The 72,089-nt window shown below is 37.4% G+C and overlaps 1 non-coding gene and 2 pseudogenes across 1 annotated transcript; 1 reads left to right on the top strand and 2 right to left on the bottom strand.

Moving 5' to 3' along the window:
- Positions 1-47,992: 47,992 nt before the first annotated feature.
- Positions 47,993-48,439, bottom strand: LOC102279533 (large ribosomal subunit protein eL32 pseudogene; annotated as a pseudogene).
- Positions 48,440-50,497: 2,058 nt separating this feature from the next.
- On the bottom strand, positions 50,498-51,341 carry LOC102278685 (lys-63-specific deubiquitinase BRCC36 pseudogene; annotated as a pseudogene).
- Positions 51,342-65,679: 14,338 nt separating this feature from the next.
- LOC138989065 (U6 spliceosomal RNA) lies at positions 65,680-65,786 on the top strand. The gene has a single exon (XR_011465298.1). It is a non-coding gene; the product is annotated as a U6 spliceosomal RNA (small nuclear RNA).
- The last annotated feature ends 6,303 nt before the right edge of the window (positions 65,787-72,089 follow it).

Raw genomic sequence — 72,089 nt, 5'->3', positions numbered from 1 at the left:
GCAGACATTCTTATCTTGTTCCTAATCTCAGAGGAAAGCATCCAGTTTCTCACCACTGAGTATGATGTTAGCTATAGGGTTTTCTGGTACATGTTCACTATCAAGTTGAGGAAGTTCTTTTACATCCAAGTTGGCTGAAGGTTTTTATCATGAAAGCTGTTGGGTTTTGTCAGGTGGTTACTGTCTCAAGTAATATAGTTAAAGAGTTCTTTTTAGCCTGTTGATGTGCTGGAAAACACTGGGTGATTCTCATGTGAAACCAGCATTGCATGCATATGATAAACATGCTTGTGATGTGGAATTCTTCTTATATATTGTTGGTTTGAATTTTATAATATTCTGCTGATATTTGCATATGTTATTCCCAAGAGATACCGGTCTGTAGTTTCTTTTCTTGTAATTTCTTTATTGGCTTTAATATTAGGGTAATGCTGCCCTAGAATCTCCTTGGAGAATTGATATATTTATCACTATGTAATGTCCTTCTCTGACTGATAATCTTCTTATTCTGGTCTGCTTTGTGTGAACTTAAAGCCATACCAGCTTTCTTTTGAAGAGTTAGGATGTATTCCTTCTGTTTCTAATTTCTGAAAGAAATCGCAGAAAATTGCTATTATTTCTGCCTATAATATTTGGTAGAATTCATCAAGGAAACCATCTGTACTTGCTGCCTTTTATTAGGAAGGTTATTCATTGTTAGTATCATTTATTTATTAAATTATGCGTATGGTTATCTATTTTTTTGGTGTGACTTTTTGGTAGTTTCTGGCTTCCTAGTAATTGGTCCACTTCATATAAATTATCAAATTGGTGCGCATTTAGTTAATAATTTTCCAAAGTTCTGTTAAAGATATATAGCTTTTATTCCATTGTGGGCAAAAACTGATTTCCCTGAATATTCCATGGAAGCTTGGGAAGGATGGATACTTCGATGTTGGATGAATATATAAATATCAGTTCACTCATTTTTTATAAACCTGTTCAGGCCATCTATATCTTTGATTTCTTTCTGCTTGATTCATCAGTTACTCACAAAGGGATGCAATTAAGTATAATAGGGTGTTTGTTTTATTTTTTCCCTGCTTTCTTTCGGTTTTTGGGTCACATGTTTAGATGCTCTGTTGTTAGATGCATACACATTTAAGATTGCTATGTTTTCTTGGGGAACTGACACTTTTATCATTAACTATGCTCCTTTTATCTCTGTCAGGCTTCCTGTTTCTGAAGTCACCTTTATGCAAACTTAATATAGCCACTCCAGCTTTCTTTTGGTTAGTATTGGCCTGGTATAACTTTCTCTATCTCTTCTCTGTAACTTACTTGGCCATTTATATTTAAAACTGATTATTTTAATTAATATAGAGTTGATAACTTAAAAATATTTTTTAGAATATCAGGCTTTAGTAGCTGTATTTATGTTATTCACATTTAAATTGATTATTGGTATAGTTAATGCCTACCATGTCTTTCTGTTGTCTACTTATTACATTTGTTTTCTTGGTATCTTTTTTCACACTCTTTTTCTGCCAAACTGGTTTTAATTGAAACTTTGATATGATTCAATTCTATCTCACTCTTAATATATAAATTTTTACTTATTTTTAATTTGTTCAGAAGTTAACTTAGAGTTATCAATACATATTTTAAACTACTGAAATCTGTCTTCAAATATAATAATATTATATGTGTAATGCTGATGACTTATAACACTATTTCAATTTTCTACCTCATACCATTTGTGACATTACTTCACTATTTTCACTTATAAATATATATATATATATTATTCAACTATTATTATTTTTTCCAATTAATTGTTATTTTAATTCTGTAAGAATGATAAATATATTTTCCTTGTTTATTTTTTTTTCTGGTGCTCTCTCATTCTCTGATTTCCAGGTAGTTGTATGTTTCTGACCTGTATCATTTTCTCCTGCCTGAAGAACTTTGTTTAACATAGCTCACATCAGCTGACAATGAATTCCCTCAGTATTTTTTGGGGGCAGAGGGGGTCTGAGAATATCTTTAATTCTCTTTTACTTTTGAAGGATAATTTTCCTGGAAATAGAATTCAAATTTTGTAGTTTTTCTTTCAGTAATTTAAATGTTTTGCTTTATTTTCTTTGTCCTTGAATGATTTTTGAGTAGAAGTCTACTGAACTTATAATATTTGCTCCTCCATAGATATGGTGTTTTTCTCGCTCTCTTCTTTCAATAATTTTTGCTTTGTCTTTGATATCTTGTAGTTTGACTATCGGAGAAGGCAATGGCACCCCACTCCAGTACTCTTGCCTGGAAAATCCCATGGACTGAGGAGCCTGGTAGGCTGCCGTCCATGGGATCACTGGAGTCGGACACGACTGAGAGACTTCACTTTCACTTTTCACTTTCATGCACTGGAAGGAAATGGCAACCCACTCCAGTGTTCTTGCCTGGAGAATTCCAGGGACGGGGGAGTCTGGTGGGCTGCCATCTATGGGGTCGCACAGAGTCAGACACGACTAAAGTGACTTAGCAGCAGCAGCAGCAGTTTGACTATATTATACATATGTGTAAGATTAGAAAAAAATTAGTATTCATCCTGAGGGGTGTTCTCTGAGCTCCTAAATCTGTGGTTTGAGGCCCTTAATTTTAGGCTCTTGGATATTTCATGATGATTCTTCTTCCTCTTCCCCTGCCAGAGATATGAGGGAATTTTAAAAAATTTGTTATAATCTTCAGTGAAGATTATATTCAGGAAACTGGTAGGTTTCCTAAGGTGAATCCCATCAGAGTGTAGTGGCCTTTCTGATATTTTGATCCACGGGCATTTCTCACTTTCATTCTAATTTGTATTCAACTTCAATAATTCATTGAACATAATGTATAAATGTTCCTTCCTCTTTTGGTGTATTGGTTTCTTCTCCAGGCTTACATATTTTGGCTGTGATTCTCTGAATACACTCATGTCACTAGATTTTAGTTGGCAGTTTGGCCTGAAACCTTAGTACCTCAATGGATCTCAAAACATCATTGTATTACAGTTTGTCCACTTGAATGGCTGTAGGTGATAACTTCCAAGGTCTGAACTGAACCGGAAGTCCTCTGCTCATAATTGTCCATATTTAGTTTGCAAAAAGATATTGGTAGACCACTTTGCAATTGTAGCTATCAGGCTTAATGACCCAAAAGACTTAAAAAAAAATAAATAATAATACATTAAAAAATTTGAAGTTGCACAAGTATGTATTTAGTATCTATCAATTCAAAAAGTCCACTTTAAGGTAGAATGTTCTATGTATCTTTCATTTTGTCTATAACAGTTCTTATATAAAAACAATAATTTGCAATCATTATTTATTGTGATGAGCAGATTGATAGAAGATGTTGAAGCTATAGAGGGAAACATTCATGGATTGAGGGAAACATACATGGATTGGGGCCATATTAAGAAAATTTAACATTTAAGATATCTTAATTGTCAATTAATATCTAAATTTCAAATATTTTCATATAAAACTTATTTCTTATCAAATTAATTTCCATTGTTTATAGTAACTTTGAAATCAATGGAATTTCTACTAAAGAAATTTGAAACAGCAGCCAAACATTCTGTAATTTAGCTATTCATTTAAAGAGGATTATCTTGAACTGATAGAATCTTCAAGTTTTAATGTTTATTTAAAAAGTGTTAGAGGAGAAGATAGGAAAGAACTGTTTGGGTTACCTTCCTCTGTTCTTTTCAAGCAGTTTCTTAATTAAAGATCTCCATTTTTACTTAGATTTGAAAGAAAAAGTAGAGCTGTGGAAGTTTAAGTTTATTACATCCCAAGGGAATTTGGAATAACTTAAATAATAAGTTCATCTCTTTCCCAATTCCTAAGGACATGTATAATGGACTTTCAGTAGAAGATTCGTAACACTTCACAGTGGGGTATCAGTTTTCATCTGAATTCAAAGAAGAAAATGACGCTTTGATCCCAAAGAGGTTAAAGTGCCCTTCGCTTTACCATTACAGAGAGAAAAGAAATCTATAAATGAGTGAAAAGTGATTGTGGAAGAGAAAATAAATTTGTAAAACCACATAGAACTACATAGAAGTAAACTGCATGAAAGCCTGAAGTTGAGAGACCATATGATTAATTTCTAACATATAAGAATTTACTGTTTGTATAATTGTATCACTATCAAAGTGGCTCTACTTCAGTTAATTTTATTATGGCTCCTATATTAAACACACAAACTGAGCAAAGATATGAACTTGTTAGTAAGTAGTCCTGTAATCTATTATTAGCTTATGAGGAAAAGGTGCCCATTTGAGAGACACATTTTTAAAAACCTTACCTTGTTAAATAATGAAAAAGTCCATTTTCTATGAATATGACTATAATCAACAAAGATAAAATTACTTTGCGTGTATGCTAGATCTCTTCAGTCATGTCCAACTCTTTGCGACCATATGGACTGTAGCCTGCCAGGCTCCTTTGTCTATGGAATTCTCCAGGCAAGAATATTGGAGTGGGTTGCCATGCCCTCCTTCAAGGGATCTTCCCAATCCATGAATCGAACCCATGTCTCCTGTGGCTCCTGCATTGCAGGGAGATTCTTTACCACTGAGCCACCAGGGAAGCCCCAAATTAACTAAGCACAGCAAGCAGATGAATTATCAAACAGACCAAAATTTAGAAACATCAGAAATGGGTCAATCAAAGTAGAAAAAGTGTTCTCTAAAACAAATGCAAACATTAAAACTGCTGAGATTTGGAGGGAAAACAATGAGTCGTCTCCTGAGTTATCAAGTCCCTATTTCCTCTGAAGTACAGAATTTGAGACAAACTTCGAGAAAATGGCACAATCCAGTTAGCCATATTAAGTTTAAAATCACTTTACAAAAAAATTCTTAAATATTTCAATGATAACTGAGATGTATCTGTGATGTTCCATAGAATAAATTGATACTCTTAAGTAAATTGTGTTCAGAAGTCTTACTTTGGTGTGTGCTATATATGATCATTATAAAACTCTGGCACTTTAAATTACTGTTTCAGAATAATAAGCATTGTATACCCAAAAGGCAACAGTTAAATAGTGGGTGTTTGAAAACAATTATTTGCTGTACATGCTCAACTACCCAATTTAAAGTGACATTTTTGAGAAGCTGAGTAACGTTTCAATGTTATTGAGTTAGCTGTAGTATCATTCAGTCAGTTCAGTCGCTCAGTCGTGTCCGACTCTTTGGGACCCCATGAATTGCAGCATGCCAGGCTATCCAGTCATAAATATAGTATTAGTAGTTTATGTGATACTGATATTAGACACTATACAAACTCAGACTATACTAGCAGCTAAAAAGATTATGGCCCTTATGCCATTTAGATTGATATTTAGTTTATATATAGGTTTTCAATTAAATCAAAACAGATGATAAGCAGTTTACATTAAGTAAATTTTTATTTATTTATGAATACCTAATTAGGCAATAACTAACTGACATTAAGAGAAGACCAATAATTTGCATTTTGAATCTTTACAAATATTAATAAACATTTGACTGCATTCATTGGGGTTAAACTTTTCTAGGCTAACTTAGCATATACTTTCCCTGGTGGCTCAAATAGTAAAGAATCCGCCTGCAATGCCCGAGACCTGAATTTGATCCCTGGGTTGGGAAGATCCCTGGAAGAAGTCATGGCAACCCACTCTAGTATTCTTGCCTGGAGAATCCCCTTGGACAGAGGAGCCTGTTGAGTACTGTCCATGGGGTTGCAAAGAGTCAGAAATGCCTGAGTGATCAACACTTCCGCTTTCACTTCTTTCATTTTATAAGACTAGATGACTGAATAAGGATTAAGGTAGAGGAAATTCTAGAATGTGATCAGTGCTGTGACAGAGGCACAAGACTGTTAGCTGTTTTCATATAAACTAAAATGCAGAGCACACGCTTCATAATAACATTTTTAGTTTAGGCCCCACCTACACCAAAATTTTGTTTCCAAAGTGTCTGCTCGTCCGTGTCCAGAGAGGAATACTCAGGAGAGAAATACTTGATTTATGTTTCCATCTGCCAATCACTACCCAGGTGTCTTTTTTAATAAATAAAAATTATATGTGTTTCAGGTGATCAATATGATGTTTTGACAAATATGCAGAGTGATATGATTACTGTTGTTCAGTCACCCAGTTGTGTCTGACTAGGCAACCCTGTGGACTGCAGCACACCAGGCCTCCCTGTCCCTCACCATATCCCAAACTTTGCCCAAGTTCATGTCCTTGCATTGGTAATGCCATCCAGCCATCTCATCCTCTGAACCCCGCTTCTCCCCTTCTGTCCTCAGTCTTTCCCAGCATAAGGGACTTTTCCAATGAGCTGGCAATTTCCATCAGATGACCAAAATACTGGAGCTTCAGCTTCAGCATCAGTCCTTCCACTGAATATTCAGGGTTGATTTCCCTTTAGATTGACTGGTTTGATCTCCTTGCTGTCCAAGGGACTCTCAGGAGTCTTCTCCAGCACCACAGTTTGAAAGCATCAGTTCTTTGGTGTTCTGCCTTCTTTGTGATCCAGCTCTCACAACCGTATGTGACCACTGGGAAGACCACAGACTTTACTATATGGACCTTTGCCAGCAGAGTAATGCCTCTGCTTTTCAACACACTGTCTAGGTTTGTTATAGCTTTCTTGCCAAGAAGCAATTGTTTTCTGATTTGATGGCTGCAGTCACTGTCTGCAGTGATTTTAGAGCCCAAGAAGAGGAAATCTGCCACTACTTCTACCTTTTCCCCTTCTATTTGCCGTGAAGTAATGGGGCCGGAATCCATGATCTTAGTTTTTGTTAATATTTAGTATTAAGCCATCTCTTTCACTCAACTGCTTCACCCTCATCAAGAGGCTCTTTAGTTCCTCTTCACTTGCTGCCATTAGGGTGGTATAATCTGCATATCTACAGAGAAGGCAATGGCACCCCACTCCAGTACTCTTGCCTGGAAAATCCCATGGACAGAGGAGCCTGGTGGGCTGTGGTCCATGGGGTTGCTAGGAGTGGGACACAACTGAGCGACTTCACTTTCACTTTTTGCTTTCATGCATTGGAGAAGGAAATGGCAACCCACTCCAGTGTTCTTGCCTGGAGAGTCCCGGGGATGGCTGAGCCAGGTGAGCTGCTGTCTCTGGGGTCGCACAGAATCGGACACGACTGAAGTGACTTAGCAATCTCCATATCTAAGATTTTTGATGTTTCTCCTGCCTATCTTGATTCCAGCTTGTAACTCATCCAGCCTGGCATTTCTCATGATGTGCTCAGTGTATAGATTAGCAAACAAGGTAACAGCAGACAGCCCTGTCATACTCCTTTCTCAATCTTGAACCAATCAGTTGTTCCATACAGGGTTCTGTTGTTTCTTGACCCACATACAGGTTTCTCAGGAGACAGATAAGATGGTCTGATATTCCCATATCTTTAAGAACTTTCCACAGTTTGTTATGATCCACAGAGGCTTTGGCATAGTCAATGAAACAGAAGTAGATGTTTTTCTAGAATTCCTTAGCTTTCTCTATGATCCAGAGAATGTTGACAATTTGATCTCTGGTTCCTCTTCCTTTTCTAAACCCAACTTGGACATCTGGAAACTCTTGGTTCACATAATGCTGAAGCCTAGCATGAAGATTTTAAGCATGTCCTTAGTAGCATGGGAAATGGTTACTGTTGCTGCTGCTGCTGCTGCTGCTAAGTCACTTCAGTCGTGTCTGACTCTGTGTGACCCCATAGACGGCAGCCCACCAGGCTCCCCCATCCCTGGGATTCTCCAGGCAAGAACACTGGAGTGGGTTACCATTGCCTTCTCCAGTGCATGAAAGTGAAAAGTGAAAATGAAGTTGCTCAGTCATTCCAACTCGGGACCCCATGGACTGCAGCCCGCCAGGCTCCTCTGTCCATGGGGTTTTCCCAGGCAAGAGTACTGGAGTGGGGTGCCATTGCACTTACCTTTTTTGTGTGTACATGGCAAGAACACCTGAAATCCACTCTCTCAGCCAGTTTCCAGGATATAATACACTAGTACTAACTGAAGTCACCATCCTGCACATTAGATCTCTAGAATTAATTCATCCTTTATAGCTACAGCTTGAAGCTGCCTTGCCTAACATCTTTCTACTTCCTCCTTGGTACTTCCTTCCTCTGGTACAGGACTCGTAAACTAACAAATACTGTCTTCAAAGTGTACTATACTGCATTTCGTTGAGCTAAAGATGCCACTGATTATAAAGGTACTACTTAATATGGAAAAAAAGCACTGGCCATGAAACTATGATGCAATATTTTCATCTCATTCTTTTGGTCAGAGCCCAAGACATACATTTATATTATTTATCATTTTTGTATACAGATAAAACAGAATGTGTAAATTAAGGAATTAGTTAAGGTCTTTATAAAGCTTCCTAGCAATCATATCAAGCATTTGTTTTCTGCTCAGGGTTGTTCATATTCATGTTTTTCCACATAGTATTATCTTCTCAAAAATGAAAGTTTTTGAAGCAACAATTTTAAGGTAGTTCTCTCTCTTGTCTCCAGGGTTTTATTCTAAGCCATCAATATTTTAATACTGGCACTTTTCTTTTTAATTGTGCATCACATAAATTAGCTATTTAAAGTGAGCAATTCCATGTTTGACATCTTGGCAATGTTGCATAACCACTACCCCTATCTAATTCCAAAATATTTTAATCACGCCCAAACAAAACTTGAACCCACTAAGCAGTTGCTCCCCATTTTTCCTCTGGCTTCTCTAGTCCCTGGTACTGCAACCTGCTTTCTGTTTCCATCGATTTAGCTAGTTTGGATATATGATATAAATTGAGTCAGTGGAATAATATAATATGTGACCTTTTGTGTCTGTTGTCTTTAATTTCACATAGTGTTTTTTGAGTTTTATCAAGATTGTAATATGTATCCAGACTTCATTCTTTTTCATGGCTGATATTATATTGTATGCATATCCCCTAGTTTGCTTATCTATTTATCAGTTAGATACTTAGGTTGTTTCTACCTTTGACTTTTTAGAGTGATCCTGCTATTATCATGCATTGTCAAGCTTTTTTAAAATCTCTTTTTATGTCCTGTGGATATATGTCTAGAATTCAGATAACTGGGTCATTTGATAATTCTTTGAGTAACTTTGTAAAGGAACCACTTAACTATTTTCCACATATATAAACACAACATTTAAAAATTATGCCAGAATATATTATGGAAGATTTTAAAAGAATACCTTGGAATTATAATCCTTCCTCAAATGATTCTTAAAACATCCATATACTGAAAACTCAAAGAGTTATTAGAGACGGCAATGGCAATCTACTCCAGTACTCTTGCCTGGGAAATCCCATGGACAGAGGAGCCTGGTAGGCTACAGTCCATGGGGTCGCGAAGAGCTGGACACGTCTGAGTGACTTCACTTTCAACCTCATGCACTGGAGAAGAAAATGGCAACCCACTCAGTATTCTTGCCTGGAGAATCCCAGGAGTGGGAGCCTGGTGGGCTGCCGTCTATGGGGTCACACAGAGTCGGACACGACTGAAGTGACTCAGCCGCAGCAGCAAAGAGTTATACTTGTCTGTTCTGACATCTGATGTACTTGTCAAGTATTCACATGTATAAGTAAAGACAACTACATCATTACTGCCAACTCACCATCAATTAGGAAATGTTAAATTGAGTGTAAAAACATGTCTCTTAGAATTAGTAAAATTAGAACTAAGCATCATCCTACTTTCAAATAGATTTAAGAGATGCTTTTGTTTACTTAGCAATTGAAAATAAACAATGTTTAATGATTACTATGGTAAAAAAGTTTTTAAATGATAAAATATATTCTCAAACAAGACAAATCTCACCCTATCCTTTACAACTTAATGCAAAAATAGTTTAGTTTGTGTATACAATATGTTTATTTCATTTTCTCTTAAATTTTAGTGTGTATTTTAAGATAACTTATACATATATGTATGGGATTTTATCTTCTCTACTTATTTATTTTTCTAATGGGACATTTCAAGAAGGAATGTCAAGTTGCTAGGCAATAACAAGACAGGGCAAATCCAAATTCTGATGGTTCTCAATCTTTTAAAATCTGGATGGTTCTTTTAAAGAATAGTAAGAAATTATAATTAAAATTAGGTACATATGTTAATGTTTATCTAGAATTAAGAAGAAAACACACAATGAATTCCAAATTTTAATCTGTTGATTTCCACAAGCATTAAAATCTCCTAGGAACTTGGGAGCTATCTACATAAGTGAGAGATCTTGAAGTTTGAGCTTCTTTCACTTCTCAGAAAATCCACCTGTATATTATGCACCGTGTGTAAACCCATAATTTTTGTCTGTATATTTGCATGCAAGAAAAAAATGGACTGAATCTCAGAAACATGATAAATGATTTGATAAGGGCTTTGGACTGAAAGAGGCTCCATGTGTTTCATAATGAAATCATTTTGCTTGTGAGAAATACCTGTGAGGATGACATAGCATGCTGCCGCTTGAAGATGTAAAGGTATCTAATCTAATATTCTTTATTTATAGATGAAGATGAGTCATAGAGATAAGAACTGACTCAAATAATGTCATAATTCTAGCTAAAAGAAGACCAGATTGCAGCTTTTATCCAATTTCAGTATACTTATTTTTCTAATGTTGAAAAAATTACTCTAGAGTTATCCAAACTTTAGTAATACTAAATTCTGTAAATTGATGCAGGTACAGAGACATAGTTAGGGAGGAAGGTAATGGGGAAAACAAAGGAAACTAGGAGCCCATGGGAGTTACTATGCATTAGTATTAATAACTGTGCTGTTTTCTTTATAATATTGCCTCCTACTTAGTAATCACAAAATTGCTGTCTTCATTTTATACATGAGGACACTGAAACTCAAAGATGATATCTGACTTCATTCGGTTTTTCTTTCTACTGCAAGTTGCCTTGTAAAAACAAGGGGGTCCCACGTATTGCTGCATGTATGTGCCTTGTCATTTCTACCTCTACATCTTTCCTTGATCTTTTTCACCTGTCAAATGATTGACTGTCCTTTGAACACAAGATTAACTGTCATAGATTCTTCCCAAATAATCCACGGGAATGTATCACTGTATTCACACGCAGAGCTCCCAGAGAGCAAGCCCCCCAGAATCAGCGGAAGGCTGACTCACCTCTGAAAGAATGCCCACCTTTGGGTTCAAAAGAGCATAGACTATCTAGGCTGAACCTGGATCAAATTTCTTTTCCTTCCCTTTCCGGCAGTGTGTCCTTGGCTTGTACCCCTCATCTGTGGATTGTGGATGACAGCATTTACTGTGAAATGTTGCTGGGACGATTGTCCATCACCTTGGTTTTTCCTTGGACTGTTGGGCAACGTCTGGAGCTTCTTTTTTTTCTTTTTTTCAATTTATTTTATGGAAGGATAGTTGATTTACAGTGTTGTGTTAATTTCTGCTATACAGCAAATTGTTTAAGTTGTATGATATGTATATCAGTATATACAATACACTTTTTCATATGATTTTCCATTATGGTTTGTCACAGGAAATTGCTATAGAGTAGGACCTTGTTATTTATCCATTTTATAATATATATAACAGTTTCCATCTGATAATCAACTCCTAATCCTTGGGACTTCTTGATTGGTCCTGGTGCTCAAAGTTATGGGCTTACTGGAATTCTACAGATTATGGCTTAAAGCAGACCTATATCATTTGGCTACAGTTTTCTTAAAGATTCATCACTGCTTGTCTATTCCAACTACTGTGAAAGTCTATTTGCTTTTGCAGAAATGATTTTACTTTGTGTTTGCCTTTTATAATCCCCATTTTCATTTAAAGTATTATTAGACCAGGGGAGGGAGAGGGTTGATTATATATCTTAGATCAATTAAACTCAGGTTTTGTTTACAAAATTTCTGCTTATAAATATTTCCCTGAGAACATCAGTGTTGAGAAAACTAAACTGCCTTGTAGATTTTAAAATACTTTAAGACTGCATAGTATTTTAACTCTACTTTTTGATCTCCAACTTATAGTTCATGCTTTTCAAACGCAGTGTAGTCATTATATCATTGGGTCCTCAGGACAATGGGATATTATTTTATTTTCTCCCAGATTAGGGATATTTAGTTCAGGATTATGTGATTCAGCAGCCACAGAATGACATTAGAATTCGGACTGCTCATTCCAAATGCTGTGTTCCCAGTACTTCAACTTTACCATATTCAGTTCAGTTCAGTTCAGTTGCTCAGTAGTGTCTGACTCTGCGACCCCATGAATGGCAGCACGCCAGGCTTCCCTGTCCATCACCAACATCTGAAGCTTACCCCAACTCATGTCCATCGAGTCAGTGATGCTATCCAGCCATCTCATCCTCTGTCATCCTTTTCTCCTCCTGCCCCCAATCCCTCCCAGCATCAGGGTATTTTCCAATGAGTCAACTCTTTGCATGAGGTGGCCAAAGTACTGGAGTTTCAGCCTCAGCATCAGTCCTTCCAATGAACACCCAGGACTGATCTCCTTCAGAATGGACTGGTTGGATCTCCTTGCAGTCCAAGGGACTCTCAAGAGTCTTCTCCAACACCACAGTTCAAAAGCATCAATTCTTCAGCACTCAGCATTCTTCACAGTCCAACTCTCACATCCATACATGACCACAGGAAAAACCATAGCCTTGACTAGACAAACCTTTGTTGGCAAAGTAATGTCTCTGCTTTTGAATATGCTATCTAGGTTGGTCATAACTTTTCTTCCAAGGAGTAAGCATCTTTTAATTTCATGGCAGCAATCACCATTTGCAGTGATTTTGGAGCCCCCAAAAGTAAAATCTGACACTGTATCCACTGTTTCCCCATCCATTTCCCATGAAGTGATGGGACCAGATGCCATGATCTTCGTTTTCTTAATGTTGAGCTTTAAGCCAACTTTTTCACTTTCCTCTCTCACTTTCATCAAGAGGCTTTTTAGTTCCTCTTCACTTTCTGCCATAAGGGTGGTGTCATCTGCATATCTGAGGTTATTGATATTTCTCCTGACAATCTTGATTCCAACTTGTGCTTCTTCCAGCCCAGGGTTTCTCATGATGTACTCTGCATTAAAGTTAAATAAGCAGGGTGACAATATATAGCCTTGACGTACTGCTTTTCCTGTTTGGAATCATATTATGTTCTATTAAAGATTATTCATGTGTGTATTAATAATAATATTGACAAACATTATAATAAAATACTTTCCAAATACTTTGTATACTCCTCAAAAAAAGAGCTCCCATAAAGATGCCATGTGCCAAGTTATCAGTGTTAGAAAAAGTTTGCTTAAGATATTATCAAAGGGGTAAGTCTTTTCAGGATGGTCTGACCTAGAAAGCATCAGAAAAGCCATTGTGCTGAACTACATTTTGAGGAATTGGTGATAAAAAGACACAGTACTCCAAGTAAACCATGTGAAGTTTGACAGGTATATCCCAACTTGGCTAAAGCAGAAGGCTTTCCTTGAAAAGTGGTGCAAAGAAATACTGATTAACTGGTTAGAACCTATATAAGGAGAGGTCTCTTTTGTTGACTATGAGGGCTATTCCATTTCTTCTAAGGGATTCTTCCCCACATTAGTAGATATAATGGTCATCTGAAATATGAGGGATATTCCATTTCTTCTAAGGGATTCTTCCCCACATTAGTAGATATAATGGTCATCTGAATTAAATTCACCCATTACAGTCTTAGTTCACTGAATCCTAAAATGTTGATGTTGAATCTTGCCATCTTGTTTGATCACTTCCAGTTTACCTTGATTCGTGGACCTAACATTCCAGGTTCCTATGCAGTATTGTTCTTTACAGCATCGGACTTCACTTCCATCACCAGTCACATCCACGACTGGGTGTTGTTTACACTTTGGCTCAGTCTCTTCATTCTTTCTGGAGCTGTTTCTCCAATGATGTCCAGTAGCATATTGGGTACCTACTGACCTGGGGAGATTCATCTTTCAGTGTCACATCTTTTTACCTTTTCACACTGTTTATGGGGTTCTCAAGGAAAGAATACTGAAGTGGTTTGCCATTCCCTTTTCCAGGGGGCCACATTGTGTCAGAACTCTCCACCATGACCCATCCACTTTGGGAGGCCCTGCATGGCATGGCTCATAGTTTCATTGAGTTACACAAGGCTGTAATCCATGTGATCAGTTTGCTTAGTTTTCTGTGACTGTGATTTTCATTCTGTCTGCCCTCTGATGAATAAGGATAAGAGGCTTGTGGAAGCTTCCTGATGTGATTAAGTATTACTATTAAACACATTTTTTAAAAAACTGGTTAAAAAAGAGCAACACTCAGGAAAACTAAGCAACCTTCCTAAGTGACAGATCAGGAGTAGGATTTGAACTCTGCAGTCAGAATCTCAGTGATTAGAATCTTGAACTCACACTACGACACAGAGTCACCTTGACACTGAACCTACTGCCTTCTTTTTTTTTTTTTTAATTATCTCACTTCTTACAATAATGTAGCCTTTTTAATAGACTAACTCCTGAAGGGGTCAGACTCTGAGTTACCCACAAGTTTCAGGCCTGGTTCTGAAGATAAAGGGTCCCAGAGGGCTATCAGTATCAGAGTAATAAGTGTATGCCCCAACCACTAATGCCAGAGAAGCTGAAGTTGAATGGTTCTATGAAGACCTAAAAGATCTTCTAGAACTAACACGAAAAAAAGATGTCCTTTGCATCATAGGGCACTGGAATGCAAAAGTAGAAAGTCAAGACATGCCTGAAGTAACAGGCAAATTTGGCCTTGGAGTACAGAATAAAGCAGGGCAAAGGCTAACAGAGTTTTGGCAAAAGAATGCACTGGTCATAGCAAACACCCTCTTCCAACAAAAAAAGAGAAGACTCTACACATGGACATCACCAGATGGTCAATAGCAAAATCAGATTGATTATATTCTTTGCAGCCAAAGATGGAGAAGTTCGATACAGTCAGTAAAAACAAGACTGGAAGCTGACAGTGGCTCAGATCACAAACTCCTTATTGCAAAATTAAGATTTAAATTGAAGAAAATAGGGAAAATCATGAGAGCACTCAGGTGTGACCAAAATCAAATCCCTTATGATTATACAGTGGGAGTGACAAATAGTTCAAAGGATTAGATGTTATAGACAGAGTGCTGAAGAACTATGATCAGAGGTTCATGACTGACATTGTACAGGAGAAAAAGCATCACTATGAACAAAGCTAGTGGAGGTGATGACTTTCTAGCTGAGCTATTTCAAATCCTAAAAGATGATGCTGTAAAAGTGCTGCATTCAATATGCCAGCAAATTTGGAAAACTCACCAGTGACCACAGGACTGGAAAAGGTCAGTTTTCATTCCAATCCCAAAGCAGGGCAATGCCAAAGAATGTTCAAACTAATGCACAATTTCACTCATCTCACAGGCGCACACAGTAATGCACAAAATTCTCCAAGTGAGGCTTCAAAGTACCTGAACCATGAACTTCCAGATGTTCAAGCTAGTTTTAGAAAAGGCAGAGGAATCTGAGATGAAATTGCCACCATCCACTGGATCATTGAAAAAGCAACAGAGTTCCAGAAGATCACCAACTTCTGATTTATTGATTATGCCAAAGCCTTTGATTGTGTGGATCACTACACACTGTGGAAAATTCTAAAAGTAATGGGAATACCAGACCACCTAACCTGCCTCTTGAGAAATTTGTATACAGGTTAAAAAGCAAGTTAGAACCAGACATGGAACAATGGACCAGTTCCCATTAGAGGAAGGAGTACATCAGGGCTGTATATTGTCACCCTGCTTATTTAATTTATGTGCAGAATACATCATGTGAAATGCTGGACTGGATGAAGCACAGGCTGGAATCAAGATTGCTGGGAGAAATATCAGTAACCTCAGATATGCAGATGACACCACCCTTATAGCAGAAAGTGAAGAGCCTCTTGACGAAAGTGAAAGAGGAGAGTGAAAAAGCTGGCTTGAAACTCAACATTCAAAAAAACAAAGATCATGACATCTGGTCCCATCACTACATGGCAAATAGATGGGGAAACAATGGAAACAGTGGCAGACTTTATTCTCTTGGGCTCCAAAATCACTGCAGACAGTGACTGCAGCCATGAAATTAAAAGATGCTTTCTCCTTGGAAGAAAAGCTATGACCAACCTAGACAACAACTAAAAAGAAGAGACATTACTTTGCCAGCAAAGGTCCATCTAGTCAAAGCTATGGTTTTTCCTGGTAGTCATGTATGGATGTGAGATTTGGACTATAAAGAAAGTTGAGCACTGAAGAACTGATGCTGTTGAACTGTGGTGTTGGAGAAGACACTTGACAGTCCCTTAGACTGCAAGAAGATCCAACTGATTTCCTAAAGGAAATCAGTCCTGAATATTGGAAGAACTGTTGCTGAAGCTAAAACTTCACTGTTTGATGAAGATCTGACTCACTGGAAAAGACCCTGAAACTGGGAAAGACTGAAGGCAGGAGGAGAAGGGGACAACAGAGGATGAAATGGTTGAATAGCATCACTGACTCAATGGTCATGAGTTTGGGCATGCTCTGAGAATTGGTGATGAACAGGGAATCCTTGCATGCTGCATTCCATGGGGTTGCAAACAGTTGGACACAGCTGAGTGACTGAACTGAACTGAACTGAAGGAGAGCTCTTACTTATTAGCGCAAGCAATTTAGTTTCAATTAATAGCTAGATGGAAACATGTTAGACATTTTTACTGTGTTGACACTAACAAAGAAATAGCTTTAAGAAGGTTGTCCTCAACAAGAAGGTTGTCTCTTCTCAGTGAATATGAGGAGAGAATAATAAGATGGCAGAAGGCAAATGAGAAAGTAATTAAAAGCAAGATAGCAATTAGAAATGGTATTGACGTATATTGACATTTATAATGTTAACCCTACCATTAGCTTTTTTGAGCATGGAGTCATGCTTCTTTCTTCATGTTATGTACTCTATTTTTTGTGGCATTTCTACAAATACAGAAACTGCTCCATTAGAATTCATGAGTGACAGTTTATTTTCTAAATCTCTTGCTTCTCACCAGTACATCACTCTTCCCTTCTGATCTGACCTCTAATCCTGAGTCAATAGACCATGAGACAGTGACATGTTCCTTTGACTCTTCAATCAATATGTAGGTGGCTTAGCAAAGATTAATAATGATCATCATCATTCTCAGTAACTCTGACATTGTCATTCAGACATCCAAGAAGATGGATAATTAGACCACACTCTTATTTGAAATAGTGAAACCTGAGGAGTTTCATAAAAATAAGAACTTTTTTATTATGCTCCAATAGTTGTATTTTATGGTCTATAACATACAGCTTGGAAACTATGAATTCAGTTGTACATTTATTTATCTGCTTATAAGCAAAACCCAAAAAAGACAAATGTAATTATTTTCTAGATATGATAATGTTAAATAATGTGAAAATAAGTGATTCATGTTTTGGTACATTATGAAGATTTATAGGAATTTCAGCTTGTTTTACAATGTTTAATAAAAGTAATTCTATATTTTTAATAGTTGGATTAATACATGTTTAGGTTCTCTAAGTATCCATCATTAAGAAGAATTCTATTGTAGAAATTATGAAGGAAGCAATTATTCAACCACATCCTGAAATTTTAGGAACAGATTAGATAAACCGAGTATATTAAAGCCAGCAGAAAGTTATATATTTGGCATCCTAACCTAGACTCCTAGGTCTCTGGGAATGGTTCTCAGGGTTTTGAAGATTTGAGCTGGGACACCTGTTGTATGGTTTCCTGGGCTTGTGTTCTATATGTTGCAAGAAGTAGTTTGAGAGGGCAATACTGATACTTAGAAAAGAATTTCTTTCTCAAAATTTGGTTAAAAGATCATGAACTTTACAATCTATTCAGGAGACTCCTAAAGGGATAGCATCAGAGAAGACATCTTGTTGATTGCATTTTGAGAACTGATGATATAAAGACATACCATTCCAAGTAAACTCTGAGCAGAGGCCCATTGAATTAGAATTGGTGGTAGGAGAATGTCAAATCTATGTGATTAACAATAGTATTCATGCACTTGGGTACTTGAACTGCTGTCTCCAAAGTTTTGCTCACGTTACTCCTAAAAGAAATTTGAAGAGACTGCATTCCTGCACATTTAATGTTTTTCTTCAAACCATTTAACTATTTTTTTTTGTTGTTGTTGTTATGTGACTAAGATCTACTCAGAAAATTTCAAGTCATGATGCAATAACTAACTATAGTGAGTCAGTGGAAGTCAGCGGATGTGCAAATTAATTTGATTGTGTTTATCATTTCATAATATATGCATCTATCAAATCATCACATCATACACTTCACATCATATTGTACACGTCCAGTAATTACCAGTAATTATTTTTAAAAGTGCCTCAAAACACTCCCAATTAGTTTTCCCAATTGTATTAATTTTAAAGCAGACCCAAAATATCAAACAATTTCATATATACACGAGTGTATTCATCTCTAAAAAGAAAATACTTTTTAAAAACATACCACAATTCATTTCAAAACATTGAAAATAACAGTAATTCCTTAATATAATTAAATATCAGGTTGTGGTAAAAAATTTCCTGCTTGTCACATAAATGTTATGTGGGTTTTAAGTTTATAGAAATAGGATCCTAATGACATCTATGCATTATATTTAGTTGATAAAGCTCTGAATTTCTTTCAGTTGGTAGCATTGATGAATAGAACTTTTTATTATGATGGAAAAGTTCTGTATTGATGATCTCCTTTTGTGGCTACTTGTGCCCTTAAAATGTGCTAGTGTGAATGAGGAAGGGAATTATTTATTTATTTATTTTTAAATGAATTTAAACTTAAATAGCCACATATAGCAAGTGGCTATAGTATTACATAGTGAAAATCAAATAAATTATCCTCCATCCCTCTTTTTTCTTTTACTTACAATGTATCTGTTAAAAACAATCAGATTTTTTTTGTCTAATCAGTATCCCAAATCTGGATTCTATTGACTCTAGCCTTGAGATTGTATTGAACATCTTCCTCTACTCAGATATTTTCTGTACATTAGTACTCAGACCTTGAAGTTTGATCAATTTAAGATTGAATTTTGGCAAGAATATGCTGTAGTTACTTGCTGTTGTATTTCTCCATCAGGAGGTCTCTACGTCTAATTGCTTCCTTTTAGTGATCTTTGCCTAAATCCATGATTTCACTAGCAGTTGCAAATGTGACTTTCTAATTCTGTTCTTTCTTTTCTTTAAGACCAGGATGCTCTTCTAAAAAGAAATTCTTTCTTTTTAGTTATCCAGAAATACAATTTGCACAGTAGGACAAAATAAACTTGTGTTTCATACCATTTCTTTCCAGTTTTCAAAATAATGACTAGTTTCTCTAGAATCGTATGTTAGCCAATTATTATTATTCTCTTTAACAACCTTTTGAACTCATGAATTTACATAAATGTGATTTATCTCAATCCATTGAGATATTCTTCTTCTTGATAACCAAGATTTTCTATCTTTGAATTGGTAAGATCCTCTTCAAGTTGGCTCCTGATATTTTATATGATGCTAGGAGTCTGTGAAAACTTAGTATCTCTTCATGGTAAGATACTACAGGCTTATCTAGTGTATTTCCTGTCTTAGATCCAGAATCAGCCATATCTGAGAAACAAGGAATTATTTTAGTTGAAAACAATTTTAGAGACTACAACATGGTCACTAGGCTGGCTACTTTCTTTCCTCTTAAAAGCTAACAAAAAAGATTTTTAAAATGCCATTATGAGTTCACAACAATACTTCCCCCCAAATTCAATATTCTAAGATTGTTCCTTAACATCTTTGAATTTATGTCTCTCTACCCCTTGTCCAACATAGAAAATCCTAATTTTTAAAGTATATCAACATAAACTAGTCCAATTCTTTATCTCATGATACATTCATAATCTTTTCTGGATGAAAAATGAAATAGTCTGTAAAGTACTAGATTTTCAATAAAATAAAGGAAATCTTTACAGTAATATTGACAATGTTAAGCAAAATTCAACTGAGTAAATTAAATGAAAAACTTTTGTAGGCAGAAGGGAGTGGGAGCAAGGAAGGAATACGAGGCAAAAATGTGAATTGGTTATGGCAAGGTCACTTTCCTTTAGGGAATGGGAAGGGTTTATCTGGTGGCTTACCTACCTGTTTCTAATCAGGTGATTCCTTATTGACTGTTTTAATATTACTTTTATGGATGGGCCAAAATTGTAATTAAGTCTTGATTTGGTTATGTGGAGCTTAGCATAAGTGACTCCATTTTGAGACTGTTGTCTTGTTTATAACAACTGTAAAAAGCATTATCTTTTGATACCACTTCTTACAATGAAATGCATATTTCTTTTTTTAGTTGAGATATGTATCTGCAGTTAACCCGGAGAAGGCAATAGCACCCCACTCCTGTACTCTTGCCTGGAAAATCCCATGGATGGAGGAGCCTGGTGGGCTGCCATCTATGGGGTCGCACAGAGTCGGACACGACTGACGTGACTTAGCAGCTGCAGTAAACCCATTAGAATAATCTAGACCCTTCAACCAAGTGTAGGAAAGAACATAGTTTTCTTTCTTCCCTTCTATATTCGTTGGTTGGCCTAGTAATAACACTGACATAAGACAGATCAATGGGATAAAAAACATTAAATTGCATTTTTACAGAAGCCCCACAAAAACATGAGACTCTAAATTAGTCATGCAGTTGAGGCTTAAATACTTGAGTGAAACAGAAGGTGGTGGGGATCTGGTTTATCAAAGGAGAGAGAAACCACAAGCCTCTTATCCTCATCCATCAGAAAGTAGACAGAAGGAAAACCACAATATAACAAAAATAAAATAAGAGTAAATATTTGGTAAACAAACGTTCGATAGGTTGATCTCAGGTGACCTCCACCTGCAGTGGCTTGATGCAGGAATTTGGTTCCTGGCCAGAGACTGGAGTCAGGCTGCTGCATTGAGAGTGATGAATCCTATCCACTAGACCACCAGGGACCAGTGGCAAGGCCCTGGCCCATCAGCTGTGTAGAAAGGAATTTCCACATAGAGATGGAAAATAGTGAAGCTAACTGCTTATTAGGGAAAAGTACATGTGCACATAGACACATGAGCATGCACAGAGAGAGAGTTGTGGCCTCCTAGTTTGAATCATTTTTATGGGGTGTGTTTTCCAGGTTTCCTTTGGCCAGTCATCTTGCTTTGCCTGGCTCTAAGTCTGTATTTGTTTTATCTTAGAGTCTTCCTTTGTGTGGGCAGTCATTTCTTAGCAAAGATGGATTCTAGCTAAGAGGCCTATGGGCAGGTTGGCATCACTTCCCATGGAGTGGAGTGCTCTCCCTTTGACCTTCAAGGAGCCTTTCTGTGCATATATAGGTGGGAAGGTCTCCTTCACTTTGAGAATGAGGAATATGTGGTCTTTTATCTGGGCAGAATTCCGTTCCTCTCTCACTCCTGCTGCTTTGGGGTATCTATCCACAGGGGACTAGCTCTGGCTGTTCAGCCTGGGGACCATCTATCTCCTGTTTCAAGGTCATACAGATAAATCTTTCCAGTATAAAAAAGGTATCTCTGGAATAGCTCTCTTCCTTGTACAGATCTTCCTGGTACAGGTTTCCCTCTATCTAAATTCTTTGAGGCTGTTAAGGGAGAGGTTCAAAGATTTTCCGGAGTCTTATGGTTCTTAATTGTGTCACTTCATTATAATCTACATGCCAAAAAGGTACATATAAGCACGGTGTATTCTGCTTATCCCTCAATAGGATGGAAACCTTTTGTGATAAAGCATGAATCTTTGAAGTTGGATTTTATATTCGTGAAAATAAAGACTATAAAGCATAATTTATCCAAAAAAAAAGGCCTGTGGTTTTAATTTAGGAAATTTAGAAAGAAAGTTCATATCTTTGCTCAGATCATGGATGTTTTTTGAGCTGAGATATTTAAAATATATTTTTAAGGTAAATAGTATAAATATCTACAAAATAGAATGTGAGATTTAAGTTTGCTTGTTTACAAATATTTATACACAATAAATCAGAATTCAGGTCTTTGTATATATTTGTTCATTGACTCAGAATCAGAGGAGTATTGCTATAAATACATTGAAAAGCAATTTTCAATCTCCCTTATAATAGAGATAGAATTAATAAGAGCAGAACTGGGGTGGCTCTGTTCTATTATACCTTTATTTTTGTCCATAGCACAACATGCTATTTCTGAATTAGATTTTAAAGAATAATATTAGATTTAAAAATTGTGTTTTTAGTTATCAGTGATTCCCAAGCCTCAAAAAGGTATGTTAGTACCACTGATAGAGGTGTAGGGGAGGAAAAATACTTTTCTTTCTACCCTTCTAAATTTTGGCTTAGAAACCCTGTAATAAGGGACAGATTAACAGGAGAAAAACAGAAATTTAATAACATGTATATATTGCCTATCTGTATGAAAGGTACTAAGGAAAACTAATTCCCCTTAATGGCTCAAGCCATTACTGTAAGTGCCTTCTTAAACTAAAGACAAAGAAAACTGTTGGAGTGTTTGCAACCAGTTGTGGAAAATTATCAGGCAAAACACAGTAAATAAGGGAATGGTTGTTATGTAGATTCAAGTCTTGCCTACTCCACTGGTAAGAGTTTCTAGTGATTTAGAAGTTCTCCTCAGGGTACAGAAAGAAATTTGTTGTTCAGTCACTAAGTCATGTCTAGTTCTTTACGACCCCATGAGCTGCAAACCTGGCTTCCCTGTCCTTCACTATCTCCCGGAGGTTGCTCAAACTCATGTTCATTGAATTGGTGATGCCATCCAACCATCTCATCCTCTGTCACCTGTTTCTCCTCCTGGCCTCAAACTTTCCCAGCAGGGTCTTTTCCAGTGAGTTGGCTCTTCACATTAGGTGGCCAAAGTATTGGAGATTCGGCTTCAGCATCAGTCCTTCCAATGAAAATTCAGAATTGATTCCCTTGAGGATTGACTGGTTTGATCTCCTCACTGACCAAGGGACTCTCAAGAGTCTTCTCCAACACAATTCAAAAGCATCAATTCTTCAGCGCTCAGCCTCCTCGATGGTACAACTCTCACATCTGTACATGACTACTGGAAAAACCGTAGGTTTGAGTAGATGGACTTTTGTAAGCAAAGTGATATCTCTGATTTTTAATATTCAGCCTAAGTTTATCATAGCTTTATTCCAAGGAGCAAGCATAGGTTAATTTCATTGCTGCAGTCACTGTTTGATTTAGGAGCTCAAGAAAATAAAGTCTCACTGTTTCCGCGTTTCCCCCATCTATTTGCATGAGGTAATAGGACCAGATGCCATGAATTTATTTTTTTGAGTGTTGAGTTTTAAGCCAGCTTTTTCACTCTCCTCTTTCACCCTCTTGAAGAGACTGTTTAGTTCCTCTTCACTTTCTGCCATAAGAGTGGTATCATCTGCATATCTGAGGTTGTTGATAATTCTCCCAGCAATCTTGATTCCAGGTTGTGAGTCATCCAGCCCATCATTCCACATGTGTACACTGCATGTAAGTTAAATAAACAGGGTGACAATAAACAGCCTTCATGTACTCTTTTCCCATTTTGCACCAGTCCATTGTTCCACATACAGTTCTAACTGTTGTTTCTTGTCCTGCATACAGATTTCTCAAAAGACAGGTAAAATGGTCTGGTATTGCCATATCTTTAAAAATTTATCAAAATTTGTCGTGGTCTACGAAGATGGAGAAGCTCTATACAGTCAAAAAAAAAAAAACAAGACCAGGAACTGATTGTGGCTCAGATCATGAATACCTTATTGCCAAGTTCAGACTTAAACTGGGGAAAATGACTAGACCTTTCAGGTATGACCTAAATCAAATTCCTTATGATTATACAGTGGAAGTGAGAAATAGATTTAAGGGACTAGATCTGATAGACAGAGTGCCTGATGATCTATGGACAGAGGTTTGTGATATTGTACAGGAGACAGGGATCAAGACCATCCCCAAGAAAAATAAATGCAAAAAGGCAAAATGACATTGAGGAGGCCTTACAAATAGCTGTGAAAATAAGAGAAGCGAAAAGCAAAGGAGAAAAGGAAACATATAGCCATTTGAATGCAGAGTTCCAAAGAATAGCAAGGAGAGAAAAGAAAGCTTTCCTCAGTGATCAATGCAAAGAAACAGAGGAACACAACAGAATGGGAAAGACTACAGATCTCTTCAATAAAATTAGAGATACCAAGGGAACATTTCATGCAAAGATGGGCTTGATAAAGGACAGAAATGGGATGGACCTAACAGAAGCAGAAGATATTAAGAGGTGGCAAGAATGCACAGAAGAACGGTACAAAAAAGATCTTTACAACCCAGATAATCACGATGGTATGATCACTCACCTAGAGCCAGACATCCTGGAATGCAAAATCAAGTGGGCCTTAGGAAGCATCACTACGAACAAAGCTAGTGAAGGTTATGGAATTCCAGTTGAGCTATTTCAAATCCTGAAACATGATGCTGTGAAAGTGCTGCACTCAATATGCCAGCAAATTTGGAGAACTCAGCAGTGGCCACAAGACTGAAAAGGTCAGTTTCATTCCAATGCCAAAGAACACTCAAACTACCACACAAGTGCACTCATCTCACACAGTGGTAAGGTAATACTCACAATTCTCCAAACCAGTCTTCAACAATACGTGAACCATGAACTTCCAGATGTTTAAGCTGGTTTTAGAAAAAGTAGAGGAACCAGAGATCAAATTGCAAACATCCGCTGGATCATGGAAAAAGCAAGAGAGTTCCAGAAAAACATCTATTTCTGCTTTATTGACTATGCCAAAGCCTTTGACTGTGAGGATCACAATAAACTATGGAAAATTCTGACAGAGTGGGACCTGCCTCTTGAGAAACCTGTATGCAGGTCAGGAAGCAACAGTTAGAACTGGATATGGAACAACAAACTGGTTCCAAATAGGAAAAGGAGTACGTCAAGGCTGTATATTGTCACCCTGCTTATTGAACTTATATGCAGAGTACATTATAAGAAACGCTGGGCTGGAGGAAGCACAAGCTGGAATCAAGATTGCTGTGAGAAATATCAATAACCTCGGATATGCAGATGACACCACCCTTATAGCAGAAACTGAAGAAGGACTAAAGAGCCTCTTGATGAAAGTGAAAGTGGAGAGTGAAAAAGTTCACTTAAAGCTCAACATTCGGAAAACAAAGATCATGGCATCCGGTCCCATCATTTCATGGGAAATAGATGGGGAAACAGTGGCTGACTTTATTTTTTTAGGCTCCAAAATCACTGCAGGTGGTCATTGCAGCCATGAAATTAAAAGACGCTTACTCCTTGGAAGGAAAGTTATGACCAACCTAGACAGCATATTACAAAGCAGAGGCATTACTTTGTCAACAAAGTCCACCTAGTAAAGGCTATGGTTTTTCCAGTAGTCATGTATGGATGTGAGAGCTGGACTATAAAGAAAGCTGAGCACGGAAGAATTGATGTTTTTGAACTGTGGTGTTGGAGAAGCCTCTTGAGAGTCTTTCGGACTGCAAGGAGATCCAATCACTCCCTTCCAAAGGAAATCAGTCCTGGGTGTTCATTGGAAGGACTGATGTTGAAGCTGAAACTCCAGTACTTTGGCCACCTGATGCAAAGAGCTGACTCATTTGAAAAGACCCTGATGCTGGGAAAGATTGAGGGCGGGAGGAGAAGGGGAAGACACAATATGAGATGGTTGGATGGCATCACAGACTAAATGGACGTTAGTTTGGGTAAACTCCAGGAGTTGGTGATGAACAGGGAGGCCTGGTGTGCTGCGGTTCATGGAGTAACAAAGAGTCAGACACACAGTCAAAGGCTTTACATACTGAATGAAGCATTTAAAATTTTTAATTCCCTTGCTTTTCCTATGATTCAACAGAACTTGGCGATTTGATCTCTGGCTCCTCTGCCTTTTCTGAATTGAGCTTGTACATCTGGACGTTCTTGGTTCACATACTGTTGTAGCCTAGCTTGAAGAAAGGAAGACACAAATGGAGATACACCTTACAAATGTATATGTATCTTGCAAAAGAATACTGCCTACTAGGTTTTCAGAGCATGTCCTGTGTATGCTGTTTCTTAAAAAAAAATTTTTTTTAATGATATGACCTGCCTTGAAGAGGCTTTTTTGGGGGTAGTAGATTCTGCTTGCCATCAAAGGTCCCATGTGTGATAATTCATATTACTCTGATTAAAAATATATGGAGTCCCACTTAGCCTTTTAAACTACAGGCAATCTGATGTCTACCCTAAATTTAGAATTCCAAAAGTAATTTTACACTGTTTTGGAATGTGAGGTTTTCTTGTTACTATACTTTTAAAAGAAAAATATATATTTAGATTATATAATGGCATAGATGGGAGGAGTGTGGAGGAAACTTGCCCTAATGAGCTAGTTCAAATCTGTCTGCTGAAAAACATTAATTCATGGCGATTCCAAATACTCTAAAATGAAAATAATGAATATAAATTGCATTTGAGGTAAGAGATAAGCTCTTTTTAGGAAATTTGATTTCCTTTTGATGCTGAAAACTCCATTTCTCTGCACTGGTGCCAGATTGAATCTTTGAGACAGTTTTGGATGAAGTAGAAAAGGATAGCTTTATTTGCCAGACAAAAGGGTGTACAACAGAAAAATAATTCTGTCCATATCCCAGAGGATTTGATGAGAGATTTTTATTAATAGTGGTTCTGAGAAATGGAGTATTTCCTGTCATGTCAGTAAATAAGGATGTCACAGTCATCAGAGATTGCATTCCTCCAATGTGAACTCCCGAGCCCTTAAGGGCACTCAGGAAGGAGATCTGGCAGCCATCAGACTCAGCCACCCCCTATGATGAACCTCAAAGAAACTTAAGGTGTGAAAAACACAAGACACTTTAAGAGGACTGCTGATATACACATGAAAGGAATGATTTCAGTGAGCCCAGACTCTTGTATCTTCCCATAAATAGAAACGTCCTAAATCGTTTTACTTGGGATATATGGTTTTCTTCAATTAGCAGTAATCTTTTGATGTTCAGACTATGTGTCCTTTGTTACAAAGCTTCTATATAACTCATCTCCTCCCTTTGCTTCCTCTCTTCGGTTACTTGAGATGCTGTCTCCCGTTCTTAACGTTCTAAAAATTCCCACCAAATAAAACATCAGTCAGTTCAGTTCAGTCACTCAGTCATGTCCGACTCTTTGCAACCCCATGAATCGCAGCATGCCAGGCCTCCCTGTCCTTCACCAACTCCCGGAGTTCACTCAGACTCACGTCCATCAAGTCAGTGATGCCATCCAGCCATCTCATCCTCTGTCATCCCCTTCTCCTCCTGCCCCCAATCCCTCCCAATATCAGAGTCTTTTCGAATGAGTCAACTCTACTCATGAGGTGGCCAAAGTACTGGAGTTTCAGCTTTAGCATCAGTCCTTCCAAAGAAATCCCAGGGCTGATCTCCTTCAGAATGGACTGGTTGGATCTCCTTGCAGTCCAAGGGACTCTCAAGAGTCTTCTCCAACACCACAGTTCAAAACTATCAATTCTTCGGCGCTCAGCTTTCTTCACAGTCCAACTCTCACATCCATACATGACCAAAGGAAAAACCATAGCCTTGACTAGATGGACCTTTGTTGGCAAAGTAATGTCTCTGCTTTTGAATATGCTATCTAGGTTGGTCATAACTTTCCTTCCAAGGAGTAAGCGTCTTTTAATTTCATGGCTATAGTCACCATCTGTGGTGATTTTGGAGCCCCCCCAAAATAATGTCTGCCACTGTTTCCACTGTTTCCCCATCTATTTCCCATGAAGTGATGGGACCAGATGCCATGATCTTCATTTTCTGAAGGTTGAGCTTTAAGCCAACTTTTTCACTCTCCTCTTTCACTTTCATCAAGAGGCTTTTCAGTTCCTCTTCATTTTCTGCCATAAGGGTGTCATCTGCATATCTGAGGTTATTGATATTTCTCCTGACAATCTTGATTCCAGCTTGTGCTTCTTCCAGCCCAGCGTTTCTCATGATGTACTCTGCATATAAGTTAAATAAGCAGGATGACAATATACAGCCTTGACGTACTCCTTTTCCTATTTGGAACCAGTTTGTTGTTACATGTCCAGTTCTAACTGTTGCTTCCTGACCTGCATTTAGGTTTCTCAAGAGGCAGGTCAGGTGGTCCGGTATTCCCATCTGTGGAATTTTCCACAGTTTATTATGATCCACACAGTCAAAGGCTTTGGCATAGTCAATAAAGCAGAAATAGATGTTTTTCTGGAACTCTCTTGCTTTTTCCATGATCCAGCGGATGTTGGCAATTTGATCTCTGGTTCCTCTGCCTTTTCTAAAACCAGCTTGAACATCCGGAAGTTCATGGTTCACATATTGCTGAGGCCGGGTTTGGAGAATTTTGAGCATTACTTTACTAGCATGTGAGATGAGTGCAATTGTGTGGTTTTGAGCATTCTTTGGCATTACCTTTCTTTGGGATTATAATGAAAACGGACCTTTTGCAGTCCTGTGGCCACTGCTGAGTTTTCCAAATTTGCTGGCATATTGAGTGCAGCACTTTCACAGCATCATCTTTCAGGATTTGAAATAGCTTGACTGGAATTCCATCACCTCCACTAGCTTTGTTCCTAGTGACACTTTCTAAGGCCCACTTGACTTCACATTCCAGGATGTCTGGCTCTACGTGAGTGATCCCACCATTGTGATTATCTTGGTCGTAAAGATCTTCTTTATACAGTTCTTCTGTGTATTCCTGGCACCTCTTAATATCTTCTGCTTCTGTTAGGTCCATACCATTTCTGTCCTTTATCGAGCCCATCTTTGCATGAAATGTTCCCTTGGTATCTCTAATTTTCTTGAAGAGATCTCTAGTCTTTCCCATTCTGTTTTTTCCTCTATTTCTTTGCATTGATCACTGAGGAAGGCTTTCTTATCTCTTCTTGCTATTCTTTGGAACTCTGCATTCAGATGCTTATATCTTTCCTTTTCTCCTTTGCTTATCACTTCTCTTCTTTTCACAGCTATTTGTAAGGCCTCCTCAGTCAGCCATTTTGCTTTTTTTGCATTTATTTTACTTGAGGATGGTCTTGATCCCTGTCTCCTGTACAATGTCATGAAACTCTGTCCATACTTCATCAGGCACTATGTCTATCAGATCTAGTCCCTTAAATCTATTTGTCACTTCCACTGTATAATCATAAGGAATTTGATTTAGGTCATACCTGAATGGGCTCAATAAAGGACAGAAATGGTATGGACCTAACAGAAGCAGAAGGTATTAAGAAGAGGTGGCAAGAATACACAGAAGAACTGTACAAAAAAGATCTTCATGACCCAGATAATCACGATGGTGTGATCACTGACCTAGAGCATCCTGGAATGTGAAGTCAAGTGGGCCTTAAAGCATCACTACGAAAAAAGCTAGAGGAGGTGATAGAATTCCAGTCGAGCTATATCAAATCCTGAAATATGATGCTGTGAAAGTGTTGCACTCAATATGCCAGCAAATTTGGAAAACTAAGCAGTGGGCACAGAACTGGAAAATGTCAGCTTTCATTCCAATCCCAAAGAAAGGCAATGCCACGGAATGCTCAAACTACCACACAATTGCACTCATCTCACATGCTAGTAAAATAATGCTCAAAATTCTCCAAGCCAGGCTTCAGCAATACATGAACCGTGAACTTCCAGATGTTCAAGCTGGTTTTAGAAAAGGCAGAGGAACCAGAGATCAAATTGCCAACATCCGCTAGATCATCGAAAAGCAAGAGAGTTCCAGAAAATCATCTATTTCTGCTTTATTGACTATGCCAAAGCCTTTGTCTGTGTGGATCACAATAAACTGTGGAAAATTCTGAAAGAGATGGGAATACCAGACCACCTCACCTGCCTCTTGAGAAATCTGTATGCAGGTCAGGAAGCAACAGTTAGAACTGGACATGTAACAACAAACTGTTTCCAAATAGGAAAAGGAGTATGTCAAGGCTGTATATTGTTACCCTGCTAATTTAACTTATATGCAGAGTACATCATGAGAAACGCTGGGCTGGAAGAAGCACAAGCTGAAATCAAGATTGCGGGTAGAAATACCAATAACCTCAGATATGCAGATGACACCACCCTTATGGCAGAAAATGAAGAGGAACTGAAAAGCCTCTTGATGAAAGTGAAAATGGAGAGTGAAAAAGTTGGTTTAAAGTTCAACATTCAGAAAACAAAGATCATGGCATCTGGTCCCATCACTTCATGGCAAATAGATGGGGAAACAGTGGAAACAGTGGCAGACTTTATTTTTTGGGGGGGCTCCAAAATCACCACAGATGGTGTCTGCAGCCAGGAAATTAAAAGACGCTTACTCCTTGGAAGGAAAGCTATGACCAACCTAGACAGCATATTGAAAAGCAGAGACATTACTTTGCCAACAAAGGTCCATCTAGTCAAGGCTATGGTTTTTCCTTTGGTCATGTATGGATGTGAGAGTTGGACTGTGAAGAAGGCTGAGCACCGAAGAATTGATGCTTTTGAACTGTGGTGTTGGAGAAGACTCTTGAGAGTCCCTTGGACTGCAAGGAGATCCAACCAGTCCATTCTGAAGGAGATCAGCCCTGGGATTTCTTTGGAAGGAATGATGCTAAAGCTGAAACTCCAGTACTTTGGCCACCTCATGTGAAGAGTTGACTCATTGGAAAAGACTCTGATATTGGGAGGGATTGGGGGCAGGAGGAGAAGGGGACGACAGAGGATGAGATGGCTGGATGGCATCACTGACTCGATGGACGTGAGTCTGAGTGAACTCCGGTAGTTGGTGATGAACAAGGAGGCCTGGCGTGCTGCGATTCATGGGGTCGCAAAGAGTCGGACACGACTGAGTGACTGAACTGAACTGAACTGAGTGGTCAGTGGTTTTTCCTACTTTCTTCATTTTAAGTCTGAATTTAGCAATAAGGAGTTCATGATCTGAGCCACAGTCAGCTCCTGGTCTTATTTTTGTTGACTGTATAGAGTTTCCCCATCCTTGGCTGCAAAGAATATAATCAATCTGATTTTGCTATTGACCATCTGGTAATGCCCATGTGTAGAGTCTTCTCTGGTGTTGTTATAAGAGGGTGTTTGCTATGACCAGTGCGTTCTCTTGGCAAAACTCTATTAGTCTTCGCCCTGCTTCATTCCGTATTCCAAGGCCAAATTTGCGTGTTACTCCAGGTGTTTTTTGACTTCCTACTTTTGCATTCCAGTCCCCTATAATGAAAAGGGCATCTTTTTTGGGTGTTAATTCTAAAGGGTCTTGTAGGTCTTCATAGAACCGTTCAACTTCAGCTTCTTCAGCGTTACTGGTTGGAGCACACACTTGGATTACTGTGATACTGAATGGTTTGCCTTGGAAACGAACAGAGATCATTCTGTCATTTTTGAGATTGCATCCAAGTACTGCATTTTGGACTCTTTTGTTGACCATGATGGCTACTCCATTTCTTCTAAGGGATTCCTGCCCACAGTTGTAGATATAATGGTCATCTGAGTTAAATTCACCCATTCCAGTCCATTTTAGTTTGCTGATTCCTAGAATGTCGACATTCACCCTTGCCATCTCCTGTTTGACCACTTCCAATTTGCCTTGATTCATTTATAGCTGTCAACTTAAAGGTTGGTAGTATTTTTTTAAAGTTAACTGTTCAGATGTGATGACTCTGACAAGTTTAGGATGTGTGAAGTGCTTTCAATCCCTTTACTTGTTTGAGGTATTTCTTGGCTGCTCCTCCCTTGATTAACAACTGTTGGAATCTGCCCTTTGGAACTCAGAGAAAGTCATAGATGCTGGAGACTTGCCTCCTAAAAATGGGGGACAAGAAAAAGGCCACCATTCCTGGGATTCCACAGGACCTAACTCAGTTTGACTCTTTAGATCAGATCAGATCAGATCAGTCGCTCAGTCGTGTCCGACTTTTTGAGACCCCATGAATCGCAGCATGCCAGGCCTCCCTGTCCATCACCAACTCCCGGAGTTCACTCAGACTCACGTCCATCGAGTCAGTGATGCCATCCAGCCATCTCATCCTCTGTCATCCCCTTTTCCTCCTGCCCCCAATCCCTCCCAGCATCAGAGTCTTTTCCAATGAGTCAACTCTTCGCATGAGGTGGCCAAAGTACTGGAGTTTCAGCTTTAGCATCATTCCTTCCAAAGAAATCCCAGGGCTGATCTCCTTCAGAATGGACTGGTTGGATCTCCTTGCAGTCCAAGGGACTCTCAAGAGTCTTCTCCAACACCACAGTTCAAAAGCATCAATTCTTCGGTGCTTAGCCTTCTTTACAGTCCAACTCTCACATCCATACATAACCACAGGAAAAACCATAGCCTTGACTAGACAAACCTTTGTTGGCAAAGTAATGTCTCTGCTTTGGAATATGCTATTTAGGTTGGTCATAACTTTCCTTCCAAGCAGTAAGCGTCTTTTAATTTCATGGCTGCAGACACCATCTGTAGTGATTTTGGAGCCCAGAAAAATAAAGTCTGCCACTGTTTCCACTGTTTCCCCATCTATTTCCCATGAAGTGGTGGGACCGGATGCCATGATCTTTGTTTTCTGAATGTTGAGCTTGAAGCCAACTTTTTCACTCTCCACTTTGAATTTCATCAAGAGGCTTTTGAGTTCCTCTTCACTTTCTGGCATAAGGGTGGTTATACACAGGTACTAATGGAAGTGAATAGAGCTCATTTTCACTAGTACTAAAATATGATGCAGGAACAAATGGAATTCATACATCTGTTTTGCTTTCCATGGAGACACAAAATGACCAATAAAGAGGTAACAGAGAAATGGCAGAAAGAGAGACAGAGGTCTGACTCCTCATTTATTTTGGATTTCTATTATTGGGCATATATACTTTTAGGATTTTTATATGTTCATTTTGATCGATCCTTTATCATTATGAAATATTCTTTACCATGGTTGTGATATTGTGATTTATAATAAGAAATGTATATTTGGTCTTCCCATTTCTGACATAAACATCCCCAAACCTTGGAATTTCCTGAGAGGTAAGAGCAAGGAACGCCTTTGCTATATAATATTCAGCCTTTTATCCTCAGTTTCCTGATATTGCTTCAGAGCTATAAAGAGGAAGTGAGTCTTGTTATTCATAAAAGTCCCTTTTAATCACAACTGAGTTTATGTTAATGAGGTGACTTTTAGAAGCCCTATAATTTTGGGGTACCAGTTTCCAGAGGATCCAACCTTATGGTTAGAAGGTTAGAATATTCAGCCCCACCCCTTGACCTCCTGGGAAGGGAGAGGTTCTTAAGACTCAATTCAATAACTAGTGACCAAGATTTAATGAATTGTGTCTATGTAATAAATCTTGCATTAAAAATCCCCAAATGGAGAGAGTTCAGTGAGTGTCCATGTTGATGGACAGTCAGGGAGGTGGTCTGCTCTAAGAGAGCCTGGAAACTACACCCTTTCCCCCACACTTTGCCCTATTCATTTTTTAAATCTGGTTGTTTCCAAATAATATTCTTTTATAATAAGCCAGTAATCTAGTAAGTAAACTGTTTTCTTTGAGTTCTGTGAGCACCTCTAACAATTGAACCCAAGGCAGGGGTCCTCCAATCAATAGCTGGTTGGTCCAAAGCACAGGTGATAATCTGGGCTTGTGATTGTCATCTGAAGGAGGTGAAGTGCATTTTGTAGGACAGAGTCCTTAACTTGTTGTATATGATGCTACTGCAAGGAGATCCAACCAGTCCATTCTAAAGGAGATCAGTCCTGGGATTTCTTTGGAAGGAATGATGCTAAAGCTGAAACTCCAGTACTTTGGCCACCTCACACGAAGAGTTGACTCATTGGAAAAGACTCTGATGCTGGGAGGGATTGGGGCAAGAGGAGAAGGGGACGACAGAGGATGAGATGGCTGGATGGCATCACTGACTCGATGGACGTGAGTCTGAGTGAACTCCGGAAGTTGGTGATGGACAGGGAGGCCTGGCGTGCTGTAATTCATGGGGTCACAAAGAGTCGGACATGACTGAGCGACTGATCTGATCTGGGTACATAAAAGTCTTCCCAGATGGCTCTAGTGGTAAAGACCTGCCTGCCAGTACAAGAGATATAAGAGACATGGATTCAATCCCTAAGTCAGGAAGATTCCCTGGAGGAGGAAAAGGCATCCCATCCCAATATTCTTGCCTGGAGAATCCTATGAACAGAAGAGCCTGGTGGGCTACAGTCCATAGGATTACAAAGAGTTGGACAGGATGGAAGCGGCTTAACACATGCACATGGACCTGATGCATAATGTCAGAACATTATGAGTTGAATTGTAGGACACACAACTGGTGTCTGCAGAATTGCTTGGTGGGAAATTGTGTAGGAAAAACTTCTTCTCTCACCTTGCCATTATAAATTGGTCCCAGATCCCTTTTAGTGGTAATTTGTTCTTTCCCCATATTTATTGATTCTGATATTTATATAGTTACCCCAGCTTTCTTACCCCAGTTTTGCATGTAGTTTCTTTTGCCATCCAACCTTTAATTTTTAATATATATATATATATTTTTAATATATATATATATAGACATAGTACTCTTGAGTCATACTTTATCCATTTTGATTTTCTTTGAGTCATCAGTTCAGTTCAGTTGCTCAGTCATGTCTGACTCTATGTGACCCCATGAATCACAGCATGCCAGGCCTCCCTGTCCATCACCATCTCCTGGAGTTCACTCAAACTCACATCCATCAAGTTGGTGATGCCATCCAGCCATCTCATCCTCTGTCATCCCCTTCTCCTCCTGCCCCCAACCCCTCCCAGCATCAGAGTCTTTTCCAATGAGTCAATTCTTTGCATGAGGTGGCCAAAGTACTGGAGTTTCAGCTTTAGCATCATTCCTTCCAAAGAAATCCCAGGGCTGATCTCCTTCAGAATGGACTGGTTGGATCTCCTTGCAGTCCAAGGGACTCTCAAGAGTCTTCTCCAACATTACAGTTCAAAAGCATCAATTCTTGGAGCTCAGCTTTCTTCCAAGTCCAACTCTCGCATCCATCCATGACCACTGGAAAAACCATAGCCTTACTTTATCCATTTTGGTTATCCATTACTATTATTTGGATTTGGCTTTTGAAAGCATTGTTAATTTACTATAAATATCAGCATAGATTGATTTAAGTGTACCTCCTCACTACTTATGTTCTGTTGTCTTATACGTTTTTTGTTGATGGTATTCTCAGTGTTGCCAGAGTACCATTGATGGGGCCAGCAACACTGGAGGCAAAAGAATTTACCCATGACTTATTCATGTCAGTGTATGGCAAAAACCACTACAATATTGTAAAGTATTTAGCCTCCAATTAAAATAAACAAATAAATTAAAAAAAAAAAAGAATTTGTGAGTTGGAAGAGTAGAAAGCAAGTTATATTGAGTACATTGTAAGGGAGCAGGGAGTGAGACCAAGAGGGAGTCTGTGCAGGGGGAGAGAAATTGGGCTTCTTTTCTTGTTCCCTCTGGTTACTGTTGGGTTAATGTTCCACCCATGTGGTGATTAGGGCAGGGCTCAGTCTTCCTGGGGAGAAGGCAATGGTACCCCACTCCAGTGCTCTTGTCTGGAAAATCCCATGGACAGAGAAGCCTGGTGGGATGCAGTCCATGAGGTTGCTAAAAGTCAGACAAGACTGAGCAACTTCACTTTCACTGTTCACTTTCATGCATTGGAGAAGTAAATGGCAACCCACTCCAGTGTTCTTGCCTGGAGAATCCCAGGGACAGGGGAGCCTGGTGGGCTGCCATCTATGGGGTCGCACAGAGTCGGACACGACTGAAGTAACACAGCAGCAGCAGCAGCAGCAGCAGCAGCAGTCTTCCTGGAATGCCAACTACTTATGATTGCTTGTAATGTTCCATGGGCAGAGGGTGTGATGGTCTTATCTTGAAGTGACCTCCCCTAAGATAGCTGTTCAGTTGTTCATCTCCACAACTTTCCTGCCTTCTCTTGAATAGAACATACTTTAATATGCTATTTCATCTTAACTATTTATCCTAATATTCTAATTCATCATCTCTCTTTAATTTTCCTTTTGGCACTTGTATTCATGTATATATCTTGCAAATTGATCTAGATTTTCCATAGGCAAACTGATTTTAAGGGTACAAAGAAAAAGAGGGCTCCAAATATCATGAAATAAATGATTAGGAAATAAAAACATTATGTCTAAATCTATTTCTGTAAACTTTCTATGATATATTTTTTAAAAATTATCCTAATTTAGAAATTTACTTATTTGGCACAGCTTTTAAATAGGGTAAAATATGATTTTATTAAAACAAGTACAACTATATGATAGCTTATTCTAATGTCATCATATTTTATCCAATAGAATCCATATGTTTTATTGAATAGTTTTATGTACCCTAACTCAAGAGTAAGAAAAAAGCTTTAGATTGTGAAAAGATTCACATACAAAAAATATGTAGCAATCAGAACAATCCTATATCTAGACAGAGCTAAGATAATCAGTTTCTTCTGTGAAACATATTCAAGAAGTTTTATACTGAACATGTAAGATGTATGAACCTGACAAAGACATAATAAAAAATTTAACAAAGTGAAAACATAATACCAAATTTATGAAGCAAATATGAATTACACTTTAACACTCAAAGGCAAGAAATATTGTATTTCTTTAATACTCAAAATCATGTCAAATGTGGCCTAAATACCAATCAATAAGCCATGATTATATATATATATAAATGTCAGACATTATGGTGGCTCTTCTGACACACAAAGGACATTCAACATTCCCAGGCTCTTAGGGTTCTAGAAAAATTGGGAAGGGACCAGGTTTGTCAGTAGTTTTGATTCTTCTGCAATAGTTATATGGCTATATGAATACTGTGTATTTCAACCTGTACTGGATGCAAATTCTCACCATGGTTTGGACATGTCTGTTCACCTCTTCCACCACACTGAGCCATGGAGATGTTCACTGTGAGTGGAAGGTTGTGTGTTTAGATGGCAGTTTTACCAGGTATCACAAGCCTAGTCCTATTCATCATATTCAGAGCATCCCATCTAAACTGACTTCCATCTTCTACCACTCAGAGGAACTTGCAGCTCCATTCTCATTCCCATTTTCAAAGAAAATACCTGAAATTAAAATCCTCTCCTTTTATTTCTCAAAGCGTACACCTTTTTTCCTTCCCTTCTCACACAATCCAGTTAATTATTCTAAGAGCCTGATCTTTGGCAAATAAAGTCCACTTTTCTCTCTTCTAGAAGTTAGTAAAATCTCTGTCTTCAAAATGAAAAGCCTCATGTCCCCTCTTCAGGTGGTATCTGACATTCTTTCATGACTAGACTACAGTTGAGAAAACAGTTAATTTCATAACTGGCAATTCTGCTGCATTAACTTTTAAAATATACCTCTTTCCTTTACATACTTATTTCTGTAGTGAAGGCTGTGTTTTTGTCTATGTAGGTGAAATGTTACATTACCATGCAATATTACATAACTATAGACACCATAAGGATTCATAGTGAAAGGTACAATACTACTCCAGGTGGAGAATCTCCAAACCACATGTTTGTAAAGTGTTAAGCCTAGTGATCTTCAAAATTCACACAAAAAATATTAAAAGAAGGTAGTCATGAGGTTAATTTCCATGAAAAATAAATGTGCAAGCGTACATGCCCATCCTAATGCCTCTCAGCCAGTACAATTCTGCTCTTTAATACACCATGAGATAAAATGAAGGCTCCCCAAAATGATGAAGCAAAATAAACTCAGATAAATTTATTTTCAAATCAGATAGTTTCTGATATTTGCTGATTATAGTTATCACTAGTTACATTAAGCAATTAACTTGTAAGCTAAATATTTAATCAGCAAATGAAGTTGATTGGAGGAGAAAGAAATTTAGCTTTGATGTTAGTAAAAATTTGAATTTTAGGCAAGATGGAGGACTAGGGAGATGATTACAAAAGTCTAGAAAATAAATAATATTTTGAATAAAAGTGAAGAGGAAACTGAGAGACTGGAGAAAAAATACGGAGTGGAATGCAGTCATGGAATGTTATAAGAAAGTGTTGGTAAAGGTTAGAGAGGTACCTGGGCTGATGGCCCTATTATCTCAGAGAGCTTTTAATCCTTTTCAGATATCTAAGATTTTATATCATTGCTTATTTTTAGGTTTGAAAAATCAAAGCCCACACAAATATTGTGGCAGGACCAGTATCACACCTCAGTCTAATTCCAAGGTACATGTTCCTGATAATATGGCACCTGTTGGCCACATGTTTTGGGAGAGGCAGGGTGAATGGGAAGAATCTATTTTGTATTTTTTGGTATTTTGATCTTAGGAAACAGATGTTAGGCTGTATTATTAAATGAACATTTTAAAATGATTCCAACATGGTGAATTTGTCTACCTTAATTATGTCAGTAAATGCAAGCTGAACGGTTGAAAATAATAATTTGAGGCCTAAGAAAATGTGAAATAAAATTAGCTTTAATGTCAAATGGTAACTGTTGCATAAGCATGGAGAATTCCAAACTAACAACATCAACAGGGTAAACCTACTAATAGCCAATTAAGCTGGTTATGACTATTGGCCTTTCAGTTAAATCTTTTGGTCCGCTCTTAAGTAAAACTATACCCTCATTAGAGTGCAACCTAGCTCCCATATTCAGAAGATGGTTTAGTCATTGCTCTAATACAGATTTATGTAGACTATATCTGCTTAATTAGTGAAAAAAGAGAAACTCAAGGAAACCCTAACTGAATCTGTTATGAAATTTAAAAATGAAAACTGAAGAAAAAAAATTAATGTCTCTTAATTCTATCTTATTTTATGTAACTCTCAAGATTTTGAGAACTTTCAAAAGTTGAGGAGAAATCTTTTTAGAAATCCATTATCTCCTATGTATACATATGTATATATAAGTTCATTATATATATGTATACATTTATGAGTATTTGCTACAATATGTGTATACACATATGTATTTAATCAAATACTTGTAAGTATGCATATATGTATAAGGTATGTATCTACATATATAATAGTAGTAGTGTTCAGTTGACATTAGTCATGTTCTACTCTTTGCCACCCCATGGACTACAGCCCGCCAGGCTTCTCTATCCATGGAATTTTCCAGAATTTTCCTAACCCAGGGATCAAACCCACATATGTATCTGCTGTACTGGCAGACAGATTCTTCACCACATGAGCCGTCTGGGAAGCCCATCATCTACATACATACTTACGCATATATGCATACATATATTCACAAGCTTTATATATATATATGGATATTAAATAATTTTGTGATTTGTTCTAGGCATTCTTTTCAATAAACTTTAAATTTTAGAATCGTTTTATGTTTGCAAGAACACTGCAAAGATAGTTCAACAAGTTTCCATACTCTACACCCAGTTTGCTCTATTTAAGAAATCTTAAATTAGAAATCTTAAAGTAAATTGTTAAAATTCATTTGCCTATATTGGTATATCATTATTAACTAAAGTCTAACTTCTATTCAGATTTCCTTACTTTTTACCTAATGTCCTTCAACTGTTCCAGGATTCCATATGGGACTATATGACATTTTGTTGTCATATTTCCATGAGCTCCTACTGCTTGGCTCTGACTTCTTCTAAGCACTCTTTTTGTGGCTTAACCTTCACTGTAACTCCACAAGTTTGAGGCCCAATTTACAGATGAGAAAATCATGACTTTTAGGTATCCTAGCAAAGTAATGCTCAAAATGCTCCTAGCTAGGCTTCAACTGTATGTGAACCAAGAGCTTCCAGATGTTCAAGATGGATTTAGAAAAGGCAAAGGAACCAGAGATCAAATTGCCAACATCCGTTGGATCCTAGAAAAAGCAAAAGAATTCCAGAAAAGCATCTACTTCTGCTTCATTGACTATGCTAAATCCTTTGACTGTGTGAATCACAACAAACTGTGGAAAATTCTTAAAGAGATGGGCATATCATACCTGTCTCCTGAGAAATCTGTATGTAAGTCAGGAACAAACAGAACCAGACATGTGAGAGCAGACTGGTTCCAAATTGGGAAAGGAGTATGTCAGGGCTGAATATTGTCACCTTGCTAATTTAACTTATATGCAGAGTACATCATGCCAAATGCCAGACTGGATGAAGCACAAGCTGGAATCAAGATTGTTGGGGAAAATATCAGTGACCTCAGATATGCAGATGACACCAGTCTAATGGCAGAAAGTGAAGAGGAACTAAAGAGCCTCTTGATGAAAGTGAAAGAGGAGAGTGATACTGCTGGGTTAAAATTCAGCATTCAAAAAACTAAGATCATGGCATCTAGTTCCATCACTCCCTGGCAAATAGATGGGGAAATGCTGGAAACAGTGAAAGACTATTTTCTTGGGTTCCCAAATCACTGCAGATGGTGACTGCAGTCTTGAAATTAAAAGACACTTGCTCCTTGGAAGAAAAGCTATGACAAAACTAGACAGCATATTAAAAAGCAGAGACATTACTTTGCCAACAAAGGTCCATCTAGTCAAGGCTGTGGTTTTGATGCTTTTGAACTGTAGTTTTGGAGAAGACTCTTTAAGAGTCCCTGGGACTACAAGGAGATCAAACCAGTCAATCCTAAAGGAAATCAGTCCTGAATATTCATTGGAAGGACTGATGCTGAAACTTCAATCCTTTGGCCACCTGATGCAAAGAACTGACTCATTGGAAAAAAATTTGATGATGGGAAAGATTGAGAGCAGGAGGAGAAAGGGAGGACAGAGGATAAGATGGTTGGATGGCATCACTGATGCAAAGGACATGAGTTTGAGTAGGCTCTGGGAGTTGGTGATGGACAGGGAATACTGGCATGCTACAGTCCACAGGGTCGCAAAGAGTCGGACATGACTGAGAAACTGGACTGAACTGAACTGATGCATTTATTTATTATATAGCTCCCCTAATTATTAATAATATCTATGATAACAGGATTTATGTCTCTTGTTTACTATCTCAGTATTAATCATAGTACCTTACACATGCTGGGTGGTTTGTAAATGTTTGTTGAATGAATAGTGTCTGAATTGTTCCCTCACATACCCTTCAGATACATCTCAGTATTCTCTGGTGATGTGTCCACTGGCATCATCATATGTGTTTTTCTGAAGCAATTATGATGCACCTCTTTTCTTTTCTGAAGTTCTAATACTTTGGTCACCTGATGTGAAGAACTGACTCATTGGAAAAGACCCTGATGCTGGGAAAGATTGAAGGCAGGATGGGAAGGGGATGATAAAGGATGAGATGGTTGGATGGCAGCACCAACTCGATGGACATGAGTTTGAGCAAGCTCCAGGTGTTGGTGATGGACAGGGAAGAGTGGTATGCTGCAGTCCATGGGGTCACAAAGAGTCGGACATGGCTGAGCTACTGAACTGAACTGAGGTACATTAAGGAAGAATACATGGGGATTTAAATCAGGACTCTCCCATTTTTGATATTAACTTTTTATACTATACCTCCGCCACTTTTATTTATATAATTTTACCCAAACTGGCTTACAGTAAATAGAGTGAAGACATGTTGGACCACATGTAACACTTCAAAAAGCACATTGTAAAGTTATATATGAAAAACAGAGTAATGGGTTGATGCATTTCTCCATATTTCTCTATGATTTTATTTTGATTATACTTTTACTGTAATATACAAATTAGAGTTAGTAGCCAGTATTGTGATGGTCAGTACTAAGTGAAAGTGAAAGTGAAAATGATAGTCACTCAGTCATGTCAGACTTTTTGTGACTACATGGACTGTAGCCCACCAGACTCTTCTGTCCATGGAATTCTCCAGGTAAGAATACTGGGGTGGGTAGCTGTGCCCTTCTCCAGGCCAGTGATAATCGTTCCACAAAGTACTGAGATCTTCAGCTTTTCTTGTGAGTGGAGCTAGACACACAGACCTATGACCATGAACACTGAAATCAAAGATCCATTGTTTATTTTCAGTTTAGAGTTCATGGGGCTGCTCAGCTTAAGAGGACCCACAGGATCTTGGGCAATGAGCACTGCAACAGTGCCCCTGACACTGGTGACTGGGGTTCTTCCCTTGCCTTTCTCAATTTCCGGATGCTATGATCTAAATTTTTGTGTTGCCCCAACTTTATATATCAAAATCCTCATCCCCAAATATGATGATAGTAGGTGGGCCTTTGGGGGATGCTCATGAGAATAGAGCTCTCAGGAATATAAATAGCACTTTATAAAACACAAAGATATCCCTTGCCCCTCACATCATATGAGGACACATGGAGAAGCTGCTGGTTACAAATCAGGAAGGGGGCGTTCAGTGAAATGTGACCAGACTGCTGCCTTTATCTTTGACTTTCCAGCTTCTAGAACAGTGAGGTATAAATTCTGATGTTTATAAGCTAACCAACTTTATAATAGCAGCCTAAATGGACTAAGACACAATCCCATGGACAGAGGAGCCTGGCGGGCTATAGTCCATGGGGTTGCAAAAGAGTTGGAAAAAACTTAGTGACTGAACCATAAGACTTTTACTATATAACTGGGAAGAAATCTCTTCTCAGCTATATGAGTCATTTATAAGTCAGATTTAGTTTATCCAAGCAATAGATGTGTGAAGGTTCCCCTACCCCCAGTCATTTTGTTGTGTACTAATGTTTTATTTTAGTACAATTATAAGATTGAAAGAGATTTAAGGGGACATTTATTTATGGTTTTCAAAGTGTGCATTGTAAAACATTAATGACATGCAAAAATTAATCTTCAGGGTCATACACTAGTTTTTATTTTGAACATAGAATAGAAAATTAGAATATATCAGGTATCAATCACATACATTCAATGCCTGTATAGTCTAGAAAATATTGAAGTATATTAGTATCAGAGGTAAATATTGTTTCCCAAAGCCTGCATGTATTTGTTAAGGATCGTGTCAAAGGTATTTTTAACAGGGGGCATATTCAAAGCAAGATTGAAAAGCACTACTTGAACCCCATATGCTTCGCTTAAATATTTCCAGAGATTCACTACCTACTCTAACTAATTCAGTGTTGAACTAATTCTATATAACCATAAAAAACATTCCAATTTTTTAGTTGGAATAAAAGTTACCATCATTTCTATCCTTCCTTTTATTTCCCTTTTAAGCACTATGTCCATTCTGAAGGAGATCAGCCCTGGGATTTCTTTGGAAGGAATGATGCTGAAGCTGAAACTCCAGTACTTTGGCCACCTCATGCGAAGAGTTGACTCACTGGAAAAGACTCTGATGCTGGGAGGGATTGGGGGCAGGAGGAGAAGGGGACGACAGAGGATGAGATGGTGATGGCATCGCTGACTCGATGGACATGAGTCTGAGTGAACTCTGGGAGTTGGTGATGGACAGGGAGGCCTGGCGTGCTGCGATTCATAGGGTCGCAAAGAGTCGGACACGACTGAGCGACTGATCTGATCTGAAGCACTATGTGTGTGCGTGTGCTAAGTCGCTTCATTTGTGTCCAGCTCTTTGCTATCCCAAGGGCTGTAGCCCATTAGACTCCTCTGTCCATGGGATTCTCCAGGTAAGAATACTGGAGTGGGTTGCCACGCCCTCCTCCAAGGGATCTTACCAACCAAGGGGTTGAACACTTGTCTCTTCTATCTCCTGCACTGAGAGGCGGGTTCTTTACCACTAGCACCACCTGGGCAGCCCTTTAAGCACTATGCAGTACGCCTAATCTTTCTATTGCATTTTAGCTTTTTAAGCCTTTTTATTTATTTGAAACATTATTTTCAGTATTATCTTACCTTGGCAAAGTGTTTGTATTCCTTTTGACACTTATAACAAAATATTCTCATTCTTCATGTTTCTAACTTGTCTTAGTTTTTTTGTAGTCCATTAATAAGTAATTGTAGAAAAAGTTACCATGATTCATAAACTAAAGGCTTTGTGATATCTATCAAAATCTTCTATAATTGCAGATGCATGTACACAGTATTATAATGTGAGCTATTATCAAATTATTTGTAGCCAGTAATCTGTCCTGATCATTGAAGGAAAAATACATATCCTCTGGAAAGTGGCATGAATGTAGTGACCTGGGGAGATCACATTTGTCAACATTTGCATTTGCTGTCTAGGCCAGGCATTTAGTCCTACAGAATTTGCAGCTTCTAGTGCTTTTTAATGAATTCACTGTAGATGGCTAAAGGCTGAGTAAAAAGAAAAACTGGTGCAAATAGAGAATTACCATACAAAACCTGACTGTCAGTTCTAATTTAGATCCTTCTACTCCTGTGACTTCAGGTTAAGCAGGCACACCTCTGAGCTGCTGCTACAGGCAAGCAATTCCAGGAGTGGTTAGTAGCTTGGCCACTTGATACCCCAAATATCTTTCTTTAACTGCTTAGAGGGCTTGGCCCGCTTTCCACAGCCAAGTTTATCTCTTTGGTAAGACATCAATACCATTTAATGTCATGGGCAATTTGTATTGGATCAGTTACATGCTGGCTTAATGCAGCAGAAGTTTTGACATTATTATGAAACATTTACATCATAAAAGTTATGAAAAATCCTGTTTGCCTAAAATACTTTGACATTTCACTCTGCTTACAGAAAGAGGCCAAATTATGGATTTTCTTTTTAATGTTGAAGGGTTGATTCACTTCTCATTAATTAAATCTCCAAAGTATTTGGAATTAAGCTGTCAGGTTTTATAAATGAAGCAAAAGTCATTCTAATTTCTCATTTGGAGTATCTCAGAATTTAAATTACACCTCTAAGAGAAGAAGAAAGCACTGCAATTGTGCCTTGACTATTCGTATATCCCTGCCTAAAAATGAGAATAATTCATTTTTATTACTCTGAGATAAATAATAATGAAGTGGTTATTTGCAGCAAAGCATCTTTCAGCTAAAGCAGCATAGTAAACCTGTTTCAGTACCTAGTCAAAAGACTGCAGGGAGGATCTGGGCATATCCATTAGAAGGTGCTATGTTATAAATCTATGAGCTTACTTAGAGCACAGTAATCTTCATAAATTATTCTTAAAATTAAGACCTCTTTTGTTTCTAAAACCTCATGGTTACACTGCAGATATACTAGAATTGCATAAATGATTTAAACAAGTTAATAAGCATTTAACCATATAACATATACTGAACACAGTGCAGAGATAGAAGAAATAGCAATGTGTCACTATCCAGGAGAAATTTAAAATCTACTATGGGTTCAGGAATATGATGTATGTCAAGGTCCATTAAAGACCCCATAAACCAAAAGAATTAGAGGATATAATAAAATCTATATTATGGAAAACATAACATATTAAATGGGCCTCAAGGAAAATGTTGGGTTCATATATTTAGAAATATAGGAGAAGGATTTTGGAATGGGATTGTTAAATATTGGTGGGTTTCCCTAAATACCTTAATCATAAGAATTACTTGGGCCACATCTTAGGACATTTCAGCTGCTAGGACAGACTATCACAGTCTGAGCAGCTTATAAAATAGAACTTTATACCTAGTACCACAGTTCTAGATGCCAGGGAATTCAAGATTGATATGCTGGCATATTCAATGTCCAGTGAGATGCAGATCCTTTTTTAAAGAGGACTCTTTTTGTACTGAGTCCCCACAAGGAGGAAAGGAGCTCCCTTAGATGTCTTATAAGGGCACCGATTCTCCATAGGAACTCTACCCTCTTGATCTAATCAACTGCCAAAGACTCCAAATCCAAATACCATCACATTGGGGATAGGATTTAACATAAGAATTTTTAGGGGAAGCAGACATTCAGTCTACAGCAGAAAGAATGTTATAGGGTAGTATACATATCATGCCTGATGAATTAAGAATGTCATTGTATGGACAGAGTTGAGTGGAGATACAAATTTTTAACTAAAAGAAAATAAATCAAAGCCCTTGATCTACTTGTCTCATTTTCCATTTCCTTTTATAGAAAAACTCTGAAAGATATGTGTATTCTTTATTAACCTGATCCTGGTATTTCCTCTTATATTATCTTGAACACATAAGAAAATCAGCCTTTTCCCACTATTAGGCTCTTATCAAGGTCAAAAAGGTTTCCATTTGGTCAATTCTAATGTCAGTTTTCAGTGTTCATCAGTTAGTATCCAATGTCCTGGTTTCTTGGGGACTGAATGCTTCCCTGTACATGGGGTGTTAGTGATAAAGTCAGGAGCATTCTGAGTAAAATGGGATGATTGGTCACCTCCTCCTTTTGGAATCAGTCTCCTTATTTGACCTGAGGGACCACATTTTGATTTTCCTTGTTCTGTTGCTACTTTCCTGGCTTCTACCTCTCTGACCTCATTTTCTTTCATCTCCATCACTCAGCTTATACCACACTGGCTTCCATGGTGTCTCTGGACCATTGGATTAATGCTGTCAAGAGTATTTGTGCTTTTTCTTTGCTTTGTCTCTAATGCTCTCATGTTGTGCCTAGAGATATCTGCTTGACCCACTCTGTCACTTCATTTAGGGCTCTGCAGTAATGTCACCTTCACAAAGGTACCACTTATGAGTGCCATATATGTCACACATTGTCTCTATTGCTTTAGGCTTTTTTATCCTTCATGAAATTTATCAACATCTGATTATTTTATTTTATACTATGTATATTTAACTATCAATATGTATAAATATATTTAACAACTATCAATATTTGATTTACTATTTACAATATGTATTTATTTTTAATTGAAGGATAATTGCTTTACAGTATTGTGTTGGTTTCTGCCAAACTTCAACATGAATCAGCCATACCTATACCTATGTGGGAAATTGTGAAAGAGATGGGAATATCGGACCACCTGAACTGCCTCTTGAGAAATCTGTATGCAGGTCAGGAAACAACAGTTAGAACTGGACATGGAACAACAGACTGGTTCCAAATGGGAAAAGGAGTACATCAAGGCTGTATAGTGTCACCCTGATAATTTAACTTATATGCAGAGTACATCATGAGAAACGCTGGACTGGAAGAAACACAAGCTGGAATCAAGATTGCCAGGAGAAATACCAATAACCTCAGGTGTGCAGATGACACCACCCTTATGGCAGAAAGTGAAGAGGAACTCAAAAGCCTCTTGATGAAAGTGAAAGTGGAGACTGAAAAAGTTGGCTTCAAGCTCAACATTCAGAAAATGAAGATCATGGCATCCGGTCCCATCACTTCATGGGAAATAGATGGGGAAACAGTGGAAACAGTGGCAGACTATTTTTTTAGGCTCCAAAATCACTGCAGATGGTGATCTCAGCCATGAAATTAAAGATGCTTACTCCTTGGAAGAAAAGTTATGACCAACCTAGATAGCATATTCAAAAGCAGAGTCATTAGTTTGCCAACAAAGGTCTGTCTAGTCAAGGCTATGGTTTTTCCTGTGATCATGTATGGATGTGAGAGTTGGACTGTGAAGAAAGCTGAGTGCCGAAGAATTGATGCTTTTGCAGTGTGGTGTTGGAGAAGACTCTTGAGAGTCCCATGGACTGCAAGGAGATCCAACCAGTCCATTCTGAAGGATATCAGCCCTGGGATTTCTTTGGAAGGAATGATGCTAAAGCTGAAACTCCAGTACTTTGGCCACCTCATGCGAAGAGTTGACTCATTGGAAAAGACTCTGATGCTGGGAGGGATTGGGGGCAGGAGGAGAAGGGGACGACAGAGGATGAGATGGCTGGATGGCATCACTGACTCAATGGACGTGAGTCTGAGTGAACTCCGGGAGTTGGTGATGGACAGGGAGGCCTGGCGTGCTGCGATTCATGGGGTCGCAAAGAGTCGGACATGACTGAGTGACTGAACTGAACTGATACCTATGTCGCTTCCCTCATGAACATCCCTTCCACCTCTCTCCCCATCCCATTCTTCTAGATTGTTACATTTTTAAACAGTAATAACTTAAATCAGATTTTTTTTTTTTGGTCAGGTTTTATGCTTTTATTATCACAAACAAAATGTCCACACGAGCTGTCTTCATTTTCCTCACTGTGCGGTCTGGCATTGGGATTGGTGATTCTGATGGCCAGCTGGGCTGCTCTTTCTACAGTGGCCTTGTGGTTCTTGGAGGAGATGTTGTGAGCAATCTCAGCACAGTAAGATTTGTTGCACAACAGCAGCGCCTCAAGCTCCTTAATGTTGTGGACCAGGAACTTCCGGAAGCTGCTGGGCAGCATGTGCTTGGTTTTCTTGTTGCTCCCGTAACCGATGTTGGGCATAAAGATCTGGCCCTTGAATCTTCTGCGCACCCTGTTGTCAATCACCTATATCGGCCTGACTGACTGATGCCTAATGAACTTCTTGGTCCTCTTTTTGATGATCTTAGGCTTCACGAGGGGTCTGAGGGCAGCCATGATGCCAAGTTAGAGATGGCTCCAGATTTTTTTTTAATTAATTTTGTTTATATTTTGTTAAAATATTTTTTACCTTTTTTTTTTTTCAAGGAAAAATTTAACATTCTTTACCTCTATATCCTCTTAATGTCTAATTTTGGTATTTAATGCATTCTCTTAGTTTTTTCAAAGATCAAGCTTTCATTCTTCTTCATATTTCATATTGTTTTTGTTTTCCATTTTGCAAATCTCTATTACTATAAGTAACTCTACTACTTCCTTCCACCCACTTTTTTAAGATTATTTTGCTCTTTTCCAACTTCTAGATTTAGAAGCCACCTTCTTACTTTTCAATTTTTAAATGTTTTTCCTTATTTAATATTTACAACTTTTTATTTGGCAATAACCACAGATTAACAGGAAGTTGCAAAAATAGTACACAGAGTCCCAGTTTTCCCCAGCATTAAGATCTTACACATAACTACAGTGCAACTTCAAAATCAACATATTGACAGTGGTATCATACTACTAACGAGAGTATAGACCTTATTTGGTTTCACCAGGTTTTACATGCATTCATTTGTGGGTGTTTGTAGCTCTGTATAGTTTTAGTGCATTTTAGACATTCATGTAATCAACACACAATCAAGATATGGAACTGTTCCATCAGCACAAAGGAACTTCTTGTGTTACCCTTTATAATCACCTATATCTCATACCCCCTCCAGTCCTTATCCCTGGCAACCATTAATATGTTCTTCACTTCTATAATTTTGTCATTTTAAAAACTGGAAATGTTATACAAATACAGTCATACAGTAGGAGACCTTTTAATACTGGCATTTTTCGTTCCTCATAATGTGCTTGAGGTTCATCCAAGTTGTGTGTATCAATAGTCTCTTTCTTTACATTGCAGGGTAGTTCCCATGGTGTGCGTGGTTGGTTTAACCACATGCTCATCTGCTGGACATCTAGGTTGTCCTGTTTGGTGTTATTACAAATGAAAGTGCTAAGAACATCTTGTGCCAAAATAGGTTTTCATTTCTGTGGGATACATGTCCAGGAAAATAATTGCTGAGGTATTAAAGTATGTGTGTGTTTATTAGAAGTTTTCAGACTTTTTTTTTTTTTTCCAGAGTGACTTACCATTTTGCATTCCATCCAGCTCATATGCTCAGCAGCATCTGGTATTTTCACTATTTTTTCAAAAAATTTTGGCCACACACTGAGGCATGTGGCATCTTAGTTCCCCAGCTAGGGATCAAACCCATTCCCCCAGCATTGAAAGGCAGAGTCTCAACCACTGAACTGCCAGGGAAGTCCCCATTTTCAGTATTTTTTCTTTAGCTGTTCTCATAGTCAAAATTCCTTGTGGTTTTAATTTGCATCCCCCGATTACTAGTAAGATTCAACATCTTTTCTTGTGCTTGCTTGCCGTCCACATTCCTCTTTAGTGCTATGTCTATTCATGTCTTCTGCTCATTTACTAATTGGATTGTTTATATTTCACTCTTGACTTCATACAGTATATTCTATATTGGTCTAGATAAATGGTTTGCAAGTAATTTCTCCCAATAATTTCTTCCTCTTAAATTCTTTGCAGGGCAAAAGTTTTTAATTTTGATGAAGTCCAATATATCAATTTTTTCCTTTTCAGGATTGTGTTTTTGGGTGAAGGCCAAGAATTTATTGCCTAGCCCAGGTTTTTTTTTTTCCCAAGATTTTTTTTTCCTAAAAGTTTTATAGTTTTACATCTTTTTACATCTTACATCTAAGCTTATGATATATTTTCAATTAATTTTTGTATAAGGTATGCAGTTTAGGGCAAACTTCATTTTCTTTGCAAATTGCACCAACTTCATTTATTGAAAAGACTATTACCCTTCCTCCATTGAATTGCTTGTGTACCTTTATCAAAATCATTTGGCCATATATACCATGCTGTCTTGATCCCTGTAGCTTCATAGTAAGTCTGCAGTCAGGTAATGTGAGTCCTCCAAATGTCTCTTCTTCAAAACTGATTTAGCTTAATTAATTTTACACCTGGATATTTTCATCCTTTCCCATTTGTCTCCTGCTTTATTCTAGAGAAGAAAGTTCTTGCATAAACTCTTTCTTTTCTTGTTGCAACTCCTGTAAATGCTTTTGGTTTCTCTCCAGTCTGTCCTCCAACCACTGTAGTAGAGGTCCGCTGAATGCTGACCTGCACAGATTCTTAGTAAACACTGAGCCATTATGGATCTTGGTTACTGAATCCAGATGTGGAAGGCTGTGGATCCTCCTATGTGCATCTTGCCCCTCTTGATACAGGATCTTGGGCAACTCAATTGCTGACTCAAGGCACACTTTCCCAGTGGTTTGATGGGGGTACAATATGAATTGGGATTTCAATTCTCTTATACTCTGAGCTCTTTTGGGCCTTAATGGATTGAAAGCAAGTATAGAGTACCTGTCCAATCTTCATATTTTTATCTTGTAGGAAACAAGAAAATACAAGCCCTACAAAGCTTTGCTCCATAATCTGTTACATGGCTTGTGTGTGAACATCAACATGGGAAGGCCTAACCATTATATGGGGATGGGAATGATACCAGCCCACAACTCTCAGGTACCACCGGTTAGTTTAGCCAACCTCTCTATCTCAGTTAAAGCCTCAGACAGCTGCTCTGGAGAAATTTCCACTCCACCCTTCCTCTTATCAGAACGCCGCAAGACAATGACAGAATGAATGTGAACAATTCTGACAGTGTCAAACTTTTCAGCAACTGTGTGGATTTCAGTTCTAGTGTATGTAAACTTGGGGTCACTCCTTAAGTCATCATTCAATTCTATGCACAGCCCCATCACCTCTTCTTTCTCTGTGCTCAGAGTGTGGTTGAGACATAGTAGGAAAGCATCTGGACTCCAGATGAACCATTTGCATCAAGTGCAACTGCCATCTTGGCTCCACCCTGCTCACGTCTGCCTCCAGCCAGCTCCAGCCTGGCCAACCAGCTGCTCAGGCACGAGGTTCTGTGGGGACTGGCCCTGGGGTGCCCAATATTTAAAGTTTCCAATAAAATATCTGCAACTATAAATATTAATGTAATTCAAATTTTAGATATATTTTAATAATCTCTCAAATTTAGATGTATTCTAATAATCCCATTCTTCATTCTTAAACATATTTGGTGAAAGTGAAAGTTGCTCGGTCCTGTCCGACTCTTTGTGACCCCATGGACTATATAGTCCGTGGAATTCTTCAGGACAGAATACTGGAATGGGTAGCTGTCCCCTTCTCCAGGGGATCTTCCCAACCCAGGGATTGAACCCAGGTCTCCGGCATTGCAGGTGGATTCTTTACTAACTGAGCTAATATATCTGGTATTTTTTATAATTGCTCATTTCCCTAAAATTGCATAATAGTTTGTGTTATGGAATACATATGAAATATTTTTTATTCTGTACTTGTTGTTCATTCCTGAGTTTATTCCTTGATAGGCAAAAATTATGACTGCACGTTATCAGCTCTTCAGTGTTTGTTGACAGCAACCTAGTGAGATAGACACTATAATTATTGCCACTTTTCAGATTGGAAAACTGAAGAGCATAACTGGTAAGAAATGCACAAATGATGAAATTGGTAAGCAAACCCAGAAATTTTGTCTCTAGATTCATCTCTTAGAGTCTGTTACTTTAATATAATTTGGATTCCTTCTTAGATTTTGGGGGGATTTTTTACTGCCTGTTTTTCAGGTTTTACAGAACATTTTATTATCTCAACTTCTTATAGAGCTATTTCTGCTTTACCTTGGGTGTGACACCACCATTATTGATCTTCTCTTATGGGCTTCAAATTTATTACTGTAACAATTTTATGTTAATCTATAGCTAGATTTTTTGTACAGGGGAAACATCAATTGTTTTTCATACTCAGATTGTCAGCAAGAAGACATGATGTCCTGTTCTGGCAGAGGAGTGGGGTATAGAGATTTTCCAATCTTTTAAAATAGAGGGGCAGCCCAATCTGTACCTCAGTTTACTGAATTTTGAGGAAGAAATGCTTAAGTGCAGGAAGAAATAGTACTTTATTTTATCTAAAGGCCAATAGCATAAAAAGTAAAATATTTTAACTTTTTAGAGAGTATAGACAGAGTTAGTTTAAAAAAATCTCTTTTATCTTTATGAAGTTTGGACTTACAAAAGCATTTATGTACAGTTAAATAGAGTTATTTGAAATAAATGGGCCCAATCTGCCTACCAGAATCAAGGTTCTATTTCCCAGAGAAGATAAGCTTTGAGTATTTGATGAAATGATGATAGACAGGCAGCAACATTTATTAAGATGCATCTGTGTACAAGACAGGATGCTAGTGGAAGAAATCTGTCCTTTGTGACATGATTCATAATAAAAGCAGAGCTGCTATTTTATCTAAAATCTTTTATTTCTAAACATAATATTGTACTTTAGCAGCATCCCCTTCCTTTTGAATCCTCCTTAACCCAGGTTAGATGGAATTACAAAATACACTACTTATTTTCAAAGTCACACTTAGGTAGTGATAAGGAAACCATTTAGGCAACCAGTGAGGGGCAAAAACAATATAATCATAGGATGTATCCAAATTCTTTATTTGACAAACAGCTTCATTCCAACGCTCTAACATTCCTTCTGTGCCAAAAGGTCTGAAAGACTGGAAATTACTTTTCCTAGTTTGTCTGCATGTAGGGTTTCAGTTTGAATTAGCTGATGAGAAAAATTTGCTTGAGATGGAAAGTAGAATTAAAAAAAATATTAGCTAGTATTTTTGGTGACCGCTTAAAGTAGGCATGTAGTATATGTAAGTGATAAATGTAACGTTTTGCCTGGGACTGTTCAAGCCTGTCAAGGAATCATGTCCTCTGGTGCTTTTCAGAAGCTTCCATCTCCTGTGGTGCCTCCCTTAAGATTCTTGAATTTTCAAATTTCCTGAAACACAGATCCATCCTCTCTAGCCTTTGTTTTCCCTGTCCTTCTAATTGTAGTTTAAGATTCAAACTCTTACTTAAAGTACATAGGGTGGCTCATATGTAAATGAAAAATTTTAAGTGAGGCAGAAGAAATTATAAATAACATAATGTCAAAAATTCTTTGTTGAATTAAAAGCAAGTTAGCACATAAGGAAACATTGATGTGAAGAACAATCAAGGGAAAAAATGATCTTGGAGAGACACATGCAGAAGCCTCAGATAATGGAAGTCCCTATCATATATTTTAAAATTATACTTAAAATGATAGTATGTAAAAAGAGGTAAAAGACATGATTGAGAATACTGGCCTAAGAACTGACACATCTAGCAAGTTCCTTGGGTATTGCTGATACTACTCGTCTGGGTATCATTTTTTTAAATAACTACTGCTTTAGAGGATACTATCAGTGTATGGAACCCTTTTCTGTTATAGAGGATGCAGTCACAACTTGGATATCAGTTTAATTCACCTCTGTGTGCACATTCTCCAATTTGTACTTCAATCCTATAATTTATATTGTAGCCTCTTCAGATGACTTGATTTTGCCCAGATATGGAAAGAAGGAGAATTACTTGGTAATCTTTGTCCCCCTAGAACAACCTTTTTTCAGTGACAGACATATTTGTAAAAATAAAAATAAAAGCACAGCCTTTTCTTTGAGATAAGATAGCTTCTTAAGTGCAACTTACATGCCAGAGTTTCCTGTGTCATTATGTTGACATGTGGATTCCACTTGACATTATGTCCCTTGTTTTTTCTTTCCTGCTTTCATGATCTTCCATATTTCTCTTTGGCTAATTCCCTTAATACATCAGGTGTACAAGTATATGAAAACTCCAGAAATAGTATTGTCTGTATACTCTTTCTATTACCTGCTTTTCACCTCTTAACTATTATTATTCTTATCTCTTGTTATATCTAATAAATTTTGATTGAGTGCTAGACATTTTGGACAAAACAAAAACAATGGACTGTTTATTAAAGTGTCCATTCATTGTACGCAGCTATTGAAATTAAAATTTTAAATAATTAAGATGAAATAGAATTAAAATTGTGTTCCTAAGTCATGTAGCCACCTTTCAAGTGTTCAGTAATCACGTGTGGTTACTGGATATAATTTTGGACATTGCAGCTTCTGAATAAAGAATTCTTAGGGCCTGGACTCCATCTTAGGCCTGTTCATGCTGATCATGCTCGGCCACCTTTCCAATGGACTCTGAACTCTGTGTTTAGTGCCTATGAAAACAATAGAAGGATAAGACCCCCTCCAGACAAGGGAACCTTGAAGATCGTATCTAGGTTACTCATCGCCTAAGAGAAAACATACACTAATCACCCCTTCCTCCAGACAGGCCAAAAATTTTTCCGTATCATTCGGAGTGTAACCTCGGGTTTAGTGATTATTGGCTAATTGTTTGCCTGTTTGAGCACATGAGCACATAGCACGTGAATGATGGGGTTCTTGGGATTGTATTTTCCTTGGTTTATTTCAGTCTCAAGGAATTTGGAGTGGTGGGTTCAGACACATACACTTAGGGTATAAAAGATTTTCACAAATGCTGGTCGGGGTCCTTGACTAAGAGGAGACTCTGCCTTGGGCCCGCCGGTGTGATAAACTGTACTCCACTATCTGCATTGTCCTTCTGAGTGAGTTTGTTTCCCAGAACGCGTGGCTACAACACTTCCACAGTAACAGAAAGTTTTGTTGGAAAGTTCCAGTTTAGAGACTTTGACTGATACTGTTTTCCTACAATAAGGGCTTATATATAGTCTGATCACATTATTCCAGTTAGAGGCAGCAGCAATTAAATTTGCCTTTAGTTTTCTTAAGGTGTATCATTTTGGGTTTGCCTTTGCTCCTAGAATGTATGCCTTGTGAGTTCTCAAATGACAAACCTGGTGGTCTGTAAATGCTATTCTTTGTATTCCCAATACAATGGAATTGGTAAAGGCTCTTTTTAGTTTAGTTGCTCCCTTCTTTGTAGATTTTAAAAGTCTCATACAGTCTAAGGAAATAAAAACATCCTTTGTGCGAGGTGGGGTGCTAGGACAGATTTCTCTGTAGTTCTTTTTTCTATCAGATCTTGTCCCCTCAAGTTTGACTGTCTTAGCAGTTCTGAAATTTAACTTTCAATCCATAGTCTCACTACTTTCACAAAAACTCTGGCTTTAAGAGTTCTGGTTGTTCGTTCACCCAATTTAAGAATTAATGAAAATTTAGAGGAACAAAGCATCACACAAGATTGAGCTCACTTCAGGACATTTTTCTTCTGTCTGGCAACTTGGCCTTTCAATTCCCAACTGACTTATATGTCCTTCTATGCCTTTATTTAGTAACTTAAACGTTTTTTTTTTTAATCTTTGCCCCTCCTTCTTATGTGGATTATTAAATCTGTAGCTGGATATTTTTCATCATTTTTGAAACTTTCTTAGTCATTTTTTCTTCAGATATTGCTTTGGGCTTATTTATTACTGCTCTCTTTCCAAATCTCCAACTATCCATGTTAGACTACATTACTGTTCTCTATGTTACTCTCTCCTCTGTATTTATATCTATTTTTATTTTCTGCTTCCATTCTGAATATTTTCTTTAAACCTGTCTTCTAACTCATTCTCTTTTCATCTGTATATCTTGTCAAACCCATCTATTTTTACTGAATTTTATAAATTTATATTCCAGTCCTCTGCCAATTTTCTATCTTGTTTTCTATCATTTTATCATATTAAGCATTATTGGGATTATTACATCATACAGATTTTGTCTGAGTCTGTTTTTACTCTTTTGTTTGTATGTGTCTTTGCTTTGTATTAATGGTGTAATTTTTTTTCTTTTGTCAGTTATTGAGTAACATAGTATTGAATATCAAATATAAAAATTGTAGAAATGATTAAAGGATTTTCACTAGTTTATATCCTCCTAAAGAAGATTTTTATTCATTGTTGTCATGTGTTAAGGGCAAGGGCAACCCAAATAACCTTAACCTCTTCATAGGAATTTAGATTATTTGAAGTGGTGCTGCTTTTCTAGAACTGACAGTATTTTTCTGATTCACTTTTATCTCTGGAGATTAGGACTTTATGTCCTCAAGACAAAGCGGAGGAGATTTAAAAGCTCTTTCAGCTTGTCTGCTCCTGGACTTCATTTATATATATATATATATATTTCCAAGAGAAGTAAGTTATACAGTCAGTTAGCTCTCTTCACTGATATTAGTGGGAAATTAAATTCACTTAGCATTACAAAAAATATGGTAAAGTAAAATATGTGTCTAAAAATTTTTCTTGGCATTCACAGTTAATTAGAAAAAATATAAGTGCTTATTTCTGATATTAAATATATTCAGAAGAAAGGAACATTAAATACAGTCACAAACATTTGTTACTTTTACATGGTTATCCATCAGTATATTAAGATGCATATTTCACTATATTTTGCTTATTCCTCTAAAATAGGTCATTACTGCTGGAAAAAAAAAAAAAAAGATGTAATGAGTAGAGGAATATGATACCCATGTATAGGGTAGGGTACAATAGAGTATGAGGGGAAAATAACTGTTAAAAATGTATTTTAAATGTAAAAGCATATATAGTTAAATACGCATGTTTTCTGGTAATTGTCCATGGTCCTTTATATTTAAAATACATTTCAATGAAATTTTTATACAAGTGTACATTGATAGAATTATTTTTTGCTTTACTGCTACGGGGCCTGACACTTAGAGAAATACTAGTAAGTACCTCTGAGCCTCAGACCTACATCTGAATAAACTACAATTCCTGTTTTCTAGATGCTGTTTCTTATGATTATATACACATGAATCTTTTAATAGTTCTTTCTTAGCATGCTTACTTCAGTAAAATGCTGTTGCGTTGTTTTTAAATTTTTGTTTCACTGTCTTACTTAGCTTCTTCATTGTATTGTAAATATTTCAGCCCCATTTTCCCTCCCCATATAATTTTTTCACTGACAATGTTTAAGTAGTTGCTTTTGATTGATTAGAAAAAAAATTCTTCAATATGAAACTAGTTTTTTCTTATTTAGTAAGCTAGAAAAACAACTTATTTCCCAATAAAATACCACATAATTAGAAAATGTAACACTGTAAAATAATATAAAGTTGTTTTTGTTTTTTATGTTGAACCATGCTCCTTTGTATTTTCATCTTCAGAATTGGTGTTTGAAAGTTTGGTCATCAACCCGACTCTTATAACTTAAACATATGTTTATCTTTTCTCTCATTGTCTTTCTTCTTACTCTATAGGCTTTTATAACTTTAGTATTTATTCTGGGATATTTGAAATTTTATCAGGGTAGGTGTATTCATGGATATGTTTTTTAATTCATTGTGGCATTCAAAAAGCTGTTCATTTTCTTAGATAAGTGTATCATCTCCTCTGGGAATTAGGTAGTGGAGTAAATAAGGATTTCAATTTCTAATTTTAATGTTGATGGTTAGCTCTATAACTCTAAATATTATGATTATGTATTTAGTTTTTGATTTGCTGACTATAAACAAAGTATATTTGCCACTATGAAACATGAAACATTTATCTCACTGACACTTTCTTCATCTCCATGTGTCATCCTTTTAATAAATTGTATTATATATTTATCACCATATGGCACAAGCTGCTGGTTTCAGACAGTACCCCAGCTTTCTTTTAGTAGGAAGAGGTCAATACCCACCTCCAAACACTATTTTACCATTACCTATTCCCCATATCTACCCACTTTGCTAGTTATTCTATACCACAAAATTCACTGAATTTGTATTCTGGTAATTAAAAGAAAATCTTTCAAGATATGTTCATAGTTTGATTCTAATTTTCAAAGATAACATTGTGGCCATAAATATCATTTACTCTAGAAATTAAATAGTGAGTTTGGGCTTATAGAGATGGATATGTGATCCTATGTTATGATAATTCTACATCACAAAGGAAAAGATATATAATGGAAATTTGGAGAGAAAGCATGCAATGCATTTTTAAAATTTAGATTTTATTTAATAGTCAACTTCTCACTAACATCATCTTACATTTTTATCATATCATAAATAGCTGAAATTTAAGTTTCCTTTTGAAATTACTACATTTGAAATCTTCTCTTATTTATACTAATTTAGACTGATATCTAGGCTTGATATATAACTCACATCTTAAAATTAAAAAGTCTATATCAAGAATGTTTTATTTGAAGTTTTTGTCAGTTATTTTAGATTTTATTTGATCTTGATCAGAGAATATGTAGAATCCTTACTTTTTATTTATTTATTTATTTTTTAATTTTAATTTTATTTTTAAACTTTACAATATTGTATTAGTTTTGCCAAACATCGAAATGAATCCGCCACAGGTATATCTTGTTATTTCCTTCATTTTAGTATGTACCAGATTATGTACAAACAAAATTATTTTTAGCCTTTCTCTTTTTACAAGGCCAAAGAACAAATTCTTTATAATTTCCTAGAAGCCCTGGAAGATCTCAAAGACAGTTTTAGGTGCAAAATATACCATTTTGGATTTGACTTGGGGATGGAAAAAGTCAAAAGTTGTCATGAAGTTTGAATGTGGGATTAAATAGAATCATGAGTTAGTAACAATGCTCAGCTATTTAACAGGACGTGATAAAAGTCACCATAATGTAGACTTACTTATTCTGAGACACAATATCTTTGCCTTAAAAGATTACCCAGAATGTAAAGAGAAACCCCTTTTTAAACTTAAGAAAATTTTGTCATTTTTACAGAGAAAAACTTAAATTCTAATTTTGAATCAGTGTAATTTTTAAACCAAAGTTCTTTTTAAACAATCTTAGTACATCCACTGAACTTTAGCCAGCTTTGACCCAAGCAAATAAAAATCCCTTTTCATGAATGTTATACAAGTTTATATATTCAATTAGGTCTTGTCATACATTTTCCTCTAATTCTAGGAAAAAAATCTTATTTTGGAATAAAACTATTTTGCTTTTCTTTAACAAAAATTGATCCTGTACATCCTATATATAAAATTGTTCTTCTCTTGCTCCTAATAGAGTCTCTGACATTTATTGAGTATAATTTTTAACCACAATAACATCAATTTCCCACAGTAACTATGAGATAGATAATGATACACTTCTTTCATACAGTAGAATTTTGTAGCTGACCAGGCATCTGGTCCCATCACTTCATGGCAAATAGATGGGGAAACAGTGGAAACAGTGTCAGACTTTACTTTTCTGGGCTCCAAAATCACTGCAGATGGTGACTGCAGCCATGAAATTAAAAGACACTTACTCCTTGGAAGGAAAGTTATGACCAACCTAGATAGCATATTGAAAAGCAGGGACATTAGTTTGCCAACAAAGGTCCGTCTAATCAAGGCTATGGTTTTTCCAGTAGTCATGTATGGATGTGAGAGTTGGACTGTGAAGAAAGCTGAACACTGAAGAATTAATGCTTTTGAACTGTGGTGTTGAAGAAGACTCTTGAGAGTCCCTTGGATTGCCAGGAGATCCAACCAGTCCATTCTAAAGGAGATCAGTCCTGGGTGTTCTTTGGATGGAATGATGCTAAAGCTGAAACTCCAGTACTTTGGCCACCTCATGCAAAGAGTTGACTCATTGGAAAAGACTCTGATGCTGGGAGGGATTGGGGGCAGGAGGAGAAGAGGACGACAGAGAATGAGATGGCTGGATGCCATCACCGACTCGATGGACGTGAGTCTGAGTGAACTCCGGGAGTTGGTGATGGACAGGGAGGCCTGGCGTGCTGCAATTCATGGGGTCGCAAAGAGTCGGACATGACTGAGTGACTGAACTGAACTGAGGAGAACGCATGAGTATACATCTCACAATTTTCACGGCTATATACTACCACACAGTTGCATTCATCTTAGATGCTAGCAAAGTAATTCTCAAAATTCTCCAAACCAGGCTATCAATAGTACATGAACTGTGAACTTCCAGATGTTCAAGCTGGATTTAGAAAAGGCAGAGGAACCAGAGATCAAATTGCCAACATCCACTGGATCATCAAAAAGGCAAGAGAGTTCCAGAAACACATCTACCTCTGCTTTATTGACTATGCCAAAGCTTTTGACTGTGTGGATCACAACAAACTCTGGAAACTTCTTGAAGAGATGGGAATACTAGACCACCTGACCTGCCTCTTGAGAAATCTGTATGCAGGTCAAGAAGCAACAACATGGAACAACAGATGGGTTCCAAATTAGCCAAGGAGTATGTCAAGGCTGTATATTGTCACCCTGCTTATTTAATTTATATTCAGAGTACATTATGTAGAATGCTGGGCTGGATGAAGCACAAGCTGGAATCAAGATTGCCGGGAAAAATATCAATAACCTCAGATAATGCAGATGACACCACCCTTATGGCAGAAAGTGAAGAGGAACTAAAGAGCCTCTTATGAAAGTGAAAAAGAAGAGTGAAAATGTTGGCTTAAAGCTCAACATTCAGAAAACTAAGATCATGGCATCTGGTCCCATCACTTCATGGCAAATACATGAGGAAACAATGGAAACTGAGAGACTTTATTTTTTGGACTCCAAAATCACTGCAGATGGTGACTGTAGCCATGAAATTAAAAGATACTCGCTCCTTGGAAGGAAAGCTATGAGAAACCTAGATAGCATATTGAAAAGCAAAGACATTAGTTTACCAACAAAGGTCCATCTAGTCAAAGCTATGATTTTCCCAGTAGTCATGTATGGATCTGAGATTTGGACTATAAAGAAAACTGAGTGCTGAAAAATCGATGCTTTTGAACTGTGGTTTTGGAGAGTCCCTTGAGAGTCCCTTGGACAGCAAGGAGATCCAACCAGTCCATCCTAAAGGAAATTGGTCCTGAATATTTATTGGAAGGACTGATGCTGAAGCTGACACTCCAATATTTTGGGCACCTGATGTGAAGAACCAACTCATTGGAAAAGACCCTGATGCTGGGAAAGATTGAAGGCAGGAGGAGAAGGTGAGGACAGAGGATAAGATGGTTGGATGGCATCACTGTCACAATGGACATGAGTTTGAGTAGGCTTTGGGAGTTGGTGATGGTCAGGGAAGCCTGGCATGCTGCTGTCCATGGGGTTGCAAAGAGTCAGACACAACTGAGCAACTGAACTTAATAATACTTATTTCAGATATAATATTCATAGCTGCTCTGTACTGTAAAAATTGGAAAAAATGTATATAAACTTAAAATTACACTTCAGCATCCTATCTTACTGGCTTCCCAGGTAGCTCAGTGGTAAAGAATCCTCCTGCCATTGCAGCAGACTTAGGTTTGATAGCTGAGTCAAGAAGATCCCCTGGAGCAGGAAATGGCAACTTACTCCAGTATTCTTGGGCTTCCCTTGTGTCTCAGCTGGTAAAGAATCCGCTTGCAATGTGGAGACCTGGATTCAATCCCTGGGTTGGGAAGATCCCCTGGAGGAGGGAACAGCTACCCACTCCAGTATTTGGGCCTGGAGAATTCCATGTACTGTATAGTCCATGGGATCGCCAAGATTCAGACATGACTGAGCAACTTTCAGGTTTCATTAATTAACTTAATATAGCGTAAGTCTAAGGCTTTAAGTTACCGAGTGATCTTGAAAAATGTCTTCCAGGTGTCATACTATAAAACATAAGTGTTAGTCACTCAATCATGTCTGACTCTCTGTGACCCCATGGACGTAGCCCACCAGACTCCTCTGTGTGGAATTCTTCAGGCAAGAATACTGGAGTGGGTTACCATTTCCTTCTTCAGGAGATCTTCCCAACCCAGGGATCGAACCCAGGTCGCCTGCATTGCAGGCAGATTTTTACTGTCTGAGCCACCAGGGAAGCCCCTACTATAAAACATAGTTACTGTTAAATTAACATTTTTCAGAGTAATGATTCAATTTGCTTAAACGCAAATTTTTTTATCATTGTAAACATCTAGTATGTGTAACCCTAGCCTATTTGATTATTAAACATGTACAAATGTACTTGCTTTTCTTGAGAGAATATGCTAGAGTAGAATAAAAATGTATGTTTATATTGTACCTAACACTGATAATTGAGAAGACATTCTTATGAAAAAAAAAAAATGCTAAATAAGTCTTGTTTGCCACAGACATACCTAAAATTATGTTTACTTGAACTCTTAGAATGTCTTGGTGATTTCTATAATAAAAAATAAAATAATATTTAATAAAACACATACTAAAATAATATAAAACAGTTGTATGTAATAAATAGTAATTTATATAAATTAGTATTTTAGTAATAGTATTACAGTAATATAATAATATTTAATAACATATGCAATAAAATATAATCATATTATATATAATATAAATAATAAAAAGCTATTATAAAATACATTTTTGTGCATATTGGAAATATTAATTTAATTTACTTAATTTCTAAAAATTTTAAGAATACTCAATTTATATAAATGCTTATTTATTTCTAAACCAATCAGAATAGATCTTTAAACAATTTTATAATCTGATTTGCTCATATCATTGTCAGTAAGATAGTATTATGCTTACATAACATATATACACATATGTATAACTATAGACACAATAGTTCATAGCTTAAATTTTAAATTCACTGATTCATGTGAAAAAGCTGACTCTTGTTCTTGCCTCCTCTTTATATTTTTACCAGATGCTGTGTTTTGCAGCTCTGTGTCTGTATACTCAGTCACTTCAGTCATGTCTGACTCAGTGACCCTATGGACTTTCTACAGGTAAAGCAAATTGAAATTACTGTTTCAAAATGACAGCTAAAACGTTTAGCTAAAGCATCTCCAGTGACATTTGTGAAGGAGACCTTCCAAGAATTTCTGTACCATGATGTATAATATTAAGTAGACTATAGACTATATTTTAGATGAGAGAGCAAAGAGAGTTCAGGGAGGTGTATAGGCCAAATCTACAATGATTATCTGAATAGAAATTAAAGAAAAAAAAATCCAGCCTGTTTCCAATTATGTTTGTTAGCCTCAAGTTCTATAATTATTGCATCTTCAATCCCTTAAATTTTGACTGTAAAAGAATAAAGGGATATATGCTGGTGATTGAAGAATGCTTTCTTACTAATTGGTTATCTTAGTTCATTTGCCACCAAAGAGTTTCCTTTAGCTTTTGGGAATGGTTGCTAATTCCTTGGGTATAACACCCCCTACCCACCCCCGCCGCCAATAGATTAGTGATTCAGGTTTCTTTTTTGATAGATATTCCTGCAGCTGCCATTGGCTTCATTTATGTCCATTTAAGGCTTATGGGGGAGGAGGGAACATTATCAGGAGCAAGAATTGTCTAATAGTGAGATACATTAAAAGGCAAAGTTATGTACATGTAGAGTTAGAGACATTGTGAAAGTGAAGAATACAGAGAATCTAATTGGAATGTACATATTTTTTCCAAAAGGTTAAAAGCAGTGGAGTTAAACAGAAGGCTCTGTAGAGTAGTGAGATGTCCTAGTGAAATAAAAGGATATTTAAAGTCAAGTCACAAGGTAGATGGGACTGTCAAGTCCCATCACAGATATGGTTTACTTACTCCAAGGGAGGGTGGTAGGAGAATAAGAGAAATGTGTTTCTCTTGTGTCCACTGTAAAGACAGAGGTGTATACATTTATGGGGATGATTATTGTCCCTTGCCCATTGATATTTATTTGTGTAAAAAAGAGATTTAGTCGCTCAAAGAAAAATCATTGGGGAAGTGGATTTTTGGATTCTTGTTCCCTTTTGTACTCTGAGTCCAAGACATATGACATTTTTTTCCCTTCTTTTATAACATTTGCAATTGTCCCTACCTATAGTGTTTCCCTAGTGGCTCAGATGGTAAAGAATCTGCTTGTAATGCAGGAGACTTGGGTTTGATCCCTGGGTTGGGAAGATCCCCTGGAGGAGGCAATGGCAACCCACCCTGGTATTCTTGCCTGGAGAATCCTATGGACAGAGGCACCTGGTGGGCTACAGTCCACAGGTCATATAGAGTCGGACACAACTGAGTAACTAACATTTTCACTTTCTATCTGTAGAGTTTTTGTAGGGAGCAGACTTCCCTGGCTTGTTTCCTTCACATTGTTTAAGTTGTAAAGCCATGAGTTTACATCGTGTTGAGTTAGTTTTTTCAGCAATGAAGTCCTCATGGTATTGAGCTAGTGTGTGTGTTTCAGAGATAGGAATATTACAGTAATCTACTTAAAAATCTCTAATTTTGTTTTGTAAGCTCTTAACAAAGCTAATGCCAGTGGTGGAACACAATGATGATGAGCAGAAACACAATAGTTCTTTCAAACTAATCTATACCTATAATGGAGTCAAATTTTTCTCTTTATTGTCTGCAATCTTGAATCTCTGTTCAATACATTATTGTTTGTATTGGACAAATTGAAAGTTTTATGATTTTATCCTGTATGTGAGCTTCAGAGGTATTCTCATTTCCTTGATGATGCTTCTTCCAGGCCCACCAGGGGCTGTACAAGTATATATAATGCAGGGAGCCCAGAAAAATATGTCCTGAAGACTAATCTGAATGGGTTACTATTTTTTTTTCCTATTCTTACAGGATTCTGGAATATCTTTAATAATATCATGCAAATCTGAACGAGACCAAGGCTTAAAGTGTTTAGGTGGGCACTAAGGTGATTTACCTTTCATCACAGGAGGGAAAGTCAATAATAGCTGTTAGGGTGAACAGTTGGGAAGCATGGGCATTTAATGGAGCCAGGAGAAAATAATGAGGAGTAATAGGGGCTAAAAGCAAACAGGGCAAACTGTAGATGAAGGAGGAATATTTGGCAAGAAAAAGAGCTGGGAAAGATACGTGTGGAGAGCTTTAAGTGAGGAAAGGGTGTGAGTTTGCTGGAGGTGAAGGAAGAACAAGAGGAGTCCAGTGGTGGTGAGAGACATAATCTTGAGTTAAATTCTTCCAAACAAAGGTAAACTACTGAATTGTCTCTGCAGTGGTGAAATATTTAATTCAGGGATTTGAAGGGTATTTGGAAGTGAATTGGAATTTCTTTTATAGCCAAGATAAACACTGGCGACTAAATCAAGCTAAAAGAGCTCGGAAAAAGTGAATTGAAATTAAATCTTTACTGTGCTGCCATCAAGTGTCTGGAACACAGGAGTCAGGGGTGGACTCACTGTGGCTTCTTCAAACTATGGAGTGTGGGTGTCCCAGAGGCCTCAGGACCTGAGTACAGGAGATAGGGGTAAAGGGGATGTTTTGGCCTGGTGAAAATTATGGCGCCTAATCATCAAAGACAAAAAACAAATAGCTTGTGCTTGCTTCAGCAGCACATATACTAAAATTGGAACAATTCAGAGAAGCTTAGCATGGCCCCTGCACAAGGGTGACACATAAATTCATGAAGCGTTCCATATTTTTCAAAAGTGTATTTGATAAATCTGTAATCAGAGAGAAATGTTAATATCCTTCTCTCAGAAATTAACATGCATTTTAATAAGTCATAGTTTGACTTAAAAAAAAAAAAAAAAAAAAGCTTAGGATTTTTTTCTTATTCTGGTTCCTGCAGTAGAAATACAACCACAGATCTGAATATTCTTGTGTCCTAATGGGTGTTTTTTTCCTTAGACGTCCTTGGGGAGGTGTAGAAAACCTAATGTGGGCTGATTTTATAGCTGGGATTGTTTTGTAATCAGGGAATCTCAGTCCACCAGTAAATATTTATCCCTTTGTTTGGTTAGTCTGGTGGTGGTGGGATGCACCAATATTTCAGCTAATCATGTGTAAGACAGAGAATGAGAATTTGAAGGTTGTGTTCTTGGCCTTGTCATAAGTAAACAATGAGTCTCACACAAAGGTTATCTAAATCATGTGGGGAAAAGTGGTTCTTCGTTGTAGAGCATTTTCTGGAACATAAAGTTTAGAAGAATTTCTTAACTGTTGCTATTTTTTGAGAGTACAGGGCTGAGATAAAATTCAACATTGTCAATTCATGTATATTGTTTAATATTTAAAAATTGTTTGGCAATCTGCTTATTCATTTTACCCTATTTTTTGTGATTTTCTTTATAGGAGCTTTGCTTTGTTTTCTTGTGTTTCCTTTGGGGAAGTAGTAGATGTTATTTTGGAAATAGCTATCTCAGCTGCCTTTGAATATACAAAATGCAAACATATCTGTATCTCTCTAATAAATAAAGACAATGTAAGGTTATACCTTCCCAAATAATGGACCTAACCTACTGTCTCTGCCTGTACTTTGCTTATATCTAAGCGTATGTTAACAATACATTGAGTCAAAGGCCTAGATTGTAAACATTGTATTGTACTCAAATTTCTTTACCATGAAGTCTTTAAGATTAAATTTCAGTTTAAAATCCACATATACAATAGCATTTGCATAAAATAACTATAGAATAATTTTAATATTTAAATTCAGTGCGCTTTTCAGTCTTTTTGTACCATTTGCTTTCTCTGTTGTAAGTTCCTGTCACCCATATCCAATGTCAAACCATTCATAACTACATAATAGTCATGATTGTCTTCTGCATTCTAGTAAAGGATGGAAGAACAGAGATCTAGAGAATCTTAGAAATAGATTATATAAAAATGAGAACAGCTAGCGAATCTCAGGAAATTTCAGTGTTTTTATGGTGTCTGTCACTGTCTATCACTGACATGGAGCCATTATAGCACTCATGCTCAATACAAGGAGCACAGTCCACATACACAGTGTAATATACAGTGTAAGGAACAAATTACAGGTTCTTCTCAGGTGACGCTAGTGGTCAAGAACCCTCCTGCCAGTGCAGGAGACAAGAGATAGGTGTTCGATCCCTGGGTCAGGAAGATCCCCTGGAGAAGGAAATGGCAACCCACTCTAGTATTCCTGCCTGGAGAATCCCATGGACATAGGAGCATGGAAGGCTACAGTCCATGAGGTTGCAAAGAGCCAGACACTACTGAAGCAACTTAGTGTGCACACACCGGGTTAAGGTCTCAGAGGTATGCTAGCCTCTGCACTCTGCCTGGAGAGGCAACTGACTATATGTGTATGTGTGTGTATATATATATATATATATAGTCCTCATTCATTTCATCCTTTCCGCCAACTACCACTCCTCTCATAACAACAGCATTCATCTCCTGGGAAGTGTGGTGAACATGATCAGGAAAGACTATTGGAGAATACCTATAACTTCTGAAACTTCCAAATAAAACATGATTATTTCAAGGAGGGTGGTTTTCAGAGATTTCACTCAGTGATTTTATGAGACCCTAATATGTACCAACCAACAGCATTGAAAAGACTCCGTGTGAACCAAGGCATCCTGATAATTTGAAACCGTTGTTAGTCGATGACGCATACATACATAGGAGTATTCCAGAGTTTTCCTTACAATCACTTAAAGGAAGAAGGGAATTCACATTGTTATTTGAGAGCCTTATAGTCAAATATGGAAGTGTAACACATTACTGTTAATCTATGAAACATATATTTATTGAACTTTTACTTTGAACCTGTGGCTGAACAAACACAGTAGAACAAGAGGAAACTGAAAATACTAATGTGGGAGAACCAAAGACAGGCCTTACAAACCAGAGCAGGTTCCTTACATGGTATTGACTGTTTTTGGCTGTACTGGGTCTTACTTGAGGATTCTTCATTGTTGCATATGGGACTTTTAAACTGGAGAGGTAACTCTCCTTAATTCATGTTCTCACTGTATTGTTTTAAGTCTCCTCTGTCACTATAGCTTTTCCACTCAGATACTTTATTTTAACTGATTTTTTTTTTTTTTTGGTTAGTTTAAATTTTTCTTACAAAAGCAAGAGTATTTCTGGACTCTGTGGGAAACTGAGCACTTTTTTCTGAGGTTTTTACATGTAAAAGACAATTAGATCCTAAACTTTCCCCATCAAAATTCCAGTGTCATCTCCATTATCAGAAAATAGAATTCTGAAAGAAGTTGTTGAATTTTTTTAACTTTTAAGTGTTATTTTTAAGCTAAAGCATTTTTTTCCTTAATAGATGCCTTCAGGATTTGTTTTTAACTTGTTCAAATTCAAACATTTTTCTTCCTCAGGATATATCTAGAGAAGGAAGTGCTTTTGTAACTTTTTTAGCCTGTAAAACACCAAACACTTTCAAATTTTAGAACCAGAGTTTTCTTCAATTCCATGGAAGCTGATGTAAAGTACATCACCTCTAGAAGTGGAAAGGCTGGCTTTGCAACATCTGCTCCTTATTAACTCAAAGGCTGGTTATTTAAATTCTCTGCAAACCTCTCTCATCAGTTGTTAAATAGATGTAAAACTATATTGTATAGAAATAAGATTGTCTTGTATAGAGGTTTCCTGCAGGTTAAATGAGCTGATAGTAGATATAAAGCATTAATGATTCATACATGTTAGTTATTAGTTGTGGTTGCTGGCTATATTTCTATTATTTAGGATTTCTTTGAAATTTGTAATTTTTAGAATTTCTATAATCTTCTTAAATAGAATGTCTGTTACTTTCTTAATCATTCATTTATCATTGTCTTCTCATTTTAAACTTTCCTATGCATTCCAAATAAAATTACTGAATGTGTTCTCCAAAATAAAAATCTTTTTTTTTTTTTAACCTCAGACTTTCATTGCTTCCAGAGAAGATTTTAATGCCAATTCTATGCCTTAAGTTTTTCTTCTCTCACTTCTTTTCTCCCTTCACTCCCCTTTTCTTCCAATAGCCAGCTCTCATTGCATCTCTGTCTTTATTTCATGGTGTTCTTTCTTTAGTTCCCTAATCATATTTATAGAGAATTTTTTCAGAGATATGAACATCCTCAAACTTATCAAGGCATTTTCCCCTTTTCAGTAGCTTCTGTTCATAGGCCTGTTGATGTTTCTCTTTTCATTTTTGAGTTCATAATATTAGTGCAAGAATGTACTACCTGTGCATAGACATTACTATCCATGTTTGAGCAACTTCCTCCTTCCAAATTTCAGCAAGATGGTTACACTGAAGTATAAAGCTGACCTGTTGGTGCAGCCACTATGGAGAATAGTATGGGGATTCCTTAACAAACTAGGTAAAAAACTACCAGCAGTCCTATTAGTGGGCATATACCCTGAGAAAAACCACAGTTCTAAAAGACACATGGACCCCAGTGCAACACTATCTAAAATAGCTAGGACATGGAAGCAACCTAGATGTCCATCGACGGATAAATGGGTAATGAAGATATGGTGCGTATATATATATATATATATATATATATATATATATATAATGGAATATTACTCAGCCATAAAAACTAATGAATTTTTCAGTTGTAGTGAGGTGGATGAACCTAGAGCTTGTTTTACAGAGTGAAGTCAGAAAGAGAAAAACAAATGTATTCATGCACATATGGAATTTAGAAAATACTATCTGTGCTATAGTTATCAGTATCCTAGTGTTCTAAAGTACTGAACCTATTTACAGAGAAGAAATGGAGATGCAGATGTAGAGAATGGACTTGTGGCTACAGTGGGGGAAACAGAGGCTGAGACAAATTGAGAAGGTAGCACTGGCATATATACACTATCATGTGTAAAACAGATAACTAGTGGGAAGCTAATATATAACACAGGGAGCTCAGCCTGGCTCTGTGATAACCTAGAGGAGTGGAATGGAGGGAGAGGGAGGCTATATGTTTGTGTGTGTGTGTGTGTATATATATATGCATATATATGTTTGTATATATAATTATGATTGCTCTGTGTTGCTATACAGCAGAGACCGCCACAACACTGGAAAATAATTATCCTCCAATTAAAAACAATAGAAATAAAAAGTAATTTCTTGCAGGTCAATAGGTCAGTTTTGTTCAGAGTCATTTGATGCATTTTACTGGTCTGAAATCTCCTTTTCTCCTCTCTATATTTTTTAATTAAACTAGGGAGTAGGATGTAGTTTGAAATTGTCATTTCAACACTATAGTTCATGAGCCCCTCTACTCTTAGCATGTTAAGCTTAGTTTCAGCACTTTTCACAGTGCTTTCCCTAAGATATGTAAACATTCTAGGGAATAAAGAATCACTGCTTATGCCTGCTTCTTGCAGTCATGTATGTTGGCAGTCTCCAGTGTCAGTGAGATAGAGCTATTCACAAAGGTTGAGGGCAGAACTCATAGTTCTGATGAGATAAAATTATAATTTCCTTGCATTTGAGGGAAAGCCACCTATTTTTCCCCTTTAGTTTAGCATCTAGTTCTCACAGCTTGGCAAAGTCAAACATATTGTCCTAGTATTTTCTTATTTTCTTTTTGACAACTGTTGTTGAAGATTTACAGTTGAATGTTGTATATTAAGGGTATCAGAATATTTTCCTGTTTTATTTTTGGATGTCTGTTCTGTAGTTGGATGTGATATATGGTTGGAGGATATACTTTTAATTCATCTGCTTCAACAGCACCGTTTGTTTAAATTCCTAATGAAATTGTACATATGTTCTTTATTTTTCTCTAATTACATTAGCACAAACCTGCTAATGTAAGTAGCAGTGTGTGTAAGAGGAAATGTGGTAAGAAGCATATCAAGTCCATGTTATCTGTCAGCCCACTAATCCAAAAGTTTGCCTTTTCAACATTCCAGAGTATTACAACTTGATATTCTGCAACTAAATATTCCTAAGATAGCGGTTATATTTCCTAGAAAAAATTCTCTGACCATATCACAGGGAAGATGTTTAAATCTCCCCATTTCCATTTTCATGTTTTTCATTTTAGTTATACAACACTTCCTCCTCATTCTCTGATCAATGTTTAGCTGAGAATGTGGCTGTCCATTGGAGCCTTAACTGTTCCGGCTCTTTTATCTTGCTGGGGAAAAGTGAGTAAGTTAGAGCTAGTGGGATGTGGGAGAGAGTGATAAAGGTGTCAGGGAGGAAGACATTTTCCCCTACCATTCTGGTTATTCTGGCTGGTCTAAAACTAAATTGATATGAGATAGATTAAGAAGATAAAAATCAAATGAAAGTTTCAGTTCAGTTCAGTAATTCAGTTTAGTCACTCAGTCGTGTCCGACTCTTTGCGACCCCATGAAGCGCAGCACACCAGGCCTCCCTGTCCATCAGCAGCTCTGGGAGTTCACCCAAACTCATGTCCATTGAGTCGGTGATGCCATCCAGCCATCTCATACTCTGTCGTCCCCTTCTCTCCTGCCCCCAATTCCTCCCAGCATCAGAGTCTTTTCCAATAAGTCAACTCTTCGCATGAGGTGGCCAAAGTATTGGAGTTTCAGCTTTATCATCAGTCCTTCCAAAGAAATCCCAGGGCTGATCTCCTTTAGAATGGACTGGTTGGATCTCCTTGCAGTCCAAGGAACTCTCAAGAGTCTTGTCCAACACCACAGTTCAAAAGCATCAATTCTTAGGCACTCTGCTTTCTTCACAGTCCAACTCTCACATCCATACATGACCACTGGAAAAACTATAGCCTTGACTAGATGGACCTTTGTTGGCAAATTAATGTCTCTGCTTTTGAATATGCTATCTAGGTTGGTCATAACTTTTCTTCCCAGGAGTAAGCATCTTTTAATTTCATGGCTGCAATCATCATCTGCAGTGATTTTGGAGCCCTAAAAGATAAAGTCTGACACTGTTTCCACTGATTCCCCATCTATTTCCCATGAAGTGATGGGACCAGACGCCATGATCTTCGTTTTCTGAATGTTGAGCTTTAAGCCAACTTTTTCACTCTC

The sequence above is a fragment of the Bos mutus genome, chromosome 8 (assembly GCF_027580195.1).
Source record: "Bos mutus isolate GX-2022 chromosome 8, NWIPB_WYAK_1.1, whole genome shotgun sequence".
Classification (NCBI taxonomy): domain Eukaryota; kingdom Metazoa; phylum Chordata; class Mammalia; order Artiodactyla; family Bovidae; genus Bos; species Bos mutus.
Note: the sequence above shows the minus strand (reverse complement) of the source record. Positions and strands in the feature narration are given on the sequence as shown.